Source organism: Dermacentor silvarum, chromosome 4, assembly GCF_013339745.2.
Source record: "Dermacentor silvarum isolate Dsil-2018 chromosome 4, BIME_Dsil_1.4, whole genome shotgun sequence".
Taxonomy (NCBI): Eukaryota; Metazoa; Arthropoda; class Arachnida; order Ixodida; family Ixodidae; genus Dermacentor; species Dermacentor silvarum.
Genome location: NC_051157.2, coordinates 30,388,881 through 30,460,969, shown reverse-complemented (window position 1 = coordinate 30,460,969; position 72,089 = coordinate 30,388,881). Strand labels below are relative to the sequence as shown.

The 72,089-nt window shown below is 48.3% G+C and overlaps 1 protein-coding gene across 1 annotated transcript; it reads left to right on the top strand.

Annotated features, from left to right (window-relative positions):
- Positions 1 to 37,009: 37,009 nt before the first annotated feature.
- On the top strand, positions 37,010 to 70,856 carry LOC119448475 (hornerin). Its single transcript, XM_037711758.2, has 2 exons — positions 37,010 to 37,395; positions 67,443 to 70,856. Exons 1-2 carry the CDS (start codon positions 37,384 to 37,386, stop codon positions 69,459 to 69,461), a joined length of 2,031 nt encoding a protein of 676 aa, XP_037567686.2. The 5' UTR covers positions 37,010 to 37,383; the 3' UTR covers positions 69,462 to 70,856.
- Positions 70,857 to 72,089: the final 1,233 nt, after the last annotated feature.

The window sequence follows — 72,089 nt, the reverse complement described above, 5'->3', positions numbered from 1 at the left end:
GCCCCTCGTTGGCCGCTATTATCGCCTGCTGCGGCGCCGAGGATAACCCTCGGATTGTCCTTGCAACAAGGGCGCGATGACTTCCTTCCTCAGGAACGTGGCGTCGAGATCTGCGCAGGCTGTGTCCACCGCATGGTGCCAAGTTGGCGCCGTTAGAGGCGAAAGAATCCTGCGAGCGGTGTCCCGTTGCACATTCCCTTGCTAACTGACCCCTTTGGTTACTCGAAGCGCTATGTTTTCCTCTTCGCGACGCAAGCAGCTCGGATAAATAAAGCTCATAATAACCCCAGTCACGTTTTGTCCTTCTAAAGCCTGCAGTATTACGGGAGCTATAGCCGGCCGCGGAAGACACGACGAGCACTGCTTTACGCGGCATTGTTGAAAGTACACAACTAAAAGTGCGCAGTATAGATTGCGCACATCTGCGCACTTGCACTCGAGCTATAAGTAGCTTTAGAAATAGGGGACCCAAAGTTTGGGGAACGCTATCGGCCAGATGTGCAAAACAATGAAAAGAGAGTACAAAAGAACCACAGAGACGCACGAAATATAGTTTGGATTTTTTGGGTACGCAAGGTCACCTTGGTGATGCTATTGATAGAAATCTCTATTGGTTAACCGTGTAACGGGGCTTCCGCCACGCTCTTCACGCTTTTAAGCTTCGAAAGAAGATGACATGAACCCTTTTGCACTCTTTAAGAACGTTCCGGCCAAAGTGATTCTAGAAGAGTTGCACTACACATACTGTCCTTGTCTACAGGCACCAGTATTATGGTTTTATTTACTTATTTACTTGAACACGCGGAACCATTGAGCTCTTCGAGTGTCGCCGTTTACTCCTACAGTGAACAAACGTAGCAAACCAGTGAAGCCTCAGCCTGGAGCCAACGCTTCCTTAAGGAGATTTGTGCTCGCCAAGATCCCGACTACAACCGGTAAACAATGTAGGCCTCACCCTTTTGACGAACAAGCAGGGACATTCAAAGAGTTGGGTGCATGGCCAGGCGAGAGATCATGCTTGTGGCAAGCGGAACAACCTCCCTCCTGCTCCCTGTCCCCCTGACCTCTTGTTTTTTTCTCGCCCTTCTAATTTGAAAGATTGACAAATGCTGTGAAATATAATATGCGTTGTCTGTTGCATGTGGCAGACGAAAGAAGCGGGGTTGGAGAAGCGCTCCTTCGGTATTGTATTGCCATAGACAGACTCTCGCTAAACCGAGCACCATTTTTTTATTTTATGTTTTGCAGGGAAGCTTTCTCGTCTTTACCTGCGCCGCTCGTTAGTTCCAAGAGGCTGCACAAATTTAGCGAGATACGTAGAGCTCGAATGGCGAAGAAACAGTGATTGAGATAAGGCTAGAGAGGGAGGCAAATTACGCAAAGAGAGATAAAGTAGCACATATGACTCTGACGTAGATCAGTGGTCGGGAGCTTGTTGTCACGCTGAGCATCGGACCATTAATCACATACACGAAATCTCTCATTGAACCACCCAACGCGGCCTTTGCCTGGTGCTGCCAACAACGTATGCTGGAAGAGCGAGAGCGCTTTGCTGGCGTCTGTGTCGAATGCCGAAAAAGGCCCGATAAGTTTACGCGCCCTAACGTGAACGTGACGCAATTCTCGTGCGAATACAAAAGTGCTGAGAGTGCACGGAGCTCTGGTCTGGGTGTAAAGTAAAAAGAAGACTGCGAAGCTTATACGCGGGAAGCTAAGCCTACGCGAACAATAAAAATGTAAAGTAGACGAGCCTCATGGTGTCTGTGAAACTCAGATTTGATCGGCTCGTTGCCATTATACATCTTGCGTGCTTTTCTCGTCCAGTATTAGTAGCCCGAGTGCTGATAAATTTGCCCCTGCGCAAGCTATAGCGGCCTTTTCTTCGTACACACAAGGCGCCTTCACCGGCTCCTTCTGAAAATGCACCGCTGATTCATTTGTGTAGGTTGCCACGCCGTTCACGAAGGAAAATGAGAAAAAAAAAATGCTAAGGAATGTTTGCGCGTTCCCTGTCCTCCGTACGTGTGCTGTAATTAAACATTCTCGAGAAACCGATGGGCTACTTGCGCAAGAAACAAGAATAAGGCTCACAATAACGCCAGTGTGTATGGCCGTTCCATTTTCGCGCCGGAATTAAGCAACTGTGCCACCTTCTTGTTCTGGTACGCTCTAGTTTCTTGCGCCACGGCGAGCAGGCAACTATACAAGACAGAAACACGCTCTTTACTGGTCGTCCCCTTAATGAACAAGGGTCTGCAGTCTTTTATCGCATTTTGCTTTATTTTCTCACCTCCTTAGAAACACGTTAATAGCTATTAATGGTTGCCTCGCTATTACCCTGAGATCTTTCGAGGTACCCGTAAGAAAACGAAGCGAATGTTAGCCAGCTTTTTATACAAATCCCGCAAACACAAAGTATGCTTGTGCCTTATATCTCGTCTATTCGATTCACAGATGTAAGAATGATTTGTAAGAATGGCCGGAAGCCAATGGCTTTGCGAACCAGTGTTTAAAATGGTTCACTTTGAAAGAAGCGCCTTAAAATCTAGCCTGGCGAGAGAATGGCGTCAGTTTCATGGGTGTTCTGCAGATTTTAGCATATAGCACACGGAAAGACACGATGGGCTCTCTCTGGCCAAAGCTGTCTTGCTGGAGATAACGAAATGATAGCTAACAAGTGCGGCAAATTGTTCTAGTTAATATTCTATTATGTTGCAAGAGCGTATAGCGCAAAACAGTAACAACAGGAGGATACTAGATATGGACGAGAGCTAACGTCTAACTAAGTTTTATTGTGAAAATGCGGTCATCATACAGATTGTCAGAAGGTCGTACAGGATGTAGTATATTTCTTTATAGTCCATATAAGGAAATGCACTTTAAATAAGAAAACCTAAAAAAGAAAAAAAGGGTGAGAAGTGTGCCCTGTTGTTACTGCTTTGCGCTTACACGTTTTCAACAGAATGAAATGATAAGTCATATTGAGCGAAATATATTACGAGTGAGGCCGCCGCATTTCACAAGAGCCTTCAGTAACCCTAAAAAGAAAAAAAAATCTGTAATATCCGGGGCCGCGGGCCTTTTTGTACACACACGCAAAAAATAAAGAAAACACACAATATCATAACCGGATATTGCATGGTTTAACTACAGCAAGGTGCCAACATTTCAACAGGTCGCCTGATGTTCCCGTGGCTCACCAATATGTAAGCACCAAATTTGTAATGCATCAAATATACTTCCTTTCAAGCTTCCTATTTCATTTGAAATAGCAAACACTACAGCTCACGTTAAACGTAAGCCATAGCGCCCTCATATGCACGCAGCATCTGTTCAAACCGGTGGCTGAACATTTCAAGTATAAACTGGAACACGCCTTTGCGTTTACATGTTCGCCAGCGCGTGCGACATCTGTGCGACTCGGACTGTGAAGAGTGGCCGGCTAGCCGTCGATGCTAGATTGTATCATCGAGTCAGCATTTGTAACTATAGTGTAACCATAATTCTTTCGCTACTAACCTATGGGGCAGAAACTTGGAGGATGACAAAGAAGCTTGAGAAAAAACTAAGTGCCCTGCAATGACCAAAGTTTGGATAAGTGATATAGGCGCAACGTTAAGAGACAAGAAGATTAGAGATCAAACGCGGGCCACCGATATACCAGTTGAGATTAAGAGGAAAAGAAAGACTCTGTAACGTGCATAGCAGAGAACAGGTTGTGCGTTAGATTGATAACAAAATGCCTGCTATGGAAAGGAAAACGCTGTCGAGGATGGCAGAGGTTTAGTTGATGTCATGAAATTAGGAAGATTGCAGACATAAGATAGGATCAGCACATGCAAGAAGACAATGGGTGATCGGAGATTTCATGAGAGAGGCCTTCTGCGTTGCACATAAGTAAGGCTAAAGATGATGAGTATAATTTTTATACATTGTATGAATCTGCCAATGTAATCTCAAAAGCGTTAAACGTCGTGGTTATACATACGACATGAATTTCGCATTCGGCCGTGATCAAAGTACTCCGAGCACGGTTTGACTTTCCCGCTACGCCAGGAGTGTCACCGAAGCGACGCGCGCACTTACATTTCCCAGGACGGGTAAGTAAACCCGAACACTTGGGCCCCTTTTGGTTTTTCTCAAAAGCTCCAGACACATCCTTCACACAAAAATCATGTATACCTTTGGCGGCGCAAACTCGGGCCGAGTTTCACGCTTCAGAGCAACGCTAGCTAGAAAACGGCAGTGCCGACAAGGATTGCCTTTGAGAGGCCGGTTTTCTCGGCTCTCCTTGCAATTTTTATTCCTTTTTGCAGTACAACCGAGTTCTTCTGGGAGCACGCGCCAACGTCAAGCTGCGGGCCGCCGCGGCTCTGTTCAAAGGTAAACGGGTCGCGCCACCGAGGATTTGTGGTCTTCCCTCGTTTTTGCTTCTTCTCGAGCGCGTCGCGGGGTCAACGAACAGAGGTAGGGTGAGACGCGCCGCACATATGAAAGCGGTCGGGAGAAAACTGAGCTATGATATCTCTTGTCATGGTTCGGCTCGTGCATGGCTGCAGCGCGGAAATGCTTCACGCCCTTGAGAGCGAAGGACGTTTTCTACATGCGCTTGCGACGCTCCGGGGAGAAAGCGTTCGAGCCCGTTTGTCTTCTTCACGCACGCGCGGTTGTGTTTGGGCTAGCGCGCGCCCTATCGAAGCTCCGGCCCATTCTCTCTGGGCGCAGACGTGAGACCTTGAAGATCGCTTCGGTGAGCGGAGCTCAAGGTGCATGTCGGGAAACTTTCCTTTCAGGAAAAGGAAAATGAATCGAACTTCGCTGCAGACGTTTGACGGCCCAGAGGGAGTATTCGTGTGACGTCAGTAGGCGCCATGTTGATGTCATAGCCTCATCGGCGATTCTGACGATAAGCAGACCGGTGTAACTCCCAGGTATTCATTGTGCTACCTGCAAACGATATGACGGCGGCAATGACGTCAGTGCATACTCCCTGTCCTTACGACGCTTACTCGTCCCAAATTCTGATTACACACTGTCGTACTGAGGCCAGGTGTACTTTCAGGTGTCGCACCTGTTTACTTCTGCCGTACGAGTCATAAGCCCATGGGCTCCGTTTGTCTTGTGCTTCGATTGTAAGTTTTGCGCAAAACGAGCTGCGGTCAACGAATCGTTCAGCCTGTTTTCGTTCATACAAGAATGGTTGCAGGTTGTTTGATTTCAGTTCTTTCTATATACGCATTTACTACTCTTCTCCATTTGATAGCAAGCGCTCGTTTGGTTTACTTACTTTCTTCTTGCACCTCTCTTTCTATCTCTGATCAAAGCTCATTACGGTAAGTATTTTCTTCCTGAGCAAGCATTAGCTCACCTTGTCAGCTTATCATACATGTTTCATGAACCGGCATGATGCTATGTGACACATTCGACTACCGGACAAAGTCGCAGTGAAAAGAGAAAATTGGTAATAATTGGCGCTGTTACGTAAAATGCTGCGCACTGTTATATCGCTCATTAAAGGGTTTGTACCGTTGTATTAATGAAGTCATATCACGAACTCTTTTGAAGGGGATGATGACAAGAGCCACCGTGATGTCAACCTGCGTTCAATGTTCTCGATCGATTTCCAACATTTACAATTTCCATGACGCGCAGATCAAGGCATGCCTTTTTCGTCAATGTGAGGTGACATTGACAGGCTTCCGCTGTGGAATTTGATGCCTATGTTTTATTCTTTAGCACCTGGCGCATTTTGTTCAGACATTTAGTGTTTTCGTCGACTGTTCCCAATCCGCTAACGTTTGGAGCTGTGCAGTTGGGCCACAGCCAAAGGGCAGCGCTGCACTCCGCAAATTTATTGATGCTTCTACTAGTTACACTGCTCGGGCTGCCGTCTCTGCTCCACTGTATTTTTTTTGTCTAGTCACACGTACATTCAGTGGTTATTACGTATCCAATTTTTTTTGCACAATTGCATACTAATTACTTTAATTTCTATACATATTTCAGCATTTTTTTTGCAGTGTTATCGACTATATTTTTATGTGACCATCCACATATAGCGTGAATGTTTGTTGGGGTTTAACCTCTCAAAACAACGCAGGATCAGTAAAAGAACCTAGCAAAAGTAATGCATGCAAGATATTCAGTTCCTTCCGTTTTACTTCAAATGTCATGTGTTGCGTAGAGAGAGAGAGAGAGAGTAAGTACAGGAGAGGCAGGGAGGTCAACCAGACGAGCGTCCGGTTTGCTACCCTACACTAGGGGTAAGTGAGTTTAGCATCATGGGGGATGGCGGCTGCTTCTTCTCGCTTAGTCAAACAGTTCACATCGAAGATAGTCTGGCTCCGGCAGGGCAACGTTAGGGCCTTTCAACATCATGTCCACAGAAGGAAAGACAAAAAAAAAAAAAATGTACCCGAAAGACCAAAGTGCTTCTAGTACAGTTTTCGCAAGGAGACGCCATAGTTGGGCACTGCGGATGAAATTTGATCACCAGGCGTTCTTAAGGTGCACGAAAGGCACGGAACACGGGCATTTATGCACACCTCTGCCCATCGGAATGCGGCCGCTGTACTGTCGGAAATCGAACCCTCGACCTCGCGCTCGCCAGCATAATTAATGCCAGTAGCCACTGAGCGACCGCGATGGATTGCTTTAGCGGGGGGCTCTGGATTGATTTTGGACAACCTGGAGACTCCCTCAACGTACGCCGATGTTTCAACAAAAGCGTCTCGCTGCATTCTGCGGCACCACAGGAATGGGATTGAACCCGCTACCTCATGCCCACTCGCTGCCATATAACGTGTCAGGTCTCTCGGCGCGGGTCAAGTATACTCCACTAGGGCCGACATTAGCAACGCTTTTCCACGCAACTCCATTTATAAGCTTGATATTATTCTTATATCCTGTTTGTTGCGAATTGATCGTGCATCGAGCGGCCCGAGGATCGCAAGTATGCAGCCATTGTAGTTTGCTGTCTTGCTGTTGGTATTGTCGTTCGCCGCGTTATTCCATTTCGACCGCGTTACACGGAGGACGGCGGCCCAGTTCCTCGAACACTGTTGCGGATCTTGCTTTTTCCCGCGAGCTCCTTCTCACGTTCCGCCGCGAAGAGGTGCCTTTTTTCAATTCCAGCACTGCACTGCCGAGCCTCGCATTCACCCGCAGCAGTGCAGCAGATCCGGTCGTCGTTTTGTTCCGAAGACACGGAGAGGTCAGCGGCAAGAAAGAGCACGAAGAAAACGGCGACGCTCAGGAAAACAAACAGTGCCGGCGCGCTGTTGGCATCATGGTGTAAGCGCCGCAACTGCCCTCCGTACTCCTTCCTTTTCTTTTTCTTTCTTTCTTTTCTCCTTTTCTTTCTTTCTTTCTTTTTTACGCTGCTAGCGGAGGTATATAGTATACGGCCGCAAGAGGCTAAAAGAACAATCAGCGACGCGGCTGCTGTGAGCGAAAGAAAGCCAAGTAAGAAAACGGAGTTCAAGAAATAAAGAAGAAAATGTTGTAGGAGAAGGGGGAGAGTGAGAGATACAGAAAGAGACTGGAAACTGGAATATCGGTTACGTGGAGGCCTTCTTCTTCGGGGCGATTCAGTTACGCTGCCCAGCGTATATGCCGCTACTCTTTCTCCGTGTCTCAGGGCGATTTGCAGTTTCACGGCAGTGCGCGAGCTGGCGCGTGCTGCCGATCTGCCCCGCTCTTGACACTGCCGCCTTCTTTGCCTCGTTGCTGCTGTTGCTGCCGCTGGGCGCCAGTTTCGGCCGTATACAGTTTAAACGGTTCGCCGCTGCCTTCGCCGCCATGGAAGGGGGAGCAGCCGCAGGGCACAGCAAGGCGAAGAGTCGCAAGCCAGCGCGCGGAGCGCGCGGCATCCACCTCGAAACGCCTCAGAGAGCGCGCGGGAGTTCGGTCTGCTGATAAGCCGCTTACGATTTATTTCGTTCCTTTCATTTCTTTCTTTTTATTCTTTTTTTTTACGTCGTTTCGGTAGTACATCGCCCTCGCTGGGCGAACTTGCTCCCCTTTTGATCTTTCGCGTATATCGCGGTATTTCTCGTTCTTCGCTTCCCGTAGTGCGCTGACGTTCCTCTTTGCGCCGCGCCGTAGGTGGGCGCCTTCAACCGTATACACGTTCGCAGCGCTGGATTTTCGCCGCGAGTGGTAGTAGAATGTTGTCGTTTCGTGTGAGACACGTTCGTCCAGGTGCTTCGACGTTTTAGGGATGTATTGAGTGAGGTTCGCGCAAATAGAGATGCGAATGAAGACACAAGGGAGGTTCGTGGCGGTTTCTTGAATCTGACTGGTTTACACGGGCAGACTGACATTCTTAGCAGGCCACGCGTACACGCTCGATTCTGTGCGACGCCACGCGTGGACGCGGTGAATCACGGATTGTCGCGCTGGACTTCAGTCGCTCGAGCAGTGAACGGCGTGGTAAAAAAAAAAAAAAATCAGGCTTGTTCAGTTTTGCGCCTTTTTAGAGTAACGTTTACACGCTTCCCGGTGCAAAATGAATAGAAAGCGACACCTTGCTCGCTTCCTACTCACACATCTTTATGAATTGCTCGACATCCTTGAAGGATGTCATGCAAACTCTCGTTGTCCCAAGTCTTCTTCAAAAACGCACGCCATTACAGGTTCTCGCTGCTTTGCTGAGACTCGTTCTCTCAACTCCCGACGAAAAAAAAAAAGTAATAATGTCACACCTACTAACCTTAGTGAACTTTCGTGGAGGCGCACACCGTTCGCGCAGTTGTTATTCAGCTCGAATTGAGCGCACCTGCCTTAAGGCGTTTCCTCGGTCCTCTTCCTCAAAAGTTTGTGATGGGAAAGTACCCGTGCGCGCACTCAAACACTGAAGCGTTCTTTACATTTGACCGACATTTCCAGAAATCACTGATGATACCTTCTACACTTCGTCTCCGTCGCACACACCCACGCATAAATTTTCGCGCTACGGTCGCCACCACCCTCTGCTGCCGCTTGTTCTGTTATTCTTTCTAGGAGGCGGCTGCTTTTGTTTCACCGACAACGTATTTGAAAAAAAAAAATTCTGGGGTTTTACGCGCCAGAACTACTATCTGATTATGTGGTACGCTATAGCGGGAACTCCGGATTATTTTAGACCACCTGCTGTTCTCTAACGCACACTTAAATCTGAGTACGCGGCGTTATTGCATTTCGTCGCAATCGAAATGCGACAACCACGACCGGGATCCAACCCGCGACGTCTAGCTCAGCAGCACAACGCCATAGCCAATAAGCGACCGCGGCGGTTAACGTGTTTGAGGCTTCTGCACTTTACTTGATGAGCGTACTTATGTCAGACAGAGGGGATGGGGTTGCAGTGCTTCGGAAACGGCTGCCTTGGGTGGGACCGTGGGAGCGATCCCCTTCCGCAGACAGCGTAACCACATGGCGCGGACTCCCGAACTATTCATTGGCTGGAAAAGAGCTATCAGCCCTGAGTGCTGCCAGGTGGTCGCCCTCCCAAGGACCGACTGTATCCAATGCTATTGGGCTTCGGCGATGTGACAAAAGCCAGTGTGTTCGGCATGACATGCCCAAAGCTTCAAAATACGCACTCTAGTGCCGGTATCCAAAAACACAGAACTTTACACCGCGTGTTTATCATCCACCAAGCATATCATTGGAGGCCACGGGCTAGCTCAAGAAGGTCCCATTTCCGAAGCGCGCCTCCTCGCATTTCGATGTGGTATACAATACGCAGATAGTGACTGAAACAGACTTCCTAGCTTACTGTTCCATAATTTGTAGCACAGCGAGTTCTACAGAAGCCCTCCGGGGCTGTCGGATATCTGCTCCGTCGACCCTGCACTAAGTGGCTCAGGTATTTTCGATAAAGGCTGCACGTACTGTACAGTGCGGCGGCGCGGGGAGCGGACACTCGCTCCGCGCTGATATCGCGTGCGCAGCGGACGTAGTCGTTCGTCTCTCGGGCGTCCGCGGATGCCCAAGGCGAAGTCGCCCCCCCCCCCCCCCCCCCCCCTTCCCCCTGTTCTCCTCTCGCGCGGCATCCAAACATGCCAGCTATCCCATTACGCGCTCCGTCCAGCACGCAGCCCCCGCGGCAGCCTCTGGGCCGGCTCACACCCGATTTCACGCAACGCCTGCTTTCAGGGGCGGACGCCGCCGCCACCGCCGGGAGCCCTCGATGCCCAGTTCACACAGGGGCTCGTGGTGTGGCTCCGCGTTGCGCTACGCCGCATGCCTAGGCACCTGTGCGCTCGCCGCCGCTGCAGCAGGTTGCAGAGAAGAAGCAGCAGCGACTCGCGTGACTCCCCTGCTTAATGCCCCGACGCGCGCGCGCGCAAAACCGAGAGCGCATGGTATAGCGTGCTGAGTAGGAGAGGCCTCCGCCTGCAGCAGCTGCAACGAGCCACCCACCACCGTTGTTTCTTGCTCTGTTCGCGGTGCGCACCGTTCCTTTTCTGACGCCCGCGCCCTGTTACTTCTTCTTCTGCTGCTGCTGCTGCTGCTACGGCTAGATTCGACCGTATATACAAATTATTCTCGCCACCACAGCACGTGAGAAACCGCTCTCGAGAAGGCGAGAGTTTGAGAGCGATGCGCTCAGGTTGTTGCGAAACTCGATGCTACCTCTAGGTGCTGCGCGTGCACACATACACACATACACAACGGGCGCCCAGCGGCGGCGACCACTTTGCGTGCGTACAGGCACGCAACATTTTGGCGCGGAAGAGCCGCCAGGTGGTCCAGAGAGAGAAGACGCGGCGGCTTTGCATAACAAGGTTAACGGAGAAATACTCGCGATGCGCGGGGAGCCGACGCCCCCCGCGAAGTGTCATTCACACTTAACCTGGAAGGCACGCGGGTTTCGTCAGCTGAGCGGCTCTGCGAGCAAACGGGAAACGAAAACGCCCCAAGTTTCGTAGTTAGCTTTAGGTGACAGTAACTATTGTTTCTGATGGAGACATTTTAGGGATGACGTTTTGAAAGGGTGCAGTTAAGAACAACATAACAGTGTGCTATCAGGAAGGGCGTCATGGAATACCGGGCACCTCATTCACTGTACTCAGCAATGCGCAGCTAAACACTGCACTTTGCCCTGTAAAGCGCTACATACTACAATGTCCGCGGCAATTTCTGTTGCAGTAGACAGCTGTTGGTGTCGCGCTCGATCTGTGCCAGAGCTGTCTAGCCGTGTCTCGCTTGCGACCAGACGACCGCAAGAAGTAATTATCATTATGTTTTTTGAGGAAGCTTATTCACGAACAGCTGTGTATACAGTACACCACGCCAAAGCCGAAATGATCATCATCATGCGATAACGATAATGATAAAATGAAATATAACAGTTCGAAGAAACGAAGCCACTACCGGTATTAAACGTGGCCTCTTCTTCTCTGCGAATCAAATGTGCAAGATCATATGTGTAATTGCAAGAGACACTGGAGTACGTAGCGGAATGTTTGCCAAGCGTCGGATATTTAACTACCTTGGAAGAAGTTCAATGGTGTGCGCCAACCGAACGATGACTGACGTTTCCAAAACACGACCCGTACCCATTTTATAACTCATTTCGTTTCGTGGGTTTTGTTTAATCTCTAAAAGTAATTGTACTGCAATAAGCAGGAAACAAAAAAACAAAAAAAAAAAAAACAAAAAAAAAACGCGATAGCAAGAAGAGAATCAGAGAAGAAAAACTCGGCGGAACCCATCTCACAATGACTGTCCACGGTGATGCGTTCAGCATTGAATCAATAGTGAACGAAAGTGAACGAAGTGCACGAAACATGGCAGAATACGTGCCACGAGAACGAAAACGCACTCGACTGCGGCAGACGATTCGGAGGTTTGATTAGATTATAAAATTTGTCATCAACGGGAGAAGCATTTGTCCTGCAGTGGTCTCAAATAGATTAAAATAGTTATGACGATTATGGTGATGATCACTACATGTAAGTTATGTAGCTGACTGAGCAGCTAATGGTTGCCTTTATTTTGACCTATGTTATGTGACAAGTTCACTCCTTGAATCCGTAGCGCTGAGCATGGGGGCATTAAAGTTTCTTTAATAAGGGCCCCGTGTCGCAGAAAATCCGGCGTCGGCTTCGGCGTCGGAGTTAAGCATCGGTGTCTGGCGCAAATAATCATGCCGAACGACATCATCTCGAGGCACCCCGACCATGCAGGCCCTCCGCCTGGCGCAATGCGTAAGTGAACAAAAATTGAATTTCTCAAAGTAAAATATGTCAGAAAAATCGTAAACTACGACTTAACACCACCTACAGGCGAGATAGCGTCGGATGGTAATTTGAATATACGAGAAAAAAGCCTGATAAGCAGCCAGGGATCTTTGAATGCTATCGCGTACCACTCTTAAAGGCGAAGCTTCTTAGGCGTCCTCCTATTCTGATGGTGTTTTGTACTGTGGTTCTAGGCAACATTGAGGGAAATGTTGAAAACCGAGCCTTTCTAAATTTTGGGCACGCGCGCGCCTCGGGGCAACAGCAAACAATTAATAAAATAATAAATAAAGGTCCTAGGGCTTTCACATTTTGATATAAGACGGCTCAAATTGCTCCTGTAAAAATGACTTCCCAGCAATGCATTTGTGTTTAAAATTGAAGCCGACTTTAAGGGGATCAGTGTAAGCTTGGTCTTTGCAACCTGGCTTCCCCACGTTGTGTGTTGCAGTGAAGCCTACTAATAAAGAAAAATGTGATGCGAATGGAGCCCGATAACGCTGTCGCGTTCCACTAATAAAGGCGAAGCTTAAGCTTCCTCCAATTTTTTACACACTTACTGAACCATTGAATGTGCCAGACTCGGTTAAATATATTTACCGACTCATATTACTACATAAATGTTTCTACATCTATGCCAGTGCCATCCATGCCAGTGCCACCCATTCCATCATCGCGGACCACGGCCTTTACGGCGGCCCACGCGGATGGCACGGAGAGATACGATGGCTACGAGTTGCGAGTTTCAAACGCAAAGAGGACTTCGAGCGCAAAACAAATACTTTGTTAACGCCTGTCAGGATTATTCGTTCGACATCGGAGAAATGTGTTTTTGGATGAACAGGGTTTCGAAATTTGTAACCGAAGGCTTCGATTGCCTAACGTGCCCACTACAGGTGGGCTCAGTCTCGGCGCGTCGTCTAGAAATTCCGAGTTGTGATCTCTCCTTTGTTTTGTTTCGCGTTCGTTCTCAAGTCCTGGGCACGTATCCCTAGCAACGCAGAAGTTTTTGAATTGACCGGCTCCAAGCGGCGAAGCCAAGTCTCTTCAGATGATTGATCCTCTTCAAACCACCATTTGCCGTTGCACCGGGAAACCGCAGTAAGGAACCTCTGGCACAACACTGTCGGGGCGTTCACGGTGGCGGCGGAGACTCCCCATACCCGCCGCGAGGCATGGATGACGGGGAGACGACGCTGCGGGCCGACCCACATTCGGGCGGCGGCAGAAGTTAAAGGCGGGTGGAAAGGGGGGGGGGGGGGGGGGGGGGGAGGGGTGTTGTAGGTAGACTCACCGGCTGCAGGTTCTCCCGTCTGGACCTGGCAGCCGACGAAGAAACGAGGCCCCGCCACCTTCGGCCGGCAGGCCCTGTGTTTACAGCGGCCCGCGCGGATGGAACGGAAAGATACGGTTACCAAACAAGTTGGCGGATTTTTGCGCGTAAAGAGGACTTCGAGCGCACACGAGTACTTTCCTAACGTCAGTGAGGAATGATTTCGTATGGGGTCCGGATCCCCAATCAAAAGTGGAAACGCTGCGCTAACACATTACATATTCTACAGAAATGTGTACCCGATATGCCATCTCTCGCCGACTCACACCATACCTATTGAGGGTGCCCAATAGCAGGACCCTTGCATTAAATCAGCAATGATGCATACGACATCTTCACTTTATACTAACGTAAGCTATACAAAGTTGCCTTTCTGTCCCTCTAGGAAAGTGTTGTCGTTCTTTCCGGATTGGCGATTAAAATCATGGAAGTATACTTATCACTACAAGACCTTCTTTCGAGAAGTCTCAAGCATGAAATGAAAAAGCATGACTCCGGGCCGGACATGCGCGGCCACACATCCAGGGATAATGTCCGGATGATGCGAACACTCATGCATTCAAATGGGCCTGGCGATATGATTAGCTTATGTCGGACTGTATAGCTTACTGTAACCAATAAATGCCCAGCCACTTTCCTTTACCGCTGCACCTCAAGACCCTGCACATATTTATGCTTATAAACACAATCCGTAAAAGAAAGACAAAGAGAGTGAGAGAAGCATTCTTTAATCGATGCTAGTTCGAGATGTTTGCCTGGCGACGGGCCTATCATGCCTATATATATATATATATATATATATATATATATATATATATATATATATATATATATATGGCTGTGGACTATAGCACCTGCCTGAGGCCAATGTTTCAGAGGAATACTCTTTCTTCTACACTTAGAGCTGTTGTAGATAATGTAGATGGCATATGGGGCTGCGTTGTGTTATGCAGATAAGTGTTCCTGTCAGGCAAAGTCACGACTAGATTTTCTGTGCACTTTGACCTTCTCGAAGGGCCATTAAATCTATTTTGTGGAGTATATGTTCTCTTTAGGTGAAAATAAGCAGACCGACGTGAACGTGCACGGCGCCAAATGGGTACGGCGCCACATGAGCAACCGGAAGATTCGACAGTTCCTAAGTGCGTCTTCTATTCTGACCACCTCCAATGCGCATGTCCTATTCGACTTGCTCTGCAAGTCGATCGCTTCTGATCCTAACATACCCACGGGGCCAGTGTCAAGTCGTCTACATCTACTTTAAGCTCAATAAAAAGAAAATGATGGGTACAATGCGAGCAAGAAATAGCACTGTTATACAAATAAAGTAAACGTCATTCACCTCAATCATCACCACATCCCCATCATTATCAAGATGGCCATATCATCACTATCCCACTGTCATCATCCTGAGTATTATCATCACCGCCATAACAACCGCGACTACCACCACCAACAACCCATCTTCACAATTATTGTCATCATTTCTATTAGACGCTCACTCCTTCCTCAAAACAAACAAAAAAGCTCCCTGGACCAGCACTTACATCTCGGCTCGCCGCGCGCTCGCAGCGTAGACATGGAGCCCGAAAGACACCTAGCGTGTTTGTGTGTGCACACTCTGGCTAGCAGCACAGCCGGAGTTTGAATTGTGGGCGGGGGGATCACGGTTCGCCCGCATGCACGATATGGCCCATTGCTGCAGGCGCACCAGAGGTCATTGCCGCCGCCGAATTTGTCGTCGTGGGAAAACACTCCGTCCCTGGGACAGCTCGGAATTTCGAGGTTACGTGCAGATTCACTTTTTGACAGCTGAAAAGGGTTTCTGTTGAAGGTGCTCGGCTGACTTTTTTTTTTTTACCCACATATGGAAGCATGCTAGCTCTGAGCGTGTGAACCGTCCTAGTATTACCAGCAACGCGAACACGGTCGTCACGACGTGGCACGCAACCAGCGGTCTAAAGGTTACCGGTGCGACTTCTTGTGCGCTGCACCACAATGAGGGAAGGAAAAAGCAGAGAGACAGAAAAATGAAAAGACAGAAAACAGGGGTGTTTCGTGACTCTGTGAACTTGCATATTCATTGCAAATCCTTGAATATATAACAAAATAGTTTGTTGAAAATGATCCATTTGCTAAGTCCCAAAGCCATTTGAAGCCGAGAGGAGGAAGTTTAGGCAGATCTATGTGCTACCCATCATTCTCAAGCTGGATGAACCGACATGCTTGAAGATCTCTGCACGCACGCACGCACGCACGCACGCACGCACGCACGCACGCACGCACGCACGCACGCACGCACGCACGCACGCACGCACGCACGCACGCACCAACATATAGTTTCAAAACGCTAGTTGCCGTTGGAACAGGAGAAGCACACACGCATCTGTGGCCTACTGATAAAGTGCTGGGCCATTGTCCTGGGAGGCTTGTTCGAAGGCCACCGGCGGACGAGATTGTAATTTTTATTGAAGAGGCCCGAAACAAGCAATGTACCTGATATGAGGCAAAGATTGCGTTGCATTAAACGAATCTCCGCACGTGCTGGCTGGGAAACTTGGGTTAGGGAGGAGAATGAGGGGTTGCGACTGTACTTGAGACATTCGGTAAATAAGCTGGCGTAACTGATCACCATTCGATTCAGGAAAAATCGCAGAACTAGCATAGTAGTTCTCGACACTCGCAAGTGGTGCCTGGTCTCACACAAATAATCTTCCGTGTTGCGAAACATGCGAGCCCCGCGTTCGTGTTCTGCGCTTTACGAAATGATCACGACGACTTTACAATTGCAGAGAGCTGTGACGTTAAGATAGATAAACCATTTGCGAAATGTTGTATTGTTAGCGCAATGGGTAAAATTAGTTCCACCGATCTTTCGCGATTAAAGAACTTGGACACTTTTTCTTCAATACTAAAAAAAAAAAAAAAAAATTCTGAGCGCTTTGTTACTATCCATCACACTTCCGGCTATATAGTCGAACCATGTATCGCACTAGGAACTACATGTGGGCTGCATATGTCGAGGCCAGTATTCACAAAAAGGTTATTATGCTAGAACTTCTTTGCTAGAAGGTGAAGTTAGCATAACCACTGTTTGATGTAATTTTTTTTATTTTCCTGTTCTTGCATAGGATCTCCCTGACAGTTCCAAACTTTGAGGCTACCCCTGTATTAACATAGTGAATGTACTTTTGTGCAGAGGTGACGTCATTGGTGAATAAACTTGAACTTTTCTTAAGAACAGATGCCAGCCAATCTAGTCAGCGAAGACAGCTGGCCGTTGGCAAACAGTTCTTACGAACTAAAAGCTTCATGAATTCTGCCTCATTTTCAGGGATATAAAATTTTTGAATGTCTGAATATTGCTTCGAACCTAGCAGCAACGAACGTTTTCATGCGCATCGGCTACAAAGAAGGTTAGAAAGGCTGCTCATGAGTGGCCAAGTATCGCGGTCATTGCACCTGCTGCACCAGCGCGCTCACAGTGTGGAGGGGGGTGGGAACGCCGCCGATACAAGGAAACTGCTGCTTCGATGAAATGTGTTACAGTAGCCCTTTAACAGAGCAGAGAGATGGTGTCAGCGGAGCACTATGCCTGAACACATACACGCGTGAATTAATGTATGTATGTATGTATGTATGTATGTATGTATGTATGTATGTATGTATGTATGTATGTATGTATGTATGTATGTATGTATGTATGTATGTATGTATGTATGTATGTATGTATGTATGTATGTATGTATGTATGTATGTATGTATGTATGTATGTATGTATGTATGTATGTATGTATGTATGTATGTATGTATGTATGTAGTATGTATGTATGTATGTATGTATGTATGTATGTATGTAGTATGTATGTATGTTGTATGTATGTATGTATGTATGTATGTATGTATGTATGTATGTATGTATGTATGTATGTATGTATGTATGTATGTATGTATGTATGTATGTATGTATGAATGTATGTATGTATGTATGTATGTAGGACAGATGCATGCATGCATGCATGTATGGATGCGTATTATGCGTGTGTCACTTGTGCGGTCAAGGAGGAAGAGGAGGATAAAGAATGAGGAAAAATGCAGGGAGGTCAACCAAATGCGCACCCGGTTTGCTACCCTGCACCGGGGAAACGCATAGGGAAGAAGAAGAAAGGTGTAAGAGAGGGAAGGAGCGAGCGCGAGGCACTATCAGTGCGAGCGCGTGAGGCTGCTCATCATGCCTAACATCGGTCACATGAGTCATGAAGAACTTTATGCGCACAAGACGAGGACAGAGAAGAGGCGAATAAACATGAGCGCAGTCGTGTGTGACTGCGCTCGTGTGTCTTCGCCTCTTCTCTGTCCTCGTCTTGTGCGCACAGAGTTCTTCATGTCTTACCCACATGCTCAAGCAGTCAGCTTAGTCACATGAGTCCTATCGATTTCAGAAACAACGGCAGCGCCCAGGTTGCTTTGTGAGGCTTGCTAAGCGTTAGGCCATGCAGAGTCCACGAACTTCTGCCTCTGAAAATGGTCTAGTGTGAAGCAGGTTTAACATAATCGTAAGAATGGCACTCTCGGTGTCATAACCAGCAAAAAAAGAAGGAAGAAAAAGAAAGCGTGTTCGAACATCTCACATGGGTTTCATCGCTATTCGAATGAGGAAAGGATTTAGGCTTTCGCAAATGCCACTCTTAGCCAGAGGCGCCATAATAAAGTTGCATCGCTGCAAGAAAGGGGTGGTGGCATTCACATCTCCACCGAATGGTCGCTCTGTGGAGATGACAGGTCGAGACACTCGGTTTGCAAAGTAAGCTTGTCTTGGTGTGACCAAGCAAAGGAAGACCTATCGCAGCATCCGTTCTTGACAAATGTATGGGAACAAGGTCGTGTGAACTACGCGTATATATACAGTATGTGTTGACCATGCCTTGCCCACGTGTTACTTTTCTGTATGCTTACTCTGGAGTACTTCTTTCACCTGGCAAGGGTATGTGTGCTCAAGTTTCACAAACTACGCGTATGTGTGAAACCTACTCTATCTATTGCCTTACTTTTCTGTACGTCTGTGCAAGAGTACTTCTTTCATTTGACAAGGAGTAGCCCATGCCACTTGCTGTTGGTAGTAGCTCGCCAGTAACCGCGCCCATATTCGTCCGTGCTTTCTTTTTTCTAGTCTTACGCGAAGCACTCTCCTACGTATAGTACATCCACGCTTTTCCTGACAAACGAGACAATCTCCAGACCACGGCTGCCTGATTCAGGCGTCGTCATCGCGGCCGATGTATATACATACACATCCACCGCTCGTATCGTGGCCCATTTCTTTTGCTGAGAGCGCGGACGAATTACGGCGTCGAAGAACGGTACGCACGCACATCCCGGCCTCAGTCGCCTCGGGGCGGACTTACGCAGCCAAGTGCGCGCGGGAGGGCGAGCAGCGCTCCAGTTGCAACGAGCGAGCAGCGGATTGCGCGCGGGGCGGCTTCTGTTTCGGCTTCGGCCGAGGATTCCCGCGGCGCTATTTAGCCGGCTATGCCAATCTCGCGTGGAATGCAATGCGGGCCAAACCGAGTCAGCTCCTCGAGGCGGCGGGAAGTTACCGCGCCGCGTTCCTCCGGCGACCCCGAACGCCGGCCGGCCCGGCCGGGCCTGCCTTCGCTGAAGCCGGTGGCACGCCGATTACAGGAGGGATAAGTCGCTAGGTGACAACGTAGATACGGGAAGAAAGAAAGAAAAAGAAGAAAAGAAAGAAAGAAAAGAAAGAAAGGAAAGAAAGAAATAAAATACCCAAGGCTTCCTTTCGGGCTCAGGGTATACGCAAGCGCTTTGCTGTCATAGGCGACAGCATTACATGATAGTTGCGCTCGCTCCGCGATTGTACGAGAGAGTTATTCTCGAAAAGAGGCACTTTAGAAAAAGACGCACACTCGGTAGCCCCGAGTCAATAACCACGCTAAGCAGCTCCACTGCAATGTGCTTCTTCCCGTGACCTAGTAACTTCAGTCACACAACTGAACGAATGTTTACATAAGGAATGCTTAAGATTAGTCTTCACTTGAACGCCACTCTGCACTGCTGTTCGGTTTATCGGTGGCGTGGTGAAAGTTGCAGTTCTCGGTTAAGATGCATCAGTCTCCTCCAAGGATGGATGAAATTGTACAGTGCCGTCCACTCTTAAGGTGAACACATGAGTGTGGACAATGTGCTAATTTTCTCCTCTGGCAACTGCAACAATTCACTGGCTTTGTAGCAGTTGACTTGTGGTTGGTGGCACTCGCAGCTTTCTATACACCTGCGCAGTGCATTGACGTAGCTTCAGCAGGCACTTGCAGCTACAGCACCAGCAGAGTGAGAGCCGCACATTACAGTGTTCCCTTTAACAATGGACCGCACTGTGCACTTAAACAACAGAACATACAGGGGGCATTGTGACGGCGCAGGTTTTTTGTTTGGATTGAATTGAATTGGATTCTGGGGTTTTGCGTGGTAAAACCACGATCTGATTATGAGGCCCGCCGTAGTGGCGCACACCGGATTGATTTCGACCCCCAGGGGATATTTAACGTACCCCCGAAGCAGAAGACAGCGGTGTTCTTGCATTTCGCCCCCATTTAAGTGCAGCCGCTGCGGCCGGGATTCGATTCCGCGACCTCGTGCTTAGCAGCGCAACACCATAGCCGCTAAGTCAACGCGGCGGGTTTTTGTTTGGATACGTCGGCTCGATTGGAGGCGCGCAGTATGTGTATACGGTTCAGGTACGCTGAAGATGGGAGGCTAGCATCGAGGCAACGACGAAGTTTCGGAAGCCATGGGTTTGGCTAATACGCTTCTGCGCTCACCGGTTGATGGTGTATCGCGTTTGCTCATTTAGCAATACTTTACTATTCTTATTTCATTCATGAAATCATTTTCATACTTTCTTTTTTTTGTGTGTGTGATCACAATGTTGTGATCTAGAAAAAAACAATTGCAATGCTAGTCATTTTCCTTTCTTCTTTTTTTTTTCTTTTTAAGCAAATACAATGCTGTTGGTTCAGTTAAATATTTTTATTCGCCTTATGGTTACCACATCAGGGAATTTATCGGTTGGAACACAGATAACGTGAAGTGAGAAGCAAAGAATAATTTTGAGCATTGCTTAGGTAAATTTGGAGGTGTAAAATGATCTGCCTCACTGACCTCGCAGTCACGCAATCTTGAGCCAGGAATACCTGGATGGAAGACGAAAGAGGCGTGCTATTTATTGTTTAATATGCTCTTGTGTACTTTAAGGTATGATATGAATAAATAAAGATGTAAATTAAATATGTGTATGCCACATATAATGTGACCAGGCCTAAACGTACTTTGTACACTGAAGTATCATTACGAAGCATTTTTTTTTGTGTGTTCGCGTGGTGGGAGAACACGAGAACAAGTAGTGTTGCTTGCTCGTTTGGACCCTGTGTACATTTAAGGCTCAACTTCACTTATGAGGGAAACAAGTTTATGTTTTCAGATGAGCTGTATTGTGACCCGTTAAAATCATTCTGGGAACTGGGAGAGTAAGCCCATGACGCAACTTTTCTTCATTACAAATGAAATGCGGTTGTGTAGTAGTAGTTGAGCACGTGCTTAAGAGCCGTGATGTTTGTGGTTCTAACCGACGTAAATTCGTGATTTTGTTTCTTATTCTATTTTCCTTTTCGAAATTTCGAGCGTGATGTTACAAGGAACTGTGACGGTACGGCGATACCCAGATATCGAGCTCTGAACTGCTCAGTACAGTAAACTTTGCCCCCTTTAGGGCTTTTGCTTGTCCCTCAGCAATATTTACCACCTACCTTGTGTGTATTATCTTTCTTTAACGCCGGGCTCCCACAATATGCTTTCGGGTCACGAACGGCATGCGAGTATCAGCGTGGCATATAGCGTTCCTGACAGGAAAGTAGCGAGCGCAGAGTGTTAAGTAAAGGAAGCGCTCCGCAAGATTGTTGTCGATTGTTGTTTGGGAACAAGATATGCCTCAAGGCTATAAAAAATTTTAGAGCACAGCACTGGCCACGGCGAATAGGGACAGCAGGATTGGAGGCATACGCGTTCGAAGCAGACAGACACTCTTTACACAGAAGTTGCACGACCGTACACAATGCACGGACAGTGTACACAGCAAATGTTTATTTTGAAACGTCATATGAGATCTCATACGCACAGACATAAAAAAAGAGTACTTTTTTCAATTTACTGGAATTCACGAATGAAATTGCTCATCAGTTATTTAGGCAATGTGTCTTGAGGTGAAACTAGGCAAGGCCAATTATTCTTTATGTGCTCGACGTGACCACGGCACATTCTCGGTAATTGGAGATATATCACTTCCGCTTTGCGCGGGTCGAGGTCACGTCTGTGTAGTCTTTCTAACACCTAGAGATCCTTGTGAGACTTTGCGATTAGCTTTAGCTGGCTCATGTCCGTGTGTGGTGTGCACCAGTCAACAAATGTGTGCGCAGCTGGAGTTCTGCAAAAAAAAAAAAAGCACATAATTTCCTCGATGTCTTGGCATTTAACCCGAAATGAAAACTACATGTATACTTCAGACTTGGAATTGCAAACGTCACAGGCATTCACCAGTTTCAGTTTATAAGCCCGAGTTGCCAATACATTTGCTCTCTTTTTCGCTGAACCCCTGATCAGTATACTTTTGATCACGGGTGCACGTATTGGGTGTTTGCTTTATAGCAATGTACGTCGTATCATTTCTCACCCATCAGCTGGAATAACATGTCAGGCCCACGAAAGCCAGGCTAACATCTCCAACGTCTCATTAAAGTCAGCATTCTTCTTTCTCTTTTTCTTTCACGTTGACAATTTCTTAATTGAAGCCAGCCAATATTCGAGGCGTGTCAAGTCTGCTGCAACTACTATTATTAATTGGTCTGAAGACTATAGACAAGTGACAGAGAGAATATAGAAAGCACGAAACAGGCTGGCAGCGGACGCTGGATTGGGCACAATGCCTGCCTATAATCTCTAGGAAAAAGGAATGCAAACAAAGAAATGGACGACAGGCCGAAGGGAAGGAAGAACGAACGGAAAACAACGTGACAGATCATAAAGGATTAAGTATAAAACAGTAACAAAGAGTATAGTACGCCAGTAGGAACTGAACAAAAAAAAAAAATACCTGCAAGTCACTCGTTAAAAAAAATATATATAGAAGAAATAATGTCGGAGGATGCGAGGAGGCCTTGCTGACACCACTTGACCACTGCATTCTGTTCGCGGTCTAAATCCTCCTCTAAGCAGGAGTATCAGACAACGCGGTACCCACTGTGCAGTCTCAAAGTGGCCAACCGGTTCCTTCGTTTTCCTTGCTGAAACCGCGCATGGGGCCACCCCTTTCCCTGACCGTAGCCGCCGTTTTCGACTGCGATGCCATCGGGTCGCCTTAACTGCCTGAACATGGGTTATATCTAGCGGTATCTAACAGTGTCCACAGACGTTTTACTCAAGGGAGAGAGAGTTTCATCATCATCATCATCAGCCTACATTTTATGTCCACTGCAGGACGAAGGCCTCTCCCTGCGATCTCCAATTACCCCTGTCTTGCGCTAGCGTATTCCAACTTGCGCCTGCAAGTTTCTTAACTTCATCATCCCATCTGGTTTTCTGCCGACCTCGACTGCGCTTCCCTTCTCTTGGTATCCATTCTGTAACATTAATGGTCCACCGCTTATCCATCCGACGCATTACATGGCCTGCCCAGCTCCATTTCTTCCGCTTATTGTCAACTAGAATATCGGCTATCCCCGTTTGTTCTCTGATCCACACCGCTCTCTTCCTGTCTCTTAACGTTAGTCCTAAGATTTTTCGTTCCATCGCTCTTTGTGCGGTTCTAGAGCTTCTTTGTTAACCTCCAAGTTTCTGCCCCATATGTTAGCACCAGTAGAATGCAATGATTGTACACTTTTCTTTTCAACGACAGTGGTAAGCTCCCAGTCAGGATTCGGTAATGCCTGCCGTATGCACTCCAACCCAATTTTATTCTTCTGTAAATTTCTTTCTCCTGATCAGGGTCCCCTGTGAGTAATTGACCTAGGTAAACGTACTCCTTTACAGACTCTGGAGGCTGACTGGCGATCCTGAATTCTTGTTCCCTTGCCAGGCTATTAAACATTATCTTTGTCTTCTGCATATTCATCTTCAACCCAATTCTCACACTTTCTCGATTAAGGTCCTCAATCATTTGTTGTTTGAGGACCTTAATCGAGAGAGAGTTTAATGTCCATAAAAGAGAGTTTAACGAACCCCTTGCCAGTCTGTGACGACGGCCCGGTTTCATTCCGACCTTAAAGATCTATCTATCTATCTATCTATCTATCTATCTATCTATCTATCTATCTATCTATCTATCTATCTATCTATCTATCTATCTATCTATCTATCTATCTATCTATCTATCTATCTATCTATCTATCTATCTATCTATCTATCTATCTCCGTCCGTCCGTCCGTCCGTCCGCCCGCCCGCTCACCCGCCCGCCCGCTCACCCGCCCGCTCACCCGCCCGCCCGCCCGCCCGCCCGCCCGCCCGTCCGTCCGTCCGTCCGTCCGTCCGTCCGTCCGTCCGTCCGTCCGTCCGTCCGTCCGTCCGTCCGTCCGTCCGTCCGTCCGTCCGTCTGTCTGTCTGTCTGTCTGTCTGTCTGTCTGTCTGTCTGTCTGTCTGTCTGTCGTCTGTCTGTCTGTCTGTCTGTCTGTCTGTCTGTCTGTCTGTCTGTCTGTCTGTCTGTCTGTCTGTCTGTCTGTCTGTCTGTCTGTCTGTCTGTCTGTCTGTCTGTCTGTCTGTCTGTCTGTCTGTCTGTCTGTCTGTCTGTCTGTCTGTCTGTCTGTCTGTCTGTCTGTCTGTCTGTCTGTCTGTCTGTCTGTCTGTCTGTCTGTCTGTCTGTCTGTCTGTCTGTCTGTCTGTCTGTCTGTCTGTCTGTCTGTCTGTCTGTCTGTCTGTCTGTCTGTCTGTCTGTCTGTCTGTCTGTCTGTCTGTCTGTCTGTCTGTCTGTCTGTCTGTCTGTCTGTCTGTCTGTCTGTCTGTCTGTCTGTCTGTCTGTCTGTCTGTCTGTCTGTCTGTCTGTCTGTCTGTCTGTCTGTCTGTCTGTCTGTCTGTCTGTCTGTCTGTCTGTCTGTCTGTCTGTCTGTCTGTCTGTCTGTCTGTCTGTCTGTCTGTCTGTCTGTCTGTCTGTCTGTCTGTCTGTCTGTCTGTCTGTCTGTCTGTCTGTCTGTCTGTCTGTCTGTCTGTCTGTCTGTCTGTCTGTCTGTCTGTCTGTCTGTCTGTCTGTCTGTCTTTCTGTTCTTGTCTGTCTGTCTGTCTGTCTGTCTGTCTGTCTGTCTGTCTGTCTGTCCCTGTCTGTCTGTCTGTCCTGTCTGTCTGTCTGTCTGTCTGTCTGTCTGTCTGTCTGTCTGTCTGTCTGTCTGTCTGTCTTCTGTCTGGCTGTCGGTCTGTCCGGTCTGTCTGTCTGTCTGTCTGTCTGTCTGTCTGTCTGTCTGTCTGTCTGTCTGTCTGTCTGTCTGTCTGTCTGTCTGTCTGTCTGCGAACTTATATTATCTATTATCATTATTATCCATATCTACCTATCAACTTAAGCGATAATTCTCTCCTAGCTGTCATGAATATTCATCTACTTTGCGAATTTCCGCAGAAAGGATTCGCCATATTTAGTGTATCTGTGCTTTGAGTATGTGTTTGATTCGGCCTCGCTCTGCCATCCGCTAGACTGCTCATGGCGTGGTTACCTCAAATGATAGAGCGACCGCCACGGAAAGGCGCTTTCCCCGTGTTAAATAATGGAAAAAACCTAATAAAATTCTGCGACATCATTATTTAGCATATTATTTAGATTTAAAAACTATTATATTTTCCTCTCAGCTGCGAAACTTTGTTTCTGAGGAACCCATATGAGTTTCTTTTGTCACGGTAGTGTTTGTAATGCCCATCAAAATATGTACGAGTACATGGAAGGCTAACGGCGAGGACGGAATTTGGTCTGGCGTAACATGCTGCGCGTCATCCATCATAAAGTGCCGCTCTGGTGGAGCAATAGCCGGCAGCTTTTGCAAGGCTACATGTGTGCCTGCAGCTAGAAACATCCTTCCCCCCCTCTCTTTCTCTCTCCCTCTTTGTTTTGTAGCTTCGTGCTGGTGTGAGTGGATGACCAATTTTCTCCTTCATTGATTCAAAAAGTTCCTTACGTGCATTTCGTTAAAATTAGCCTTATGATATTACCAAAATGCGAGAAAACTGAACCCGCGACCTCGTACAGCAGAGCGCCCATGTCCACTGATAACCCGCCGTGCGAGTTTGTTTCTCTCCGACATGCACGTGTGTGCATATATATACAGCCACATATGACACACGCCCGCTTAACGTTTCTCACCGTTACTATTCGTTTATCTCGTAACCAGCGTTGCTCTAACCTTGTTGTTGTGCTTGCCACTCTTGCTAGAGGAAAGTTCGATTTATTCGGTGCGAAGAAACGGGTCTGTCAAGTTGTAGGGAAGACAAAGGCTTATAACCGCGGCGCTCCTGCTCTTGGCGCCAGCGAGAAGTCTGTCGGCCCCCGAGCAGCCGAGAAGGCACGGCCTTCCGTTTACCGGCATTGCAGAAAGCGGCTTCTTTTGGACAGGAGAAAGAAGACAGATGCACAGAAAAGGAAAAGAAAGAAGAAAGAGAAGACCGCTTAGGTTTCCCACGAGTCCCACGAGGTCAACGGGCAGTTGCTTGGGTCGCGGTCGAGGGATCGCGCGCCCGATTAAGATATATGCTCCTCGCGCGCGAGCGCGCGCGCTCGCCTGCCCGCCCGCCGCTTTGCCAGCGCGCGACGACCTCTTCCAGAACCTGGAATATTGCTATTCTGCTACGTGCGCTGTTCGCGGTCGCAGTATGTACGGCGGGCGCGCATCCTCTTATACCGTGCCCGTTTTAGAAAGTGAGCAAGAACGCATTCACCCCAAGCTTTTTTTCTTTCTTTTTTTCCCTATAGGAGCTATACGAAGTGGGGTCCCCTACTTTCCCTCTTATCTGAAACTTTTGGTTATACAGCGTATATACCCAGTCGAGCGAATGTCACAGGCTTCGGCAACTAGCACGACTGTCTCGATTTCTGTTTTTCCTCTTTGTGCTTGGCTATTGCTTCACGCAGCGACACGCTCTCGCGCTGCGATTAAGATACGAGAGGAATGCATCGGTCGCGGCTAGTTAGGACAACAAACCTAACGCTGGAATCTACAACGTTCGTTTGCCCGTTAGAAACCCAGTGCAGCTCACGTGCTTCGCCAACTAGATAGCACCACTTCGGTACTGCCTTCTTGGGCCTATATACTGGCTATAGGTAGACCTTTAAGCCCACGTATAGCCTACACAGATGTGGTTTTCGAATGTCCCGATCAGTGACCCTGTATAAAACTACAGTCGGCCCGGCGAAGTGACTCTTACCATCGCAGCAGGAAGCGAGCCAATCCACTTTCCAATGAGATCTGCAACTAGAATGAGCACGGGTATCTCCGTGCATATTATACTGAACGACGCCCCGGCAAGACGCGTCGCCTTCGTTTTTTAACTCTCATTACACACGGGCTTCCGCAAAACGCCCGTTCGTCCTGAACTACTGCAGCAGGCTTCCGTAACGCGTGTGCGCTGTTTCCACGGTAGTGTTTTCTTTTCTGCGCAAGCTTCATACGAACGTGTTAATGCACCGCTCCACGCACCTCCACCCAGTGTTTTTTTTTTTTTTTCTTAGCGCACCTCCTCCTTCCATTTCAGGGTGGTCGTTTAAAAGGCGCATTAAGCCAAGGTGGAAACTACAATCTCGACGTCCACGGCACACCCACCTATATATCGTACCTCTTTTGTTTGACACGCGCCCGTACTAATCGCGCTATACATAGAATCCGTACGCCTATTAAGGGCGGAATTCGTCTCTTCCAGTTTATAATTGCAGCGCGTAATTACGGGAGACGGAAACAAAAGCTACCACGCGCACGTGTCTCGCATTTACTCGTGCCGCTTTCCTCAAGCCCGTACGCTTAATTGACTACCGGATAGCTATAGGCGGCTAGCCGGCCAACTCCAGCCGACAGATGGACAAACGGACATTCCGCCTTCCCACCCGTCGCGCCCCGCTTGTGAGCGCAAGCCGAGCGTTGTTCGGGAAGCAGGCAAAACACGCCGAAGCGCAGGTGCAAGACGAAAGTGCGGCGCGGCGGCTCTCTTTCTTTTCGCGTGTACACATTTCGTCTCGCCCAAGATTTTGCGTACACGCGGGAAGCTAGCCGCGTGCCCCGAAAGTCTCTGCCTCTGATCCGCGCGGAAGCTGGTCTTCCTGCAGCAGTCCATATTCCTCGCAGCAGAAACAACACCAGCGGACTGACTGCCTCCCTGCCTCCTGTTTTGTTGCGGCGGCAGCAGCAGTTGCGAAGCTACGTGCATTCGAGGCAGGACGCGGAAGCAGACGTGCATGCCGGCCAGTACGCTTCCCGGGCGTGTCCGCCGAGGCTATTCTATACGCTTTTTCACGGACACCGATCCGCTTCGGCTACAGCCGAGAAAGGATACCACGTTGGCGCGGCAAGGATTTACGGCGTAGTCACTCAAGGGTACCAGGCAATACAAGGCAAGGGATAGAAGAATGGTCATAGTGCGACAATTTGCCTGAAATACGCACACGCGGAGCGGAGGGCTGCTGTGCCATGCGTTCATTTCCCCGCAACTTCATTCCTTGTTTACGGTATGAGAGGGAAAAGCGACTGCATGGAAAGAGAATGAGAGAGAGAAAACAAAAGTTTGTAGGAGGCTGGACTAAACACAAACAAGCGAACCAAAAAGAAGGGAGAGAGAGAGAGAGAGAGAGAGAGAGAGAGAAAGGCGATAACGGGGAATCGCTCGAGCGCCGCTTTCGCTCATCAAGTGCGCGAGTGGGTGCGTGGGCCTTGGAGCGTGACCCTCGGCGTTCGCGTGGACTCGGCGCACGGGTCTTGCATGGTCTGAGTGGCTTGCCCGCATCCTCGGGTTGTTCGTCTTGCTTATTCGGAGCGCCTGAATTGAAAAAACAAATAAATAAAGGAACGTGCGTATTTATCAACCAGCTCGAACGGAACGAAAGCGCAAAAGTGATGGAAAAGAAAAGTCCGACAGATACACTATGCTGCGTTCGAAATAGCCATCGCGTCGTTGGAACGAAAGTAGCCTCTGTACGATGCGTAGCGTTCTCGTGGCTTGGGAATCGTGCGACAGTGCGAAGGTGCCTTGGGTTTCCAAGGAGCGCGGACCGTGGTTACTTTCTTTCTGTTCGCGCAAGGATGAGCCCGAAAGGGGCAGAATCGGAAGGTATACACGACCAAGGCGGACGATGAAGATGGCTGCTCAGTACTGACGGTTTGACGGCCGCATTCTGGTGGAGGAAGAAGACATAGAACGCACCTACACACACACACACACACACATATATATATATATATATATATATATATATATATATATATATATATATATATATATATATATATATATATATATATACCGGATGTTCGAAAAGTAACTGCGCAGTATAAGAAAGTAAACAAGAAATATGATGGTAATTGTGAATGACAACACCATTTTGCGTGCGTTATTGGAGCGCGAGACCTTTAGCTCGTCTGATAACGTCTGCAAGGTGCACTCGAAGGACGGGTGTACGAGAACAATGTACTCGAACACCGCAGGAAATATACAGACGGCCACTACCCGGCACACTGCACAAATAACTCCAGCAATCCTCCACGGAGTGTTTCACGATATGCAGCATCGTGTGCAGACATGATTTCGAGCCGCTTCAGGGTGCACCATTTTCAACATCTAATGCAGTACTGCGATCAGCACTCTGCCGTATACGTAAGACTTAAAATTTGAAGACCACCATTTTCACTGCATGATTACTTTTCGAACACACAGTGGCGTATATGCGCACGGTAAAGAATCCCACGGGTGAAATCTCAGAAATGAAAAACATGAAAACTTGTTGCACAAGAAAAATAAATAAATAAAATAAAGAAACTATCCGCAATAATACGCTGGACAGGACAAAACGAAAGAAAACATTGCGCGTCTTGTTTATCTTGAACGCGAGGCCACGAGTGAAAGCTTCACTGATGTTTTGTTTTTCATTTTTGTTTGTTTGCCTGAACAAAAGAAGGATGAACGTCACCTCGCATGTCTGCGAATCTATGGGTGTGTACGAGTAACGTGTCCTACGAAAAAAAAAAAAAAAAAAAAACGTGGTTGCACAGAGCCTTCTAGTAACGTAGCGCTAAGCTTTATTGTTGCCTTCTCGTGCACTTTTGCAGTACAAACGAGTTGTTTCGTCAGCGCCGCCTTTACATAACACGTCACTTTAACGCCGATGCTCGAGCACGCTGTCAATGTTGCTGCAAGAGATGCTGCAACTCTCCGTTCTGCCTTTAGGCGCCTCGAAACTGCTTTTTCAAAGCGTGCGTACCTCGCGTCACGGAAACGCAGAAAGAGGCGTCGTCGTCGTCTTCGAGCGCGGCTTCCGCCATCTTCCAGCCACAAAAGATGTACGATAGGCGCGGCTCGCTGCTTTTGAAGGGGGGCGTGAATGCGCGCACTCGGGACGCGGGCGACAAACGGGACGACGGCACAAAACACTTTGCTGCGTGAAATCGTTAGGTCACGGCGTCCACGCTAGTAGCATGCAGCGCTGTGGAATATACAGCATGCGTGAGTTAATGGAACGTTGAAACTAAAGAAGAAGAAAAAAAATGTTACTGGCCTGAAAAATAACAAAAAAGGCATCTCGCAAGAAAACAAGCTTTGTGCACTGACGAATTACGAAAAGCGTGAATGTGATAATCGAGACACTGGTCAATCCCAAACGATCTTTTTCTTTGCAGCGGTGCCTTCATTATCGCTCCTTTTGACGCCAGCAACGAAAGGTCATTAAAGATTCGTACTACATTTTTCGAGATGCGCGTCATACTTGAAAAGCACAGGGACAGGTGCACAAGAGAGATATACTGATCTTAGTGAAAAGGCTGGAGGAGAAGTTTGCCTGGCTGCCCTTCTGTACGCTGCTTCAGGTGCAGGGCAGGAGGTATACGATACACACAATGAATTCGACGCCTGCCATACGATAGTCCCTTATAGCTCAGACAAATATTTTTTGGGGCGTAAACATGATAGATTATAATTATGCGCATACCAGTGTGAAATACGTGCTTAAAAGTTATATTCCGGGGCTTTACGTGCCAAAACCACGATATCATTATGATGCACGCCGTAGTGAGGAACTCCGGATTAATTTTGACCACCTGGATTTTTCTAACGCGTATTCAGTGCACGTACAGGAGCGTTCTTGCTTTCCGCCCCCACTGGAATGCGGCCGCCACGGCCGGGATTCGATCCCGCGACATCGTATTCAGCAGCCCAAGGCCATAGCCACTGGGCTATACGGCGGCGAGTTTGCCGAAAAGCTCACACACTGATGTCCGATGTCGGGGGATCACACTTCGGTCTACCTGCCCGCGGGTCTAACCCCTAAGCCGTAATCCCCTTTTCCTGTTTCATTATTGACATTAATCCACAATCGCACGCATATTTATCTCGTGCCAACGCCAATTACGTCTTTGAGATTATCGACGAGTGCGTCATGTGACGTTGCTCGTGTGCGCGAAAGTACCGGCACACGATAGTGTGCACGCATGCGCACAAGAACAGCTTCACAAAAGCTACGCTTCCAGTAGTTTCTAACACGTGCGTTGGATATGCAAATTTTTTTCTTTTATTTTTTTGGTATTGTATATATGTATTTTCAGGCTCAATGTAAGCTGGAGCAGCTGACGCTACCGTAAAATGTGCCCCTCATACAGTTGAAGGAAACCAAGTGTACTTGTAGAGCGGATACCAAAGCAATAAAGGAAATCTGGTCATTTAGCGGTCGAGGGGGTTGAAACGCGTTAGCATTACGTCGCAGCTCTTTGAGGTCCCGGATCCGTGATTTAAAAACCGCGTTCACACCACATTGCAATCTGTTGTTCGGGAGCTCACTCGACACACGTCCTACCTCTTCGAGGAGCGAAGTGCAACTAACGGTGGTATAAGGCAGACCACCCTCACTTGCACTTATATCAATATGTATATCTCTGCCACGTGACCGGCTTTCAAAACTTCATACACGTACACTTTTCCCCCACTTTGACGCTCGTACTGCTAACGCATTAAACGTACTGAAGGCTGCCTGCCCTTCGGTTTCGGTCCTTTAGCCGGACAGTTCGAATGCGTTCACGCTGGCGAACAGCACCGGGAACGATCCTCTGCGATACTGACAGCGTCGACCTGCGTCGTCGTTTTTAATGCAGCTGTAAACGGGACAAAGCTGGCAACCAACCGGTCATGGAAAAGTGCGCTGTTTGTGGCATTGAGGCGCACAAACAGGGAGAACCTGGAAACAACGCGTGTTTCGGTTTGTTATTGTAGCCTGTTTTACTTCTCATGTTCCCGTGCGCCTGGGTCCCTCAGTTGCACAGGTACACCGCAAGAATGATATGTTGTATTTCTTTCTTTCTTTCTTTCTTTCTTTCTTTCTTTCTTTCTTTCTTTCTTTCTTTCTTTCTTTCTTTCTTTCTTTCTTTCTTTCTTTCTTTCTTTCTTTCTTTCTTTCTTTCTTTCTTTCTTTCTTTTTTTAGCACTGCGTCACGGTGAAGCGTTCTCGACGTCTCCTGCTGAGTGCCAATGTGGGTGAGGGTGTGTGCATTGACACGAAAGTTTCCATTGACAAGGTGTCATCACGAACGGTAGGTGTGGAGGGGTGCTTCCGGGATGTGCTTTAGGCGCAGAGCAGGGATAATTTTTATGCGCGGCGAATTTCGAGCGTCTTATCATCTATCGTGTTGCCATACGTAAGAAACATGAATAATTAGGTGTGTTCTAAAATGATGCTCTGGAGTCGCTGACCTACCAGTATTGAGCCAGGCTATATCCAACGCCGTAAGTTTTGAGTAGAATAGAAAAATGGCAATTTAACACTAAGCGAGCTGCTAAGAATAGCTATCATGCGAGACACAGTAACTAGAGTTCACCACTGACGTACATTTCCACATGGACCATAACCTTCAAACAGATTGCATCTTTCTGGACTTTTCCAAGGCCTTCGACAGTGTAGCCCGCTGCTGTTTAATATCCAAATTATCTGCTCTCAAATTGGACTGTTTAACGCTATCTTGGATCCGTAACTTCGTAACTAAACGTCAGAAATTTACAGTTGTGAACAATTTTTCATCCCCCCTCACCTATGTGAATTCCGTGTACCACAGGGCTGCGTATTAGGAGCATTGCTTTTTCTGATATACATCAACGACCTGCCCAATCAAATCTCTTCCTGCACACGAATTTTCACCGATGACTGTACAATATACCAACCAATTACCAGCTTTGAGGACCACCTAATTTTTCAAGGTGACCTTCAACGCAATAGCGACTGGTGCAACGGCTGGCAAATGACACTTAGCTTATTCAAATGCAAATTAATGACTTTCACACGCAAAAACTTTAACTAAACTTTTCCTTATTATATAATTGCAGATCTAGTTCCAAGACGTGTCACCCAACGACATCGACGGCTGCGGAACTTGCCGCTCTTCGCGCTGCACTTCGTCTCGTCAGCCAAGAACAACCTCGAAGATGGTCAATATTTAGTGACTCGAAGGCAGCACTGCAGTCTTTGCTATCAGCCCTGTGACGTGGACCACACGAACAACCGGTATTCGAGATTAGAGAACTAATCCATACCTTGACTGAGAAAGGACACCACGTGTCATTTCAGTGGCTTCCAAGTCACTGCGGCGTCATAGGAAACGAACACGCCGATAACGCTGCTTGGTCGGCCCTTCAAGGCGACGAAGAGGAACCAATACCGTTATCAAGGACAGATGCCGCTCGAAAACTTCGAATTCTCACCCGGGATATCACGTTCTCCCTGTAGAACGCAGGAAGTTTTCAAAGCAGCCGGCTGCACAACTTAGACTCCTCCCTACGCCTTTGCATCCCAGCTGGACTCTGCCGTCGAGAAGCTACCCTACTTTTTCGAATATGGCTAGGAGTGGCCTTTACTAAGTCTTTTTCATTCCGAATCGGATGTGCCGATGACGCCTCGTGTGATGACTGTGGTAGCGAGGAGACTCTTCAGCGCCTTCTCTGTAACTGTCCTCGCTACAATTTACAGAGACAATCGCTCGCAATCGCGATAGCGCTCTTTGACCAAAGACCTCTAACAGAGGAACTTATTTTAGAATGCCGACATCACAAGCCATCGCAGCGGAGGGCGACGAGGGCACTGTTGCAGTTTCTAAGGGCAACAGACTTAGACAAGCGGCTGTAGCCCGGACAGATGTTTATAGTGCTGCAAGTGCTACTGTGCTGTGCCACCTGTGTGCTCCTTTCTCTCTCTATCTCTACTTTCCTGTCAATTTACCTCCCCCTCCCCTCTCTCCCAAGCGTAGGGGAGCAAACCGGATCTTCCCATCTGGTTAACCTCTCTGCCTTTGCCATTTCTTCTCTCTCTCTCTCTCTCTAGTATCTGAAGCTTAACTGTACAAATATCTTGGCGTTAATCTCGCACCAAATTTTTCCTGGGCCTCTCATTTAAACATGTGCTAATGGTTCAAAAAGGCTGGAGTACATTCGTCGCAACCTACGTAAGTCCCCGTCTGACATCCCCGAATTAGCCTTCCTGACGTTCGTCCGTCCACAGCTCGAGTTCGCATCCGCGATATGGTCTCCTCATCACGAGTACCTAATCTGCATGTTAGAAGCCATCCAAAACCGGGCTGGTCGATTCATTTCCCGCAATTACAATAGACAGTCAAGCGTAACTCGAATCAAACTTGACCTTTCGCTTCCTCCACTAAGTAGTCGTCGTGACGTGGAATTGCTGTCCTTGTTCCATAAAGATGTTCATCAAATGAAGCGATCGTTTTTGCAGCTGGAACTTGCAAGTTGCATATCACGACGACTGAATAATGATTTAAGTTTCACTCGCATCTACGGAAACATGCATGCATTTAATTTGTCGGCTTTGCCCTTCCCTAACAGCATTGTCATGCAAACGGACAGAGATAAATTTAGGAAACTATTGAACCTTGAAGTTTCTGTCCTAAAAATGTCTCATTCTGTATGCCATGCTCCCTATTTCTATGTAACGTCACGCTGATTTTTCTCTTTCATGCTTTAAACTACACTTTTCTTACGCGGTGTTTGATTATGTGCGCGAACAATGTGCTTCGTAAAATTTATCCGGTATTTTGTAGGTTATTTCTGTTTATCTGCGTATTGTTATTATTGCTTTTTTTTCTCTTTCATACTTTGAACTACACATTTTCTTACACGATGTTTGATATGTGCGCGAGCAACATGCGTGATAAAATTTAGCCGATGTTTTGTACACTACCGCATCTTCTTCATTTGAAACCCTGTTTTGCGACGATGATTTCAACTCATTTTTGCGGACCTCGAGTCGGTATTTACGTGTAAACCTGTCTTGCAGTGATGCCCTCCTTACTCAATGCTCCACATGGGGCCTCTAAGGTATTTTGAAATAAATAAATAAATAAATAAATAAATAAATAAATAAATAAATAAATAAATAAATAAATAAATAAATAAATAAACTAAAGTGAGCACTAGACTGTTACCCCGGTAACATGACTGCCACAAAATGACGTCTTAGCGAACGCACGTACTTACATAGTGAAAACACTACACACGACAGGGGAAGCATTTGTTAAAGCCGCAGTAGATGAAAAAGACAGCAATGTCGTTAATGGAATTCTTATTCATTTTTGTAACTTTGTCCAACTGCTGCTCAGTTGTCGCTTGTATGCTACGAAACATAATTAAATATCAGCAGCATTATTAAGTTAGTTTACACTTTTGCTTGCGGCACCCTCGATAACCTTGGATTTTGTAGGTAGTATAGTAAGAGCTTGCGTACCTCTCAAAAAAGCATGATGAATTCAGGTTAACTCGTGATGCTTCAAATCCTAGATAAAATGCTTGAACAAGCCTCCAGGGCCAGAAGGGCAGGCGGCATGACTCGCGCTGTTGACGTTTTAAACAAAACCCCATTAAATAAAAAAAAAAATAGACAGGGCAGATTCAAAAGACTCAGTGGGGCCTTCGAGGGGTCAGTATTGAGCCACGAGCTTATAAAGTGGTACAATAGTGTCTTCTTTCTTTTGTTTTTATAAGTGGGGGAGAGAGTTTTTGTGCGGAAGTGAGATCGGCGCTTGTTTACTCTTTGAAATGATGGTGCACTACGGCAGAACTTGACATACAAAAAAGGAAAGCACACTCGGCACAGGAAGAGGCAAAGAGCGCTGAATGACACTACTGTACACCAAACACTACCTTGTCCGGCGTTAGAAAGCACAATATAGCGTTTAAAGAATGAAGTAAACGAAGCATTTCGTTTCAGGGACATTCCTATTCGGTGCAACTCAATATCACATTCAAGAGAAATCAGGTACGTTAAAATCTGACAGGACATTGATAGCGTAATTACGCAAATATATGGTACAGACGCTTACAACGGCTTTCCACACGAGAGAACGACTTCATTACAGCGATCGCTTCCTGCCCAACCCTTCACTCTGATCGTATACTTTCAAAACACCGGTAGGCGACGTCAGCATGCAGTCACCAAATACAAACACAAACACATACTGCACTCGTCGCCGCTCACGTAACCAAGATCGCCTATCACTCAAGCACTGCCCGGAGGAGCTAAAAGCAAGACATTTCATCAGGCGTGTCATCCTCGTCTGTGGAATACACTACCATCACACGGAAAACAAAACGAAAGCAAAGAGAAACGCGCACGCAATTTCACGCGCACGAAATTATAGGCGCGGCCCTGTCTTCGGGGCACGCTTACCCGATGCCCGCATGCGATTTTAATATTGCACGGTGATACCCGTTGACACCGAACCGCTAGCCCCGTCCCGGAACGGGAATTCAAGCGAAGCGTTACCGGCGGGACGTCGCATTCTCGCGGGCGCCTTCCGACAACGGGACGCCTCTGCAGAGACGACATGCCCTTCACCCGTGGCCAGCACCACGCACGCGTTTTCTTCGCGCCCATCTTCTTTCACTTGGCTGTTTTATTTTATTTTATTCTCCCGCTGCCACTCAGAGCCGGCATCCCAAACACGAGGCGGCAGCGGCGGCCGGCGCCCCGAGCAATGCCGAACGGCGCGCTGGCTGGCGGTCGCTGCGAGAAGGGAGGGTGTGGGGTAGGTGGGGGGAGGGTCGGGCTCGGCAGACAAGGAAACAAGGTCATGACTAGTCCTCCTCTCTGGCCGAGCCCGCCCGTCGTATAAAATCTAGAACAAGTTCAGGGTGAAATAGTTGCTGGCTTGGCATTGATCCCCGTGGATGCGGTGCACGACGACCTGCGACGAGCCACAACGTCGTCGACGCTTCGCACCAGACGCCGCCGACCTACGGCGGGACACCGTTCACCGCCCCGGCGAAGGAGGAGAACCGCCGAATCGGTTATTGCCCCAACGCGCGTTGCAGTGATCGGACGTTTCGTACATCGACTTCGACTCTGTGCGTTCGCGAAGGAAGCTTTTGTTCCCACAACTCCGTTTGTGTCGCCCGAGCTGCCAATCCCGTGCCTACGGACGTTTTTTTCGACGATACGCCGCCCGCTTCGTGCCCACCTTGCTGGACTATAGAGTGGACTACTCGCTTGCCATTGACCGTGTTGTGAAACGTCGAGTCGGATCACCGCCACCGTTGCCAGGATGTTGCCAGCCGTAAGTATACATGGTGGCGTTTCTCAATAGCTCGCACGTTTGACATTGCCAGCGTTTTGGGACTGTTTCTTCCTTCACAACCTCGTAATAACGAAGTTTGCGGTACTGAAGAAAAGAAACGTATTAACCGTCACTTCGATAAAAGCGAAATTTTATGCGCTACTCTTCGATGCAAGTGCTACGGTTGTCAGCTTGCCATTTTGGGAATCGCGAGAGAAACCGAGTGAACTGGCATAGCCCGCACGCAGAAATTTCGTTGTAACGAGTGCCCACTCCGTTTTTTGCCCACAGCATAGCTCCTGCGTCTCACGCAACTCTCGAACCATGTTCAGTACTTTTCTTTAATTTCAAATTTCTATTTACCTCTGCACGTCACATTGGAAACAAATGATCTATCTATGTATAAAGATTTTCGTTTCCTGTTCTCGCTGATAACGCCGACAATTTTGAGAAATTTGGAGACACGAATGGGTCCTGTGCATGATACCTCTACTAAATGAGCAAGATACGCGTTCTACTTCGCTTATAACATTTTGAAAAGCTTTCAAGAAGTCTAACGAAATGCATACGGCTAGTTTATTTCGGATTCTTTTTGAGAAGTGCCGAAAATTGCAGGAAATTTTATTGCTCATAATGTTGGGGGCGTTAAGTTTTAGATCATGGTGCTGTGTGTACTGTAAGGACGAAAAGATTAAGATATCTGCGTGAAGAACCTGGTCTACAACTTGCAGCGGTTTCTAAGGATTGAAACGGTGCCTATTAAACAGAATTTTCAGCAAGTAAACGTAGGGTGCATCCATGCCGGCCAACGCGCTACCTTCTTTGTATTTATGGTACGCATCATAGACCCCTGCGGGATTTCATTGAACAGAACGATCTATAAATGACCATTAAGATGATTCACAAATTTTATGTTGTATTAGGGCAAACTTTTGAACTCAAAGAACAAGTAAGTTTAGGTATCCGTGGTGCAGGAAAAATAATTAAAGCAGGAAACAATGAAATAAACAATTTCTTTCATTCGTCGCATGTGCGAAAGGTAAATGTACATACCTATATAGTTAAATATGATCAAATGTATCTATGTTCTAGTGATTGGTTTAATTCTACGCTGTTCTTTCGAAAGCGACACGCGCAATAAGTTCCCTTTGCAAGATAGGTAAAGCCTGACACTGTGAAAGTAAAGTATGCAAAAGATGAACTCCGCTCTCACTTGATTGCTCCATAGAAGTAGTTTGAGTTATAGATATCGCATCAAAATGATAAACACGACTTTAATGCTGGTTACAAGCGAAAAGAGGGGTAAAATAATCGCTTAATTGCTAGTACTGCATATAGCAGGGCTGACATATTTCGCTTCCACTAAACTCTTCTCTCTCTCTCTCTCTCTGCTGCAAGGGCCCTCAACATTATCATCTTCGAGCAAAAAGATAACGCCTACTCCTGTAGCGAATGCGGGAAAATCGACGAACTCCGATGTCACGACAAGGTGATTGCTTTTAAAACGATGTGAAAGCTATACGCACCTTCGTAGAAATTGATTTCACTAAAAGAAGACAGAGAACCGAGAACGCAGATGGAATTTCACAGATAGCCAATGTGAGGTGACGTAGAACACTTATTTTGGAAATGCTCGGAGTTCAATATGAAATTGAAGAAACTGTATGGCAGTCTACAGATAAAAGGGGTCTTCTCAATGCGAACATTTAAGCTGTAGTGCTTCCTGAAGGCTGTGGAAAAATCAGGAAAGGCGTTCTACGCTTGTTGATTACCTTCCTTCGAGACACTGAGTTGATTAACAGTTCATTGAATACCCGGTTAACAACGTAAACGGGAGAGAGAGAGAGAGAAGGAGAAGGAGCACATTAATGATTTTGGAGAGGTTTGCCTGGGAGCAAGCATTTAGCATGTTCAATAAGATATGCAATAGTAACTAAGAGATGGTCAGGCAGAAAAAAAATTCTGTCAGGCAGGACAAGCGAACGCCAGCTGATGAACCAGAAACGCAACATTGTTATGCAGCTGCGTATACGGTTAAGTAAATTTTAACAGAACTGATAGGCGTGCGTGTCATAGACAAACGCGTTTAATTCAGGTCGCCAGATGCGTATACAGTTCGTGCAATGAACTTTCGATGCTATGTCGTTTTCGAAGTCTAGCTGGTTCATATTTCGCAGTCCTTATCGCGCTGACAAATCAAAGGGGTTCAGAGCAATATTCAGCATACGAGCCCCGCCATATAGTTCTTTATCGAAGGAAGTAAATAAAGAAATAAAACACTCGCTCGCTAGACAGACACATAACTTACGCGGTTGCGCGCAAAAAAAAAGAGAGAGAAAAAAAAAAGCCTTACTTCAGTTGCACTTTAAAAATAGCCGCGTAAGGCGTTACGTAATGAACAAGCGAGCAAATAAACGCAAATGACACGGTGGTCTATTTGCGCAACGTAATGAGGTCACTTTACCGCCGAGGCTGGTGCGGGGAGGAAAACGTGGCGTAAAACGCTTCGACCTCTTTTGTATGCAGCTCGCGCGTCTCACGCGTCCGCGCGCTCGTCGATAAGCGTGGAATGCGGAATACCTGCTCAACCTGCTCAGCGTATACTCACGGGGCACCGTGCCCACCCTAAACTCGCTACACTGTGTGCAATGCGTGGAACATTTGATTATCATGCTGTACTGAGCCTAGTCGTGAGCAATAGAGACCAAGGAACGTAAACTTCGTGTCCGGTTGTAGGGCGCGCTGTGGCAATGGGCAACACGTTGGCCAGCACTGACTGCGCGAACAGCGTGTCGTCGGCGACTGTGTTGATATTTCGGCAGAATAAGTGGATACTGGCTCACACTCACTCATCAACCTCATCCTACGTAAACAACGTTTCGGCTGACAAGTCTTTTTTATACACGAGTCCTCTTGTCGAAACGTTGGTTCCAGGCTGAGCCTGGAACCAATCAACATGAAAAAGCCGTCATCACTGTAGTGGATGAATACCATTCCTTTAATCTCATACGTGCGTAAAAAATTACGTGTTTTAGTACTGACATCGGTCTCATTGCCAAAGTGATCAACCAAGTGCGCCATCTGGCCATAAAATTCCAGTTTAGTTGTTGCTTCTGCTATTTAATAGGAGGGGTAAACAAAACTGCTCTGCAAGGAAATTATAATTATGAATTTCCTCACTAGCTTCACATGCGGAATTCTAAATAGCGATTCCTCTTCTATTCTAAAGGCGTTTCATCAAAGATATTCCTGTTTTCACGAACATTGCTCAGATGGTGTACCCAGAAATCATAAGCGTGTGTCATGTGCGCATGTGCAGACGGAATCTTGCCGGAGAAGTTTAAGACGATCAATGAAAGGAGCCGTTGAATATAATGCGCTATTATATCAAGAGGTCTGTGTACTTTGATACCTATGATCCAACAGTATATGCACCGGTGTTATGTCGTGATTTATTGTTTTAGTATGCGAAACAGAAGTGGCGATCAACAATACCTTGATTTGGGTGAGTTGGTTCATCTTGACTGCGTTCATATAACTTCGCTGAGGACGGAGAGGAAAAGAACAGAACTATGAAAAATACCGTCAGTCCTGTAGCATGTGTCCTTAGGTCCTCGCCCTTAGCGCTGTTATATGAATACTGTGCATTAGGTTGTCGGTCAACAGTCCGTGCTACATAAACTGGAGCCATCCAGCGAGAATCATACTTACTCACGCGAAACCCACGGGAGGTTGGCAAGGAAATGTCGGATTACAAAAAGAAAAATTGATGTGATTGCATCATACGGGATAATTACCGGACTTCGTTGTTGGTGTCGATGCAAAATATATCCGGCTGATTTCGAAGGAAATGGACTCAAGGGCACAGGTTGGCCGATTCTAATATCATTACTTGATGTGCGTCCTCGCAAAGGTTTTAATGTGGTTTGTATAGTACGCGGGCCGGTTCTGATAATATGCTATCGCATTGCAGTCATTCTAGTGTGCTATGTGGAAATGTGGGTGTCTCTCTTTGAATAGTGGACATATTTGTCAGAAATATGCGTAGCAGAAAACTAAAAGGGCAAGTTGGAGCTGATTTATAATTAATAAGAGCGCAAAAAGCAACAGAAGTCTCCGTGTTTCTATACCTGTAGTGTATTTCAACGTCTTTGTTTATTTCCTTCGCAGCGGGCTTTTAATGTGCGCAAATGCTTGCGATAAAATCAAACGCGAGACACTGTCTGTCAATCGCACCACGAAAGATTGATTAAGAGATTGGGAAGCATACAAAATTCTCCACCGCAGAAATTCTGCGTTGCTTCTTTTCATTTTTTTAACATTTGCCATGTGGCGCATAAAAACGATATTGTAAAAGAATGAACACGAAGGCCAAATTAAAATTACTCGCTGAGCTAATGCACGAAATTGTGAGATTCATGCAAAAAGTAGTGGTAAAATTACTGCCGAGAGGAGAGAAACGAAGTTGACGACGGTGATGTTATAATGAAAACTTAAATTCGGAACGGGTTCGGCTTACGTGGTATGTAGGTAAATGGAGATCATTTGCAATGAAGTAGCCTTTGGGGCTCTGTAGTGGACTGAATTCGGTTGATTACGATGATACTGAAGAGGCACCTTAGTAAGAATCCGCTGCTTGACCTCACGATGCTAAAAAGTGAGCTACTGCGAGGACGCATCTTTGTTCTGAGCCCCGGGAATCACGAGCCGAATTCACAAAACATCTTGTTTCTGTTTGCGGCTGGCAAGCCACATTCGGTAATGATATGCGCCCCTCATCAGGATCGGCTTACGCGACAGTTAAAGGGCGTAAGCACTCAATTTTTTTATCAGACATTTCTAGCGCAAGTACATTATTTTGCTAATAGAAGCCCTAATTTTGTCGAATCAATTTCACCAAGAATGACGGAGCAACTCCGTTCTATGTGTAAATATAGCTGCAGAAATGTCAAAGCTAATTTTAGGGGGATATCTTTTATTTTTGTCAGAAAGCGTGGAGTTGAGAAGGGCCATCGTTAGTGATAATCAACGTTTTGGCACTTTGGTACACGTTTTTGGCAACGTGTTGAAAGCCGTACAGGTAACATAGCAACCGATCGATGCAAAGACATTGACGAAAATCCGCTGTGAACTCACATGTTATGGGTTTTTAGTTGCGAATAAACAAATATACAAGAAAGCAAGTGAAAGGTCAGGCATCTGGAGCAACAAACACCATAGTTTCTTCAGGAAACCGCAGTACAACCGCTTTGCAGGCATTAATTAGGTATGGAGCATCCTTGTTATCGAGGGGTGAGAATTGGTTATTCCGGGGGCGTGAGGCTTAATGCGTATAATGTGTGGAGTAAAAGATAAATCTCTAATAGAAAAGAAATTTGAAAATCGCAAGCACTATGGGAATGACCGCGCGAGTGCAGCATTGTGCTGGCCATTGTGCGTTATGAACACTTCTCATAGTCATGACAGAACGTAATGCGAACATTTATTTCTACGGCATTTAAAAAAAATTATACGAACATAAGCGGAGTTCAGCATGGTGTGTTACAATGTCTCTGGTAATAAAATAACCACAAAAAGGGAGCAAACAATAATAACCTTATATAGGTGCTACAATGAAAAAAAAAAAAAAAAACATCGCGAAATGGTACGGTAGACTGACCGCGTGGGACGAAGCTTACAGTTGTAAAGTGTAAGGTACAGATAGGGACGCGAAAAGATGAGATGTTGTGGTAATGGTGAGAGTCGGCGAGAAATGGGAATGAGAGTGCGATCTTGATTGCGTTGACTATTGGTTAGGCACAGGTCGGCTTCTTCTGGTACAGTGAGCCCAAGGGCCCTGGTAAAGTCCACTAACACGGCCACAGTAGCTGGTGTTGGGTCAATTAGCCACTCCTCAAGTGTCCCAAGTGTAGATTCAAGTGCGTGTTGACTTCCCGTGCAATCCCAGCGGAACTGAGTCGCTCCACCCGCACATAAAAGCTATCTTGCATGGTACGGGCACGTGACCTGGACGGTGCAGAATTTAAGCATGTCGTTATCGAGTAATTTTCTTGCTATATTAGAATGTCCGCAAACGACATTCAAAAGGGACCTAACTGATCGCGGTAACATACACCAAGTACACATGCTTGTCTTTAAATGTCAGCGACACATCTAGAAACTACAACTTGTTAGAATTGGGAGCCTCGCACTGTTCGCTTCCGTGTCCGTACTTCGCATTAGATCAGAAATGTAATCCAACTCAACTACTCCTCCCTTCTGGTGCTACTGCATTGGCCACCTTTCATGGCAAAGATCATGAAATGCTCTTTGAAATACTCTATTGTAAAACGCGAACAAATCACGAACATATTGTTCGGTCTCTTTAAAGAAGAAAGCGCGAAGAAAGAAAGAAAGAAAGAGAGAGAGAAAGGAAGAAACGAAACAAGAAATGGAGGACCATTCATAACCTGGTGGTAATGTCGTTTTCACTGCAAAGTCACTGTATTCGACGGAAACATACAAAAGTGCGAGCTGCACAAGGTCCAGAAATGTGGTCATGCAGTTGAAATGTCATTCAGGCGTAACACGACTTCCACTCCAGGCAAGATCATTTTGCGAAACGTCTGTGCAGAAGAAGTTGCGACCGCTATTCTTCTCGGTGATTGGGACACTTTATAGACCACGTTGAAAAGAAAAAGAAAAAAAAGTAGCACACCGCACACGCCTCTGCACAATTGGTTCACTGTAAACAAAAAGTGTGCTATGTGCTTTCCTGGTGACCCATTAGCTCAAACGACTTTTGCAAAGTATCACAGAGTGCCAGCTGTTGAAGCCTATAGGCCTATAGCGCCCCAAGCGGGTCCTTAATGGCACGTCGTTAAATCCGCCCGAGAAGCACGTCGAACAAGGTTAAAGCCAAAGCCCGCGCGTCTTTTATTGCTCAGTGGCTTCGTGTGCGTGAGTGCCTGCTCGCGCAACACTTGAGACGAAGCTAAGCGAGACGAAAGGGAACACATAGCGTATGGGTGATTCGAGTGAGTAAGAGTGAGGGAGCGGGAGAGTGCAAGTGGATCAAGCCTATCTCTAATTGCATTAGTAAGAGTGCGAGTAAGTGACAACAGTTCGGCGTAATGTAAGGATCCCCATTGCAGGATTTCATTGCGTTCTTATCGTATAACATTCACAGCCGGACGATCCCGGTGATATTCGTGGAGCGCGCTCAGGCCACTGACGAAGTGTGGAAAGGAAACGAGTTGGAACAGAATCGCCTACAATCGCTACAGAATCGCTACACAGACTACACGAGCGACTCGCGTGACGGCGATGGTCCGTGGCTTCTGTCATGCCAGGGAACGAGATAGTATTTGTCAAGAAGCTTAACCTGTTGCTAATTCAAGTTGCTTCACGCTTCAACAATGAAATTGGACGGATTTCACCAGCTCCCGATGATGTTCGGTTCACCTGCCACCCGGACTTTACCGTCATCAAAAAGGATTTGGTGTGCCACATGTAACTGGGTGTCGTATTCACAAACACTTACTCGTTCCTCATGGCCAACGTTGCCGCATGGCCCATTTGGGGATGTGATAAAACTATAGAGTACACCCTGTGCCACTGTCCATCCTTTGAGTCTCAGAAATATGCTCTGCGCAGACGACAGACCGTTCTCGGAAGCGAAGACCTTGGCCGAAGAACTCTAGTATGCACAAGGCCGCCAAAGCGTTAATGCGCTTATTGAAGGAAACTGGACTCATCAGCATATCATTCTCTCTCTCTCTCTCTCTCTCTCAGTGCATGACAGGCTACATGAGTTACTCTGCTGAGTGAGAGTCAGTATAACCTTTGACTAATTGTAGCAAGAGGACGAAAAACTGATTGAAAATTGGGTTAGCCTGTCAAATAATTCAGTGAATGACAGTCTGCGTGACTGACCGATGACTACGAGGGAGATAAAACCTGTACCTGACCGGAGCTGGGCCGCGAGATTCCGAGTGAAAGACAAGGTAGGCTCTCGCTGATTTCACCGAATCACGAGAGCCCGGGTAACTGTGAGTGCGAGTCGAGACCGAAATTAACAAGCACCTCGAAACTCTCGGGCAGGGAATATTGGCGCATTCCGAGAGGTCCGTATACCGAGGACGTCGTTGTAGTCCACCAAGCGGAGACAGAAGATGCTTGCCAAGGTCCCTTTGGTCTTCATTTCTTTTTTTTTCTTTCTTCATTTTACGTTTCCCCGTCCCGTCAGGAACCGCGTTTTTTCCGCGCCGCGCTGGCAGCATGCGCACCGCTGTACGATTGCCGCGGGCGCCGCGTTGACCGCGTTTAATTGCAGTCCAAATAGGAGCGAGCTCACGCGCGCGCACCACCGTTTCTTCTTCTTGTTCTTCTTGCTCGCCTCGTCTTCGTTTTGGGCTCCGAGAGCGGCCAACCTTCCGAAATGAGGCTAACACGCGACCGGAGAAGAAGTGCCGACGACTCGACAACCCTCCTCTCGCGACCGGCAGCCGACTTCAACCGCCTCCGCCTCTCTCTTTCGCCTTCTCCTTCTCTCGTGCTCGCGTTGAGAAAAACCTGGCGAAAATAAGATCGCCAAGAAGTTAGAGTGGTTGGTGCGGGTATGTGGTGCTGGAATGGGGGAAGGAGAGAGGGTGGAGGGAGGGGGGGGGGGTCATCAACAACGGCGTAGCTTCTGCTGCTTCTGCTGGCGGGGTCTCAATTGACCCCTTTCGGAGCTGGCTTATGTGTGCCGCGCCATTCCAGCACAAAACCAGTAAACTGAATACACCGCCGGAGGAGCCGGGAGCAGATACCCCGCGCCGGCCGATTCGGTACATTGGCGCGAGGAGAGGCGGTATAAGATTGACGCAATGAAACTTGGCCCAGGTTTGCCGATAAGGTCGGTACAGAATGCGCACATTTCCAAGGGCTAGGCATCGCCGCTTAAAATCTGTTCAGAAGTAGGCTTCCCTATCCTCTGAGGACGCAAGAGTCGATGTGTGCGGCAGGTCGTGTCGATTAAATGGAGGTGTGTAGACACAGTAACACGTTTTTTGCCTCTTTAGAGAAACCGACTAACACGTTCCTTCTGCACCTGAACGCGTATAAGCGATTTATCCTCGACCTCGCAATGAGCAGTAGGTGTATGACAATATCCAGCTATTCGAGTTAAAGCTCACAGGATAAAAAACAAGTGCATTCGCTGGTCTTAACATCAGACCCGAATGTCTGACATTGTAAGATATCATTGAATGGGATTTTCCAGCCTACTCGTTGTACCCTTTGGCTTCAGTTTATCTTTCTGTTCAGCTTCGTGTGTTTCGCCCAAAGGATCCCATATGTGAATTGTATTGGAATCAGCTACAATTCATGAAACGAGAACGAATGAAAACGTCAATAATAAATCTCCCATTAATTGTTAACGCGCTGAAGAAGCTGGCTCAAGGATGATGACGATAACGATGCGACGCGAAACGACGGCTCATGCGTCGCGATCTCGGGACGGAATCCTTGATGGGGAGAAATGGTGTGTCGGCGATTACTTCTGCCCAGGCACTATGACAATTACTAACACAAGGATCCTTCTCCGTCAAACGTCCCAGAATATGGAGGATGAAATGTGGCTTAGACATTTTAGAGGAACATTAAAAAACACTATTAAGGCTAGTCACAATAATAAATCACGCTTCTGCAACAGTGAAGCGGCCACTCTTACATTGAGACCAGGATTGGCAAGTCAGAAAAGAAACAAATGCGAAGGACAGTGGCGACGCCGCCCAAAATATTCTGTGGCATACGGGATTTTGACAGGTTTACTCGAGTTTAGTTTAATGATTATCGCTAAACAATCATTCATATTATTCTAAAGAAACCAAGGAGTCAATATAAGTTTTCAGAAGCATCTACACACCGGGACAGCCGAAAAAAATTATATTAGTGACGTTACAATGACGTACTATCTTTGAGGTTCTTGGGAGAAATTCTATCTTCCCAGAAATAACAAACCTTTATAGCCAAGTGAATGAATACAGGAATTCGAAAAAGAAAACGAAGCTTTACCGATATGAACTTCTTTAGTGTTGAACGAGAAGAAGAAGGAGAACCAAGGGGTCCGATTTTGTTAGTCACAACAATGTAGTGTTCCCGCTTAGCGTCACACCAAAAAAAAAAAAAGCATTAAAGAAGAGCCTGGAACGCTTCGTTTCAGGAGCTGCGCGCTACTGTTATAGAGCACGATCGCGGACGCGATATTCTTCACGCAGTGAATTGAAACTGATTGCCTGCGCAAACTGACACCCCTGCGGAAGGACCCCCTTCGAACGCGCGTTCGTTTCGACGAGGGATTCTCACGAAACGTGATTCGCTCGTGCCACGAAGAGTCAAAGACCCCGGAGGGTGGCGGCGATGTATATGCCCTTCTGCGAGTGAGCCGGCCGCCCACTACTGCATTCACCCCTTTGGCTGGAAGGGCCGCCCTCAAACCACGCGGCACAAGCTGCATTGCTGCTTATTACACAAACACACGCGCACAGACACACACACGAACGGCGCAGGGTGCGAGGTCGAACGTTGCCACCTGGTGCCGCGCTCGGCCGCACCGTCGCGCTCCGCCAGCTTCGCAGCTCCGGGATCGACCCACCGATACATCGCGAGGCGGTCGCATGAAAAAGTAAACGAAAAGCTCATAGGAGGCGCCACGCAGTATGTGTGCTCGGTGCGTATATACGTATTGTATATAAATAGACACGCCGCAGCTTTTGTGCACCGCCACACCATCGGATTGCTGCGCCCCCTTCTACTATATTCCTCGATCTTTCTATATTTCCCTGCGACGGCATCAGAAGAGGTTGCGTTGCCAGCAATACGCAGCGGCCTTTCATTCATTCAGCAACCCGAAACCCTTCTCCGATACTTGGGTCACCCCCCCCCCCCCCCCCTCCCCTCACTTTCTTATTCCACCTCACGCAGCTCGCCTGCGAGCGTCTATTTTCGACATTTTCTGCGATTCTTTGATTGCTGCGGCATACTCGTAGTAGACACACACACACACACACATGAAGTGAGAAACGGGCCTGCGTACGTATCATCTATGCGTGCACGCGTATAACCTCCGTCACGAGCGTAAATCTTGATTCTTGGTCGGCGATGGTGGCTTGGCGCAGTGTCGTGAGCGCGGCCAGCTCACCTTTGCAGGGTGCCACGGTGATGGTGCTTGATGGAGGAAAAAGTTGGGCATAAAACGAGGTAATGCTGCATATGGGACGCGAGGAAGAAGTAGGAGAAATAAAAAAAAAGAGAGGAAGAAGCTGCGCGTACGGCGCAGAGTCAATACCGTATGAATTATGGCGCTGAGAGGAGAAAACGGTCCCGCGATAAAAATAAAAGAGAAATGATGATCCGGCGCTCCGTAGCCATCATAGAGAGAATAAAAATAAATAAAAAAAAGCGACAAAAGAAAAATGAGGACGGCGCTTTATTATATATGGCTACGGGCTAATGCTGGAGACGATAGTAAGAGCTTCAACGTGGGCAACAACTTCGTGCAGTTGTAATAAGCAAGAAAGAAGAGAAGGTATGCGCGTTGCCCGCTCTGAAGCATTCGGCCGTTCGCTGCTTAATGATTAAAACGGGTTTATTTATTAGCATCGTTGAACGTTGCACTCGGAGATATGTGATGTTATCCTAGATACAGACAGAAAAGTGCTTACTGCGTTCCCGTCGACAGGACTGAGGAATATAATTTACCGAGCTGAAAATACGCGCCTGTGTCTTCCCGCTCTTACAGCGAACTCAGTGCTACATAGTTGGAGCAGCAGCAGTCATAAATTTGGGCATTCAGGCTGCTACGGGAACAAATGACTTGCAGATATTTCCAGTCGTCACATTTCCTGTAAAAGCCGGGTCGTGAAGCAAAAAATAAAGGGGGGGGGGGGGCAGTAAGATTGAGCGGTTTGACTAGACGCTAATCTGAATTATCATATCGGTTTTCCAAGGCATGTCGTTTGTTAAATTCTTACTGCAAACCTACACGTAAACCTCAAAAATACGATTTTGATTACGCGCTATACCGTTAGTACAAACCCGGAAGTGACGTTCGGGTCGCGCAAGTCGAGTTAACGAAAATTCATCTGGTGAGGTGTCATAACAAAAACGTAGCATAGCCACTGACTATGTTAAGGTTAGTGACCATAACATTTATATGATGCATTAGATAAATATCTAGTTATCTAATTGATTCACGGTGTTTAACGTCCCAAGTAAACTATATGGGACTATAAGAGCTAGACGCGGTAGTGGAAGGCTCTGGATTAATTTTGGCCAGCTACGGGTTAATCCGGGAGTTTTATAACCTGGCAGCCAAGTGGTCAGACCCCCTGGATTTGAACATAGGTGGACAAAATTAACACTGGATCCCTCCGCAACTGATTCCCTGATTGCCCAAGAGTTGCATTGGGATAATAAACTCCAGTAATCAATCAATTAAATAAGTACCTAAACCAGTGGACATTATGCTAGTCCTCTACGTCATCTACGACTGCGACAGTTCACACGTCATTGGAAGTCGACTTCAAAAGGGAGGGAGCGACGTCTCAAGATCTGCAGGAATGCGGTTGGCCGCTGGTCCTGCATGCTTCGTATATACGAAGCGCGTGTGCGCCTACGTGCGAATCGGCGTCGCAGGTGACCACGCGGCCCTCAATCGCCTACAGCGAGACGTGGCTGGGGAAGCACCGGCTATAAGCCTACAACCAACTTGCTTTCCGGCTGACCTTCTCGGTCGTGGCGGAAGTCGGGCGCGCGGTTCAGTGTCAAGAGCGGGCCGAGAACGCTCGCCGCCGTCTCGACTCTCCGCCAGCGCAGGCACGGGCCACTCGCCGTTCGTTTGCGGAAGCTATAGCGTCGTGTATATACCACACACACACACACACACACACACACACACACACACACACACACACACATGCACCCTCCTCTGCGCCCTCCTCGCCGCGCCTGTATAGAATATTAATCGAGCCGAGGCCGGGGGGGACACTGGTCTGTGGGCCTTCGCGTTCGCTGCTGCCGCTGCTGCTATAAGCGTGCGTGGCACATCGCGACTCGGCCATCGCCGCCCGTAGGCGCGCGCGTGGTGCGTGTGCCTTCGACGAGCCGAGAGCTCACGTGCCGGAAAATCAGCGGCGCGCCGCCCGTTGTCGCGTGCTTCTTCCCTCCGCGGCTGTCAGACGAGGGCACGCACGAGGAAAGACCCAACGGTCCGTGTTGTGTGTTGAGCGTAACACCGACGGCGTGCGTGGGCCCTTATAGCAGCACTTGCGTCGGGGCGCCCCCCTTTGCGCAACAGAAAACGAGTCAATCGTTCGTTGGCCGAGCGGAGATTTCGGCGTTCGACAAGCCGCTCGCGGAACCTACTACTATAGTGGTGCACTGCCGCGCCGCGCTATCTGGCGCGAGGAGAGAAGGACGCGGCTGGGAGCAAACTGTTTCAGAAGGAACGGGCCATCTCCCATGTGCTGGCCGCCGGCCCTGTTATAGAAGCCGCGGTGACACGAAAGCGCTTACTTCTTGCGACATCGATGAGAGGTCGTGTCGGGTGAACGCGCTCGGGCAAGTTGCGACAGAGATTTGGAACGGCTGCTTTTTGGTGCGTTCACGGTCAGTGAGTCGGGCCGGGTCGTGTACCGCGCACCGTGGCCTTGGAAGTCGGTATGTGCGCCGATAGCCCGACGATGAATGCAGAGGTTGAACGCGTTCGCTTACGGCCTAGTAATGCTACTGCGTACGTCGTCCCTGGGATTTGATGCTACAGCGAAACAAGTGAAATGCGCGCCATCTTTCTCGCTTTTTGTTTCTTCGTTGTTATCGCCACCTGTACGCCGGTGAATGAAAACGTCCAGCAAAAAGACACGAAAAATACCGTGAATTCGCGAGCAGATTATGTTCGCATGCATCTTGTGAATGCGGTCCCAATGGATGCGCATTATTTCTTTTCTGTGTCTTCGTCTTCCGTGTTGTGCTTGTTTTGACTATTTATATATTCAGGACAAAACTAAAATTAGCGACTATACATTCTTGCCGGCGATGGAGACCTCATAGTATTTACTGATAATACAATCACCCCGCCGATAGCAATTGACGAGAACCGTAACGCCATAGGTCCATAGAACATCGACAGGACTTCTAATATGATGTGGAGTTGTCAACCACAGGCTGCTCGTAGGCAGCATGTGGGCACATGAGAAAGAGAGAGAGAAAAGGCAAGGCATATAGGGATAGTGGTTTCATCAAGCTGCGTTGAAGGAGTGACACTGAAGTCGCGCCACCACCAGATGTGAAAGCACGCAGAGGTCTCGCGAAGGAGATCGATCATGACCACCAGCCGATTTAAGCCAATTTCAAATCGAATGGTCAGAGATATACAACTGCAGAGATATGAAAATACAAATGGAAATTCCGTAGCCTCGCAACAACGTCGATGCCTTCGCCTCACTTGAAATCATTTCTATTAGTACGTTGTAATTAATTTATTTACTATAATGGACTACGGGTTATCTGTACTACTCACTACATAAACCGCCAAACTACACTCGTTTGCATTCTCAAGTAGAATATGAACTACCCGCGCTTGCTTGCCAATACATGCAACCCTCTGTCTGTCTCTTAATGTTACGTATATCATCGTCCGTTCAATGTTTCTTTCTTGTTCCTCGAGCATTCGGTCCTGTGAGTCTTTCAGACTCGCAGTCTTTCAGACTGCGAGTCTGAAAGTGTTAGAGCTGCGGGCGTGAAAACAATCACCACCCTCCATCCTGCCGACTGCGCCCCTGGAATTTCGCTAAGCTTTGATTCTTGCTTCTATGCCTAACCGACGTAGCTGACCAGCTGGGTGAACACTTCGCCTTCACCATTCGCTCCTTTGATGCCACCTCTGGTGTTTTTCCGCCCAAGATGCCGCCGTAGGTTCGCACCGGGAGCATACGTAGATTATACGCTCTCATTCGCAAGTATATCGCTAAGCTATACCGTACTTAAGCTGGGAGTGCTTGGCGAATGCTCTCCATCCAGAAGGGCTCGGGATGAAGACGGCAAAACCAGAGCGCGAGGAGGACCGCGCGGAGATTGCGGATACACGGGCCTACGCCACAGTGCGGACAGTCGCGCAGCGCGATGCACCTCGAAGCTCTCCGTTGCGTGAAAGTCGTCGACGGCCCCCGCGGGAGAAACACGGTGCTGCTACTACTAAGCCGCGTCGCACCAAACGGCCACAGCTGGTAGACGCGTGGCTTCCTCCTACGGGACCAAAAGCGCGCCCTCGCTTGCTTGCTTGCTTGCGTGCGTACGTGCAGCGGGAAATCGTCCGTGTCTGATGGCCGTCACCCACTGACCATGGCCATGAGGGTAGATGCATGCAGAGCGGAGACAGAGAGATACAGAAAAAAAAAAAAAACGCGAGGAGACAGAGAAGAAAGCACTGCGCCTCGCGGCGCTCTTCCAAGGCCTTGCCGGCGCACCGCTCGATAGATACCGAGAGAGAAGATGCACACACCGACTGACAGAAAAGGATGGGAGAGAGGATAAGAATGAAAGAGCTATGTAAAATAAAGAAAGTCAAGTTCAAGGGAAGGGGTATATCTGGAGCACCTAGAGCCGCGTAGGTAAACGCATTACACATCTGGAAAGAAAAGAACAATAAGGGAAAGAAAACTGCCCTTCGGCTCCGCGGCGCAAAGACCTTCTTCTCCTCGGTCCCGTAAAACGGCGTCGACCTGCGCTGGTGTGTGCGAGCGCGAGCTTCTGTGGACCATCCGACCAGAAACAAGGCGTGCGTCCGAGCGTGACATCTTGCGCGGCGCAGGAGTGCGTGCTGGCGTATAAGAGCCGAAAGAGAAAGAAATAAATGTCGAAAAAAAAAAAACAACAACGAGAGTTGGAGAAAAGTCAACAGTGTGATTCCTCCAGGAGGGAAAGCGAAAAAACGGTGGCTCGGCTGGATTGAAAGTCGCTCCGGCTTGATGGATTCGGTCTGGATGGCTCGCCGTAAAGCAACGGCGCGGCACGCGCTCGCGGCAGTGCCAGTGTCGTTGACGCTAAGGTCACGAGCTTCATTCCATCCTCTAGAGACCTTTTTCTTCATCTTTTTCATGCGTTATTATTGCTATTTTTCATACCTGGAGACGCGTTTTTTTTTTTTTTTTTTGAAAGGAGGCGTCTCCGTAGGTACCTTTCTCGCTCTGCTCACTCACTGACTGCGGTCTCGTGGCGGCGCGGTGTCTTTTAAAACCAGCTTAACGATCCTTCGTGAATGGAGCTCGCCTTTGGAAGGCGGCGCGTATACATAAAAGCCGACTGACTGCTCTCGTGAGCGTCGGTTGAGTAGATAAAAAAAAAAAAAAAGGATGAAACTGCGGGAGCGTGCACAGCGCGAGCCGTGACTAAGCTTTCTGCGCGATGTAAGGCGCCCACGACTCTCTTTGTCGGAGGAATGGCGCAATCTCCGTCACGTGTGTGTTTCTCTGAAGATTAAGCGTCGTGTCTGCTGGCGATGCTGACGAGTCAGCAGCGCATCTGAGCGCTTACTATTCCTGACGTGGTCAGGAAGAAGTCTACACTGGCTGCAGCGAACACGCGTTAAGAAGAACTCGGTCATACAACCCGTATGGGATACGCGAGTATGCGCGTGATTGTTGAGTTAGGTCGACTATGCCACAGTTCGCAGTGATGGTGAGCCGTCCAGAATAAAGTGTTCTTCTACGCAAGCTGTACTTTCGATAGGGTGGCCCTGTCGCTGACTGATTTACGTCCAATCTTGGAGGCCCCGCGAGCCGAACTACAAACGAGCTCTTGAAGACCGAGGAACCAATTTCTTCCTCTTGTGATAAACTGCATGCGGATTGTCAGTTCCGGCTTGATCTCACGCGGCGCGGAAGGCGAAATCGCTGGGAAAAGTTCAGCGAGGAGACCATGGTATTCAAGGAACACTTGCGTATCTGCTCGGGAAGGACACCGCCTGTCTCAAAGAAATTGTAGCTGCTTTATGCTTTAGGCGTTCTTACATATGTCGTCTGTGCTACGTACATACCTAATGTAACCGCGTGTTTGGCTCCGCGTGTTGAGTAAGGGTTTACAAGCAAGTCAGTCTTGAAAGTTGAAATCATATGTTAATGCCATGGAATATCGATGACAGGCTCTATACCGGTATACAACAACCAAAGTTTCTCCGTCTTCATCCTTTTTATTGATTACTCACTTACATTTGTTAACAGCCTCGAAGTACATCAAAGTATGTCAAGTTTATTTCGCAGTGTGCTGTTATTCTGTACTTTTTACTGTCACCGACGCGTACTGCAATGTGGCGGGACCAGGTGGGTCTCGGACCTGCGTTCCCAAGCGAGAGCCCGAGGAAGAGGAAGAAAGCACATATATGTTGGCTGGGGCCAACGTCAGCGCGAGTCCTCGACCTGTCGTCTCTAAGGTCGGCCCGCATTTTGTCGCAGACGGCAGGACAATGCATCTTTGTTTCCGTGTTTCCCACGACCGGCAACAACGACGACGACGACAACGAAGTAGACGCGCCACGTGCAGCAACAGTGTCGCTGCGTAGAGGACCCAAGGGCAGCGACCTTCCAAGAGTGGCCTTTATAGGGAGGGAGCGAAAGGGGCCGCCGACTACACGCAAAACCACAACCAACACCGACAGCTTCACGTATACGCCTCCTCTTTGCCTACATGGCCAACTGCGCGGATAACGGAGTTGGCTCGACGACTACGCACTATGTGTGCGTGCGAGAGTGCGTGTGTCGCTACGTATGGTGTGCTTGAGTGCAGCCCAGTTCCATGCGGAATCCGCCGAGCCACCCTTGTGACCTTCTTAAAGAGATACCGGCCGAGATGAGTAGTTGTGGTCGACGAGGGGGCATCGCCACACCGAAGCTGGAAGAAGAAAAAGAAGAAGACGGCGCGCGCCATCGCGCCGTCGCATCAGAGGAGGACCGCCGCTTGTTTGCACGGGCCGAACTAGTAATGTGCCCCCCTCCCCTCTACCGCTCTGTACTAAAGGAAGAAGACACCGCAAGGGTTCTCTGTCGGGTCGGGCGACGAATGGTCGCGTCGCACTCCGCAGTTTGAGATGTCCCCGTATAAAGGCGCCTTAAAAACACTCTTCCTCGTTCTAAAGCACTTGACTCGTTTACTGCGCCGCGAACCTGCTCTCGCTTCGTCTGCGGGCGCGTTAGTATACGCGAAGGGTCGTGGTGGAAACTTAGTCACTATACTACAGCCGTCAGTGCACGGAGTGGAGCCGTTGAGTGCATTGAACTTTGTGAGGTGCGGTTGGGGTTTTATCACTTTCTCAGTTACAAGTGCGCAGCTATGAGCGCAATCGCTGTATTCTACGATGTTTTCAGCGTGAAAGCAGTCACAGTCTTGTTACGGGCTGCACTCGTGCGTGCCCTAATTTGCATCAGCAGCTAGTGCATTCAGTTTCTTCACAGCATCCATCAGGTGGTACACGTGCGGCGCTAGCTCGTACTCGTAATTTTTGATTCCTGAAGAATAATGAATCGACACCTGACAAATCTTTCGCATATCCCATTATGCTTATTCCTTGAGGCTTAAAATTCAATAACTGACGGAACGGCGATGAAAGTTTATCGATTTTCCGCAATTCCTTGTGAAGGCGGAAGAGATTAACAACAGTCCAATGCTTACAAATTGTCGATTAGCTGCGGCCGGGATCTACAATTACTAGAACGCTTCTTCGCTAGGCACACATTAAATAGAGGGGGGGGGGGGGGGGGGGTAATATGATGACAGTGTATAGGCACTGCAATTTTCAGCCCATTGAAGCGCAGTACGACCGGCCAGTTCCACCACGAGAATTATTCAGTCCTGTGACAGGCAGGCTGGCATCAGCTGAATTCTTGATATGCATGAATTTGTACATATAGAACGTAGCAAAACCCTGTTTCTCTCGGCAGAAGCCTTCACTAGTACGTGAATTTTGTTGCCGTAAGCTGAGTACTTCCACTGTAGAAACAAAAGTTGCCATCCGTCCTCAAGCAGCCCAAAGCTACAAAGAACACCCCTCCCCCTCCCACCATGCCGGTTCCGCAGAAATAAAAGGATAGCTCTTGTAGCAAAATTCATCTTGTTATAGGCATCAAAACTGGCATCATCAATTTTCTATTTCCCGGTGAAGTCACTCTACTAAATAAACCAAGCAGGATGCGGAATTTTCTGAGTTAGTCGTCATTTCGGTGCGCTCCGAGTTAGGGAAGAGCAAAAGGTTTTAAAGCAGCCTCATGATCTTCGACGGATGCCGTGGTGGAGGGCTGCTGATTAATTTTGAGCATCTGGACTTCTTCAACGTACATAGTCTCGGAGTCAGGCGTTTGCGGAGAGTAGGCTCTGTCAAGTAGAATTTTCGCGAGACGTGGTCACAGAGCCTGAAACAGGGTCATACATCCTGTTCGCAGCAGGGTGTATGACCGACACAGTATTGTACTACTTGATGTTTGTTCGTTTGTTTATTTATACTATTAACCCCAATAAAGGGTCATTGTAGGAGTGGAAATGCAGCTCATAACAAGTGAAATTGATTTCACGGGCATCTTTTTGCAGCAAACAAAGGGTTGCATTGATGACGTTTCACATATCACACAGTTGGCAAAAATGAACGCAACGCTAAACAGTCGGTGCGAGCAACTGCTCAGTGTTATAGAATAATTAACTCAAAGCACTGCGTTACCAGAGCGAGCAAGTGAGCCTAGATCCCCACACAGAACAAAAATCGAGCTTCCTTGTGGAACCTGTGCCCCGCAAGCTCTTCGTACTGAGCGGGTCCTTCTCGTAACCGTAAAGCTAGCTTTCCCGCCTGGCAGTTTACCAAGCTCATGGCGACAGTCCTTCTTGCAATCCGCACAAAACGACCACAGTTTGCTGGAATGGAATGGAATGGGTAGGCATGACTCTCTAGATGAAATACGCATAACAGCCAAGCCTTAGCATGCTTGTTTGTTTGTTTGTTTGTCTGTCTGTCTGTCTGCCTCCAAGAGTGGCGCATACCTACTATGGGGGATTGGCCAAGCATGTGCAGCAAGCGCTTTGTCTTCATTTGAGCCACGACCGGTGCCCTGATAAGTTGGGCAAATAAGCTACGCAGGAAAGCGCACTTGCAAATTTATAAAAGTGTCTACTTCGAGAAAACGCGCGTCTTTGCGCTCAGGTCACATCAGAAAAGCTGCCATCGCGATCCGGACTGTATTCCTCGACCTCATGCTCGTCATCGAAACGCTGCAGCCACTGAGGTTCAGCGGCTAAATGCGAGCTGCTCGGATGGAATAGACCCGTAAAAAACAATGCCAATCTGGCTTTTCCCTAGTACACGGAGCCCAGAAAATAGTTTAAACCGCGATCTATAAGCAACTCACGTGTCGTTCTTGCTTTCATACACTTAACGTGATTGTGAAGGAATGCACAAAACCAAGGACGATACGCCATCTGAACACTAATTCTTCTTTTCAGCGATGTGTCAAACGGCACACTTAGGGCTATTGCGCCATTGCCGAAAAGCCAGCTTCGCACTTTTCTTCAAAAGGGCCTGCTGCGCACCACGCATCCTTAGGTGGTGTTGTTCCTGCATGCCCGAAGAGCGATCGCCTGTCGCATGAAGCATCGCTGCTCCCTTACGAGAGGCATTGTTTGCTTATTTCTTTATTTGTTCGTTCGTTTATTCGTTTGTTAGCTCCCTGCTCGTCGCCTTCGCTCAGCGAGCGCACCAAAGATGAGCGGCAGGCCAGCGTCTCCACGCATGGCCTGCACGTTTTCCTATTGCGCGTGCGCTCGAGGGTTCCTTTCCTCGTACCGAGTCGTACAGAGAAGGCGAACGGAGGGAGGAGGGGTCGCGGGCGATGTAATACGCCGCCGGCGTTAGCTGCAGCTCCCGAGGCGAGATCGAGAAACTGGAACGGCGGGAATCTCGTGCCGTGGCCAGAAGCGCCAACTGGTCGCCCCAGCGTCGTTCCATTTTTCCGAGGGCAGCAGCAGAAAGAGGCGCAGCCGTTACTTGCTGCACTGCCGCGCCGTCGCCTTCTCGCCGACGAACGAGTCCAGCTGCGCAAACGCCTTCCTCCGCGGCGACAACCGCGAGAGCCGAGCCGCGCACCTTCACTCCCGAGATGCCTGGTACTTTCGAAAGCGATTGATTGATTGATTTATTGACTGATAGATAGATTGATTGATCGTCGTGTGTGCTCTGCCAGGTGTAGGCTGTTGTCGATCATTACGTTTTGGAACGTGTCCTAAATACGAGTATGGTACAGGGCATGAAGCTACACCATAGAGAGAGAAAGACAGAGATAATTAAATAATGGATGCTGAGATGTCCACTAAACAATACGCTTAACTTGCTACTACGGAGAATTGGAGTGCTTTGTCAAAGCCACTTTCCTGTAAGTAGATGAAAGGCCGTCGTTGCTGCCTTAGAAAAAATGAAAAAAGTAGAGCGGCATCGCTGGTTCAACCGAAAATGACACCATGTCTTCGAGAGGACACTATAGTACTAGCCAGCCCTGCTAGGCTAGTGAACTCACCAATTGTGGGATGCTCTTTCCACTTGGGAAGAACTAAATGGAGTTACCGTATATTGGCCAATGCTTTTCAGAGAGAGAGAGAAGAAATTGAGAAGGCAGGGATGTTAACCAGGACAGTGTCTGGTTGGCTACCCTGCACTGGGGGAAGGGAAAAGAAGAATATAAAGAACGGAGAGCGAGAGGAATTCGGTGATAGTGGGCACGTGCGCGGACAGCACTACGCAGTGAAGGCGCTCGCACAAGGCGGTCGTTTCCAGAAAGCATCAAGCGCTTTTCAATGTGCCGACAATGTTTGGTGCCATATAATACAACTGTTTGTTCAAAGGTGTCGCGACGTACCATGTTTTCAAATTTTCAGCCGTTCGGCAATACGAGACGGACGCCATAAGAAGGCTTCTCCACGCGGCTGTAACGCAGCTAGTATTGTGGCAAAGCTAGCCTTCGAAAAATTGAGGACAATCTGGTGATCACGCGCTCATAGCCAATCTCGTGCTTAGTGGGAAACGCTGCGAAACCTGCGAAACTAGTGAGGCCACTGACTTGTAACACTCCGTGTGTTTTGTGGCAAAGTGGCTGAGATCTGCGGCGCTGTTTATATACCAACTTAATCACACGTTAAAACGTTCTTCGACGTATGGATTTAAAGGGACAATAAAGATGAACGTTAAATTACTTCACACTCGCAGATTTAACGCTTTCAAAACACCCGTCCGGATTTCATAAGCGCCAAAGCGGCTATAAGCGAAAGAAATACAGGTCAAAATTTCCGTTTTTTTTTTAGAGTGCGTAATCGCGCAGATCTTACGACACTAATGATGACGACAGGAATTTCAGGGTAGTTTCATTTGTGTGAGAGGTCTTCGTGCCTACAGGCAAAAGGGAAACAAATGCCCCGACATCGAATATCTTTTTTTTTCAATTTATCAGTGCACCGTAATCATTTCTGGTCATAATATGTTATTAACGACCCTCACCAAGGCACAGCCAAAATTAGTGACATAGTGGATAGCTGCTGGCGGAGTTTTCATGTAGCGTCGCACTCCCGCCTTTATTTTTTACGCGTCCGATCGCGGAGCAAGACTTACGTGTTTCTGGCTATAAATATGCAACCCACCACTCTAGCCGCACTTAGCAGTCTAGCCTTAGTCTTCAGTCTCTTTCTTTATCTTATAAGGAATCGCGTAATCTTTCGTTGTTTTATTTGCAACATTTCACGCAGGTTCCTTCTCCCACAATGCGGCAATAAAATAAGGAAGTGGGGGGGGGGGGGGGTCGTTATGGACCATGCTGCACTACCTATAGCCGCGAGGCAGGAAGAAGAGAGCAGCGCGTCCGTACACGCTCTGCATGCCTTGCGACAGCTTTGAGTACGAGCACCGTCATCCATTACTGGCGGTGTTCCAGCCACGTGGAGGTACCCGCCTTCCGTAATATCACATGTCGCGGGTTTTCGAAACATGCATCTCGCGGCTGTTGCAATCAAAGACCACCGCCGACTAATCAGCGGCTGTTGTCAGTGTGCAGCTTCGCGCATTTCAGCTCCATCGCCGAAGAAATGTATTGGGATACCGGCAGAACCGTGGTTTCCTCCTACAATGAGCAATGCAAGAGACGGCGGGTTATGATAATACTTCCGGCCATAAAAAAGTGCTCATTGATGTGCGCAATCGCATTACGTTGTAGCTTTTTTCTCTTTATTTATTTGTATGCATGACGCAATGCCGATAACCATGTGAGGCACCGAGTAGTCATTTCAACTTTACGCCATGGCTTTTAGTGACAATTGATCACAAAGCTTGTGATCAATTTCAGATCGAGTAAGTTAGAGCTTGCTTTCTTCTGGGTACAGAAAAACAGAAAAATGTTAGCGGCGACTGCAATATAACCGCAAGGCGCTGCTGCCCCCCCCCCCCCCCCAAACACACACACACACACACACACACACACACACACACACACACACACACACACGCACACGCACACGCACACGCACACACACACACACACACACACACACACACACACACACACACACACACAACAAAGTGTTCGAACAACGGAATATTGGTAATACTAACTTATCAGAAGACTTCATTCATTTTTGACCCTTTATTGACGACAAAAAGCGTACTTCACACGCCGATATTCAAACCGCCGTGTTTCGACGAAGGGCTGAATTCGTCCGGTGTGCTGAGATTCACGTACACCTGAAACAACGCTAGCTGGCGAAATGCCCTCAGTATGGGGCGGCTCCTCACACTGTTCACGTATGTTCTTTGGACAAGAAGGCACCGTCATTATAATCAGCAATGAGTATACCACTAAAGGTTAAAGACTGCAAAATGTGTCCTGCATTTGCGTACGAGCGTTGGCACCAGTTACACATTGAGGAAGCTCTGCATTCCGGCAGCCCGGCAGCCTCATCATTCTTTCTGTTTCCTTTAAATTACTCATTCAAATTTCTTTGTTTTTCTGTAGAGTAGATGAGACAGAGTATACGCGGTATTTTCTACATCAATGTATTTACCGCAGTCCATTCATAACACCACATTAGGCAATCCACTGCGCGTCCGACTAATGGAGATACTGATGGGCTGCACGGTGCGTCCTTCGTGAAGAGAGAACACGAGAGAATCCGTGCATGGCAGTGAAGTCCCACTGCATCGAACTGTGTTGACCACGGCCACACGTGCTGTGATTTCTGTGTACCCTTGATCATCGTCGATACTACTTTCACGTGACCACAAGAAGAATAAAGGAAGAAAATGACGCAAGAGCCAGGAAGGCAGTATACTTAGGACCTTTTGCAGAGGCAGCACGAATGTGAAGAAGCACATTGGGGAACTTAGGACCCACGGATGGTATTAGCGAAGTTTCATTGTTTTTGACGTAAGCTTGGACCTGGCCGAATAAAATTGTGAGGGCTATCCTTCCATCTGTATAGTGAACGTTAAGCCAATAAAATTTTCTTATTAATTCAATGCAGTAGCCATTTTAAAAGCATTCCTCGCGAATCAAATGTTTCCTTGGGAGCCGCTTTCAAACGTTATCTGCACTAAGCCGAGCACAAGTTGGTGGGTGAACTGGTTCGACATCTTGGTATAGTGAAGGAAAACGAACACATGAGCGTAAAACAGACGTCCTGAGTGCTGTTTTAATTACGCTCTTGTATCCGTTGCTGTTTCTGCGCTGCTGCTTTAAATACAACCTACTAAGCCTTTCCGCCTCTAACGCTGGGTTCTATCTGTTGTTTCTTTTCTTGCAAGTTGTAAACCTGCCGCGTTTTCTCACTTCACCAGGACACCCCAGTGTAAAAGTACGCTTATTCGTGCAAATCGCGAGGCAGGTCTCGTCGGTATTATTCTTTTCCTCCCAGAAAAAATCTCGGGAGGTACTAAACCACGAACCCAAAGGTGTGCCTTTTTTACTCCAGCTATGTGTATTCAAACTGCTGCGAGCGTGATCCGAATGCCGAGGCACGGGCCAAGGGCCAAAGTAGAGAAGGATCCCTCGACTGTGCTGGTTGCGGTGAAGGAGCCTCTCGGGATTACAAGAGGCTCAAGCGTGTGTCTCGTAGACGTTCACTCAGTGTTCTCCAGACGTGCTCGGAGTTCAAGAGCGATGACAGGGACGGGGTCGCTCTCTCTCTGTAACCTCTTGGAATTCGAAAGACAGAAGGAACACACGAAGAAGGCTGCAGAAGAGAGAGAGCACGAGTAACGAAAACTACGAGGAGCCGTGGCTCTTCGGTCACGCTGGTGCTCCCTTCATTTTCAGCAACTTTGTGAAGCGTCCCGTAAAAGATTGAAGCCGACCTTCCTGCAATCGGGGTGGTAGCCACACGAAAGCAACACGCGACGCTCTCGCGGGCGCATAGCGCCACAGGTCGCCGAGAAGACGGCGAGAACGCAGCCGCGGGGTTCGGCCGCGCCGCCTTCGCAAGCGGCGGCCACGGAATGTGGGTCAGCGACGTGGGATGCCTTCGGATATGGGGTAAACACAGGGATAGAGCTCGCCCGGGCGCGCGCAGGTCCGCGGCGCCGGCGACTTGCCTCGCCCGAGGGGCCTTGATCTTGAAAAAGAGGCGCGATCGGCGGCGGCGGCGGCGGCAGCTTCCCTTCCCTGGAGCTAAGCTAGCTGCGTTGGCTCGTTGGCGCGCCTGCCACGCGGGGCCCCAGATACGTAATCCCTCCGCTGCTAGTGCCCCGTTGCTCCGGGGCGCCAGCGGAGGATCCGTAATTCAGGTCTGGGATCGTTGCCCTACTACCAGACTGCGTGTCGCGCGCCGCTGACGTTCCGCTGCGCCCTTAGCGTTGCGCGGCGCGATCCGCGCGCGCAAGAAGTCGACGACGACGACGCCGCGGGCGCAGCCAGCGTGTTCGTGCGCAATACCATGCACAGTGAAGGCCCGCGCGTTCCACCACGTTCCACTGCCCGCGCCGTTGTGTAGCTTTCCTTTCTTTTGCTGCTTCCCCGGAGCGGCGCGCGCGTAGCGCTTGCGTGAGCGTGAAGGAGGGCGAGGGGTGTCGTGTTCTGGCGCACACACGATAGTCGTGGTGACGCCAATTCGAGTCGTGGTGACGCCGCGTCACCACGACTCGAATTCTGCGGTGATGCTGTCGAAGAATGCGTGTCAGCGTCGTATACGACCCCTGCCGCTCCAAGGGCCAAAAGCTGCCTTCCTGACAGATCGCCTCCACCTCACTTGCGACCCCCAAGTGACGGCTTCACCCCCTCTTCAACTTTTCTCTCACGACTGGGACCTCCGTCGTATGAACCGTAAGCAACCAGGCAGGCAGGCATATCCGTGAATAGTGCTGCTCCACTTTTGAGAAACGCCGCTCGCATTGGTATTCATCGTGCGCATTGCTGCCGCTGAAGGGGCGTGAAGACACCGTCGCCACCCGAAGAGAGGCCAACCGGGCCTTTGTGTTGCGCGCGGCCAGACAAAGGGCCCAGCGCATACGTCAACGCGCGAAAGAAACCCGATGCGGCATCAGAGCTCGATTGATCACCGGGTTTATTCCTTGATCTCGACTTGAAAGCAATCCACAATAAGCGGATCAGACCGTCCGTCAAGCAGCCTTCTTTAGTGTATAACGTCGTGCATTCTTCCCTTATTGCGAATGTGGTCACTCATGGGAAAGCACAGAGCGCCTTCTAATAAGTTGTCCCCGATAAACCGACGTGTTTTGAGAGTCACAATCAACTTACCCGAAGACCGGCATTATATATACATGTATACAAAACTGGTTGGGCCGTCGAATAATTCACCTGCGCAACGAAATCCTTTGAGGATGTTTCTTTGATCCTTTTCATGTGAAAACTGATCATCTGTGTATGCTAGAGGATACACCTTCGGTACCTGTACGAGATTCTGGAGAAAGTGCTATGTTTCTATTTTGTGCCCTTATTTATTATTAAAGATGACTGCCAGGAGGGCGGTGGCGAACGGCTTTACGGCTGTAAGATTTCACTTCATCTCACATCAGCCTTTTGGTTATGCAAGAGCTTATAGTTGTTAGGAAGCCGGTTACATATTTGGTACCAACATTTGCCACTACAATCAATCAATCAATCAATCAATCAATCAATCAATCAATCAATCAATCAATCAATCAATCAATCAATCGAATCCAACATCCTGATGGCGGTGTAACTGTCGAGGACTTCAAACACTTCATGCTACGTCATCAATCTGATAAATGATTACGCTAAGGAGCACTAGAATTCATATGCTTCCGAGAGATCGAATAGCTCAGTGACACCGTGACCTTCGACTTGGTAAGCCAGATAGGATGCGAATACCTTGGATGGGCGGTGGCGCCACCTTACGATTTGCGCACAAACTCCCCGTGTCGCCAAGGGTTTTGACTTTGCCTGGCGGAGGCTATAGTTTTACTTGTCAATAAAGAAAGATTACACTGCATTCTAAAGGAGCGTAAAGGGTAAGCTGTTCAACATTTGGGCATTTGTCCTGTATAGCAAAAGCCCAAATACGGAAACCTACGGTGATATCTGGGACATTGCCAAGGCTTCATCGGTGCTTATCGTGCACGGGTGCAAAATTCAAATAAAGGGAAGTTGGCCTTTGTTTTCTTCGCATTCAACTAGTTCCCGCAAAGTAAAGGTGAACAGAGTTTTGAAGAATGAGGCTCGGACGCGCTGAGCGTTTCCAGCATCCTTTCAGAGACAGCGACATGGCATCTGCCTATATATTACCGCTCAGCATCGTGCAGACGTGACTCCCGCATCCTTGAGTTTTATGATCCACCCACACGTGTTACCACATTCTTTCGGCATCGCTTTCACTGATAATGAGCAACCTTGCACTCGTCTCCCGGCCAGTGAGGGGCGATCCTCAGGGGTTATACGGGCTCGCGAGAAAGTCGTAAATGTGGCACATGCGATTCATTTCGCTCCATTCATTCCGCCAGTGAAGATTGGGGCTGCCGCTTAGCAAACAAGCGCGCGCCGACATGTGGGTACGCGGAAAGACCGCGAAAAAGGCTCCGCGGTACTCAATGAGGTTAATGTCAAAACGCTCGATGGTGCGCTGTGCTTTCTTCTAAAGACGGTCGAGATTAATTACGGACTCCTCATAGAAGTCCAGCAGAAGCATACGTGCCTCCTAATGCACGACTCATCCATCGATAAGCAGCGCGCAAGCGCCCTGGACATTCATATGCGAGGGGCTGCGTATATGCGCGCTCCTCTGAGTAACGCGTCCCGAAAACAAGCTGTCGTTCTTAAGCGGTGCGTGTTTCGCTTTGCTTAATTTTGCGCCAGCATGTAGATACGCTGATGTTCAAGGTTATACATGTCGGTATATAGAATAGCTGCCGACAGATAATGCAATAAACACATAAACACAAGGCTTTGTGTGCGTATGTGCCTCATCATTTGTGTTGTGCAGTTATTACGCCATCTGTTGGCAAATCTGGATAAGGCCTCTAGGGATCTTTATTTTCTCGCCCATCGACGCAATACGTGGTGTCCTTGTTTTGATTGTGAGTGCCGGAGTTACGAAAGAGCACACGATGCTTCGTGTGCGGATCAATTCGCAGCAACGAAAAAAGCAATATTTCGAGGAAAACAATGAAGTGCATAAAACTGCGGCCAATACGCATGCTCTACACGACACAGGTGACTCAACCGTCGCGCAAGTATTCGAAAATGTCGTTAAACGTGAATTTCTCTCTCTGAGCGCGCAACACGCTTGGAAATCTTCCCATCTGATGCCACAAGTTTGATTGCGAGAGATAATAATCGAGGAAAGTCACTTTTACTTACATACGCGCTGTTTTTATTATTGCTACGCCAGCCAGCTGTCTCAGCAAGAGCTCCAAGGTATCGGTCGCCAAACGCTAACCAATCACATGCGGAAAGAATGAGCTGTTTTCGAATAACTAACACTTTTAACTTAATATTTTGCTCTTACTACCAACGACTAAAGGAAAGCTGCAATCATCATGAGCGTAACATATCACGTTAGCACTCACTCGAATACGAAAGATGGCTTGTTGTTTGTAGTGAGGAGCTAACAGGTCGGGTAGCTTCCCGATTGATTAACTGATGCTTTAATTGCGATTATTTATTTGACTGAAGAAATAGTTTATTTGACTGAAGTCCCGGGAACCAAGCAACTCGAACGGTATTCCCTCTTGAAATTGTGCCTACACTTGTCTGGTGATCGCTTTTCAAGACCTAATAGCCGGCTCTTTGTTGCGTAACAATATTGAAAGTAGTTTACTCCTGTAGCACCATGCAGAGGAATGCAAAGCAGGAAGCATAAAAAAAAGGTCTTAGGTTCGTAGGCACCGTTTTCTTCCCAGGGCTTATTTCAGAAATTAACGCAAGGTCTTGACGACGAGAGCCATTGTAGAGTGAAAAAACAAATGCGCAGTTTTATTGCATGGTTTAGATGTTATGAGTTTAAATCAGTACAAGTGATTATTTGAGCGAATAATGGAAGAAAATTTCGCGCAGTTTTTCTTCTGTCTTTTTTTTAAAGAGGATAATCGATGCCCGATTTTATTTAGTGTGACTACAATATCTGATTTTCAGATTTCATTTGCAAACTGTCCCGCAGAAATAAAATGCAGAAACGAAAAGAGAGAGATAAGGAAAATTGACGAAGTGGCTGTAAAAGCTGGGCTTCGACATCTGGGGCCAAACCTTTGATTGTGGTAATTGGTATAAATCCGTGGCTTCAGGTAGCCCAAAGGCAGCACAGACAGCAAGGGACAGGCAACTGCGAACACTTTTGATCGGCTGTTCTCCCTGTATGGATTGGTTCAGCTCGACCTGAAGCCAGGCTTCTCCTGTGAATGGCCACCATTTCATAACGTACATCAGGTTCGTCGTATATCGTATTCGGATCCCCTGCGACAACCCAGTAGCCTCTTCAGTGTAAAGACGAGACTCGAAAGTTATGTGCGAACAAGCTGTAACACTCTTTTCCTTGTCCTGTCTTCGCAGGTGATATGTACGCTCCTTTGCGGCATGGCGACCGCCCAGAACTTCTACCTGCAACATGGTCTTGCGCCGCCATACATGACACCTTCGGTGATGCCCTACGCGCCGGCCGAGTCCAGTCCCAAGCCATCATTCTTCCGGAAACCTTTCTTTTCTTCCGGGAGCAGCGGCGGAAGCCGTCCGCCCGGCAAGGGCTTCTTCAGGCTACGGGCCCCGTCCTTCCTGTCGGGACTCCGGGGCTCGGCCAGCTCACCGAGGCCGAGCTTCTTCTCCTTCGGAAGGCCGTCCCAGCAGCAACAGCAGCAGCACCAGCCGCAGCCCATATTCGCGCACCAGATCCCGGTGCCGCCTCTCCAGGCGGCCGCGGCGCACGCAACGTTCCAGACGCTCCCGATGCACGGAGGGCCGCGGTTCACCTTCGCTCCCGAAACCATGCTACAGCACGGACCGACGCACATTGCGCAAGCGACCGAATTCGCCGAGAGCCAAATCGACTCGGACCGATCACCCGGAAGCTTCCCTGGGCTGTCATCGCTTTTCCAGCCCCAGGCCAGCGAGTCATTTGGCTCCTCGGCCGGAGACCAGGACAGCTTCCAACAGCAGGTGAACTCGGTCGTGCAAATCTCACCGTCATCGAACAATGCTTACGGCTACAAGACGGAAGGCTCGAGCGTCTACAACGGAATCATGACGGCGCAGCTCGGAGTGCCCGTGAGCTTGACCAACTTCGGCGACGGCCCCGTGGCCATTCCGGTTGGGGCGACGAGAGGCCAGCAAGGAGACGGATCCGGATCAGACTCCTCGCAGAGCTACACGCCTTCCGCCGAAATTTACACGCAGTCGCAGGGATCTAGCGCGCAGAAGGCGCAGTCGTCGTCGGCAGACCAGCAGTACAGCGCGTTCGCTGCCGCCTTCCAACAAGCACAGCCGACCTCGGCAGGGTACGGTCAGAGCAGCTCCTCGGGAACTCGCTACTCATCGGCGCCTTCGTCAGATCCCACTTTGTCTTTCTACGCACCTCAAACTAGCTCTGGCTACAGTGGTTCCCCTCAGACATACACGCTGTCATCAGGTGGTGGATACGTCGGCTCTTCTCCCTCGGCATTTATCAGTGGACTCACGAGCGGCTACGAAACGAGCATCACAAATCACGGATCAGGCTCGAGCAAATACGGGCCAGCCTACAGCCTTGTAGGGAGTGGCAACTATCCTACGTCCTCATCCGGAAGCTACGGTAGTTCACAGCCGTCGTCATACACTTCCTCTAGCGGCTCCTACAGTCCGTCAAGCTACGGCAGTTCGGCGGGCCGCTATACGGTGCCAACCAGGTCGTACACTTCGAGCCAGCCGTCTTCCGGGTACTCGTCGGCGTACTCTAGCGGATCACCCTCCAAGTACAGCACAACGGGAAGTGCTTACTCAAGCGGCTACGGTAGCAGCTCGTCGTCCTCACTACCGAGCTCATCCGTTGCGTACGATAACTCTCAATCGAACTACGGCTCCTACGGTCAGCGGTATCCTTCGTCCGCTTACAGCACCTCTTCGCAGTCGGCTTACTCGCCGAAACGACCAGCGACTAACTATGCGAGCACATCCACGTCGTACAAAAATTCGCAAGCAGCTGCGGCCGTAGCACAGGCTCTGAAGGCGTACGCAGCCGGGAACGCCAAGTACGGGTCTACAAAGACCTCGTCTGCGAGCACGGACAGCTCCTACCCGACGTCTTACAGCTCTTCGTCGGGCTCGACGAGCTACGGTGACAAGAGTGCCGCAGCTCCGTATTTTAGGGCCAAGACGTCGTCCTCAGCGTACAACAAGTACAGCGACGCCTCCTTAGGCTACACAGACAGCGGCAGCGACAGTGGAAGCAGCGGCAGTAAGACGTCGTCCAAGTCGTCGTACGACCAAAGGACCGTGGGCCAGACGCTTCGGGTCAGCGGAGACAGCGCAAGCAGCAGCGACCCCTACACTACATCAACGAGAACCACGAGCAGCACACCCAGCAAATCGAGTACAGTCTAGGCCAGGTCTATAATGGCACCGTTAGGTTGAGAGGCACATAGATACGATAGTAATGAGCTTCGGAAAAGTACCATACCTGGCGCAAATGCTTCCATGCCGAAGCTTTGAACAGAAGCAGCTGCAACGGTCACGAACGGAGTACTGACAAAACAAGCAAAAAAAAAAAAAAACGTATAGAAAACGATGTTTGCAAGATAGTTGCGCGATTTCTTCATTATAGTTCACTTTCAACTTTACGATGCCGCTTGTGTCCGTTGGTAACCTTATCGAGATAATGACGATCGTGTATTTCTTAATGTTTGATAATACTTGCCGGCAGCGCCGGCTACTCTTTAATTAGAAGCACAATCATGTTATTTACTCCATATATTTACGCTGTCGTCATATGCAGGTGGAATATATTGCTTGCTTCGGTTATTCTTCGCGAGCAGCATAAACGAATGCAGGAGCTCTTTCTCATGCTACTCATCTGGAAACGAAGTGGTCCCACCGCAGATATACAATTCCAAGGAAGCAAGCATGAGAAGATTCCCAGCACGATTTCCCTGCATTAAATCCTGCCGTCCTATATACCTCACTCGCCTGGACAAACCCCCAGCGCTAAATTTCACAGCACACCAGCAGCTGGCCTGTCTGTGGTGGTGTACTCGAGTCATACCTTGCATCAGACGTACATGGAGCAAGGCAGCGTTGCAGCTGCCCAGGCTTGTCGCTTTGTGCCTCTCAACCTAGTGGGCGGAAATGCAATTTACAAGGAGCGCATGGGAACGGGTAGACGAGCCGGTCAGCCTTCAGAGTTTGGCCTTACGAGGCGGTAGTGATGTGAGCGATGAAGCGGAAGAAGTAGAAAAAAAAAATGTACATACCGAGAACGCTCCCAAGGAGCTTATTTCAGACCTAACGCTATGTGTCTTTGCTGTACACTTCTTACTTAACGCTTTTTCTGTGACGTCTTCACGTACCCTCTCAGTCATCTCCTTCCTCTTTTATTTTGTCGCACAGAAGAGAAACAAAAAGAAATTCATCTTCATCATATCCTAATGAGAGAGCGAGAGAGGCACATACCAATTACATGATATCAGCGCCCCGCTTGAGGTCACCATGTCGCGTGTGTGTTCTTCTTACCTTTTTATTATTATTTTTTCGTGTGCTTATAGCGCCCTATTTATGACATACTGATCGTTTCCTGCCTCCGTTCACCACCTAATTTCTACCTGTAGTTGATTTTTTTTTTACATATACGTGTATGTAAGCAACTTGTATTTCCTGTTTGAATCCGTGTCAGTGGGGCGAGCAGAAGAAGAGAAGCAGATGGGCGCCTACAGTATACATGCATTACCTCTACTTTTGAATGACCGTTTACTTTTGTCGCCATTTTTTATTTATGCCGAAAAGAAAAAAATAAACAAGAAACCCATCTAACGAAGAGTGAGTGTGTCGTTATTACGCACGAATGCCCGGCTGAAGCAAGTAAAAAGCGCGGACGCGCGTCCGCACGTTCCGAGTGCATCCAAGGATCGAGCGAAGTCGCTCACCAAGCACTTTTGCACAGAGGGACTTCTTACGGGTGGATGGACGCTTCTGTTCTTCGATTTCAGCGATCAAAACAAGTGTGTTCCGGACTGTTGGCAACATGCGAAGAAGGCGCACGCTGAGGCTGTTTTATTCAAGCTCCGGCCCGTTCAAATGTAGTGGTCCGGGGTGCCACAATCTTCACTGTAGTTGTAACATTGTAGATTTCTCCTGCTTAAAACGTACCCTGCGCTTTTCGTTTATACAGGTATTGACAGGAACTACTTTTGCCATAAGCAAAAGTCAAACGGATTTCAAGCGCCAACATGAGAAGTATTCCGCTCTAGTGTCCGGAGACGCTGTCTGCGCTGTACCTATTTGTTAAAGATACACATTATCGTGAATCCCATGACAAGACAGCCATACATGTTCTGGCCAAGCATATAAGATTCCAAACCGTGTCGCGACTATTCTACGTTAATTCTTGTTTACCTTTTGTGTTCTATGTGTTGCGTATTATGATTATTCTTCTCAGACACAGTTTTGTTTTGAAGTTGCGCATATAAGCCACCGCGAGCTCCTGTAGTTTTTGATAAGTGTAGTTAAGCCATTTTCTTCCCCTAAAGGAACGTGGTGCTGAAGTCATTGTCAAAGCGTGAAAATTCAGTAATGTGCAATGTGCGTTTCGCTTTGTTTTCTTGTGTCTGTGCATGGGTAATGCTTGAAAACACTGCCTATATGCAAACTGCCCACGCAGTCTGAAAGTCGGCGTTTCTATCCTACAATAACCAAACGTTGGTCGCTCCCTGATCCAAAACAGAAGCCCTACTCTGCCCGCAGCACAGATACGAGACGAACTGCACTATAAGGATATCACATACAAACGTGCCTTCCATTCAAACGTCATCTATGCATTCTGTTGGATTGCCTTCAGCCCATCGTGAACATACGCACAGAATTGGAATAAATACATGCGCGCCTATGACTGCGGCGTCTCCAGAACTCGGTTGACCAGGGCACCGCATCCACAACTCTTTTCAATCGCTCTTTCAGTGAGAAGCCCGGCAAAGTCGACTCGACTGCAGCGCCTGGAAAACGTTTAATGAACGGAAGCCT